The following is a 72089-nucleotide window of genomic DNA, read 5'->3' on the forward strand; positions in this document are numbered from 1 at the left end:
AAGGCATGTCCATCAAATTGGCCTAGACATCCCCCGAAAAGTCAATGTGCGAAGCCAGGTGTGGCGCCTCAAGGCCACTGTCATTGACCTTGATCTGCCCAGCGAATCGGTCGCATCCAAACCACACAGCAAATTTTGCTGCATCTCTCCCGTCCGACAGCTTGGGAGAAAACAGCCCAGGCCTCCTCCGGGACTTGTGGCAGCACCTGCGCAACAATCTCCCAAAGAGAGTGGGAGAAACGACCCAACAAGCATGCGGTGTTCACCGACCGCAATGCCAGACTGGAGGAAGAAAACATCTTCCCAAATGAGTCCAGTCTCTTGGATTCCCTATCTGGAGGGGCAGAAGGGAATGAGCCCTGGGAAGTAAATGACTGCCCCACCAAACTTTCTGGGGTGGGGTGTTGGCTGAGGGACTTTGGGTCACCCGGTGCTGGGCGATGGCAGCGTGCAATCCTCCTGTTCACAGGAGCCCCTATGCTAGGCTTGGACCAGGTTCCTAGAAGGATGTCCGCAAGTGCCTCATTAAAATGCAAAAGGGGTTCAGAGGTGGAAGCCCCAGGTTGAAGCACTTCTGTCAGGAGATTAGTCCTGACCTGCACTGAGGGCAGTTCTAGTCCAAGGACCTCAGCTGCCCTCTTAACCACCATGGCCTTGACTCCTTACTCAGCGCGGCAGAGTCAAACTTGACTAATATAACAAAACAAACGCCAAAACCGAGAGTTTCACTTGGCCAATGAATAATTCAAATGAGTAGCTGTTTTGAATGAAGCAAAAACAACTTGCTTAGAATATAGCAACATACACATTTTTTATATTTCTTTTTGGTTTCTTCACCTTTTTAGGACACTAATTTTCAGTGCATGGAAATACAAAGTGATTTTTATGTACACAATATATACAACATTTACAAAAAAATGATGAATAGCATTTACACACTACAAACATAATTGGCCTTTCAATCATACATAGCTCATTCATACACAACAACAACATGAGTGAATAAACAAGAGTAGGTCTCCGTATCTGGACTGTTATAAACTACTGGAAAAAATCCATTTGCGTTTTGACAATTTTTAAAGTCTTTGCAAACCGCCAGTCAACAAGTGTTCAAATCTCTGACTGTTGAGAGACCGTTGTAGATAGATAGAATTAAGTCAGATGCGGGACCAAGCTGGTCGACGCGTTTCGAACCCCTAATATTGACGGGGTTCTCCTCAGGACCAAAACAAGTGCTGTAACAGAAAAACACTACTTTAGAATTGTTGTCTCAAAACAAAGACTTAACCCCTATAACTGACCTCAACAGTGGCCTTCTCATACCTTGATGTCTTGACCAGTGGTCCAATTTGTGAAAGACTAGTATTTCCAATAGAAGTGCGCGGGCTGTGAAAAAAAGTAAAAGAGTGCCAAACGTATCGCCCGCAATTCCAGAAGGTTGATGTGAAGCAACCTTTGCTCTGGAGACCAAAGACCCTTGATCTCCAGATAGCCCAGATGAACACCCCACCCTAGGGTGGATGCATCCGTTATCACTGTGGCCACTGACAGAGGCAGCTGAAAAGACTTTTCTTGAGACAGATTGCCTTCCACGCCCCACCAAGACAGATCCGCTGCAGCTTCTCTTGAGATCCTGACTGACTCCCTGAGATCTCCGTTGTGCTGATACCACTGCCTGCGGAGGCACCAATGGAGTGCCCTCATGTGCCAGCGTGCATGGTTGACCAACAGAATGAAGGAAGCCATCAGACCGAGCAGACAAAGGACCTTCAGGACTGGAACGACCGCTCCATTGTAAAATAAAGGAATCATTTCCTGTAGGTCGATAATCCTTTGAGGTGGAGGGAATGCCCAACCTACAGTTGTATCCAGTAAAGCACCTAGGAACAGGTTGGGCTGGGAGGGCACCATGTGAGATTAAGGTACATTTATCGAAAAGCCCAATCTGTACAACAACTGAGTTGTGACTTGCAAATGATGGAGCACCTTCTCTGGAGATTCTGCTTTGATCAGCCAATCGTCCAGATACGGGAATACTGGTATCCCTGACCTAAGATGTACAGCCATCACCTTGGTGAAGACTCGAGGTGCAGTAGTAAGACCAAACGGAAGGACCGCAGACTGGTAATGTTACGAACCAACCGTGAAACAGATACTTCCTGTGCGACTTCAAGATGGGGATGTGGAAATAACCATCCTGCAAGTCGATCCAACACCATTCAGTCTTCTTCCAACAGCGCTTGAAGAGCCTGCGCAAGAGTGAGCATCTTGAACTTTTCCTGTTTCAGATACAAGTTCAAGATCCTGAGATCCAGGGTAGGTCGAAGTCTGCCATCCTTTTTGGGGATCAGGAAATACCGGGAGTAGCACCCCTGACCCCTCCCCTGCTCCAGAACCACCTCTATTGCACCCTTTCTGAACAGTGCCAGGACTTCTTCCTGCAGGAGAAGTAGGTGGTCCTCCGAATAACCTTGGAAAGGAGGGTAATTGGGAGGGAACTCCTGAAAAGGAAGTGGATACCCATTTTCTACGAGATTGAGAACCCAAAGATGTGATTTAACCAATTCCCAATCCCGTAGAAAATGAGTAAGCTGACCCCCTACCGGACCCACATGATCCGGAATGGTGGATCTAGGGCTGCTTTGCTGTTGTAGGTGGGGGGTACTTTAGAGGAAGTAGAGGAGGAGGCCTGACGTCCACGACCCCTTGGTCTACCTCTGTGCGACTTATACAAAGGGTTCGGTTGTTGGCTTTGTTTATAGGGACGAAAAGTGGACCTCCCAAAGCCCCTGTGCTTCCTGGTGGAAGAGCCTCTAGTTTGCAGGCCCCAAGACCTAGCCGTCGCCTGGCTATCTTTGAACCTCTCCAATGCTGCATCCACTTTTTCTAAAGAGGCCAGTGCTGTCAAAAGGAAAATCCATAAGAGCAGCCTGAACGCCTGCTGAAAACTCAGATTAGCCAAGCGGCTCTTCTGGTAGCCACTGAAAAACCCATTATCCTAGCCACAGAGTCAGCCGTGTCCATGCCACTCTGATTAACCTGGCGGGCTGCCGCCTGAGTGTCAAGAGACAACCTCGTTTAAGTTCTCTTTATCTTCCTCCGGAAGCTTAGATGACAATTGCTTTACCGAATCCATTAAGGTATGTACATATCTGCCCAGCAGGCAAGTAGCATTCGTAGACTTCAGAGCCAAGCTACCTGATGAGAAAACCTTTTTAGCAGTTTGATCCAATCTCTGAGTCTATCTCCAGGTACCTGGGGAAAAGAGCCTGCTAACCTGTTCGAACAAGCAGCTTGCACCACCAGACTCTCCGGCGAAGGATGGGAAGTCAAGAACTCCGGGTCACCAGGTGCCACCCTATATCGCCTCGCAACTGATCTGGACACCGCTGGAGCAGATAACGTTTTTTTCCAGACTTCCAAAATGTGTTCAGTCAGAGCCTCAGTGAATAGCAGTCTCGGCTCGACAACTGAAGGTGAATGTAAAACCTCAGTGAGGATATTAGATTTGAACTCCACTGTAGGTAGTCAAATTCAGCAGCTCAGCAGCCTTTTTAATAACCACATGGTATGGCGCCACATCCTTAGAGGGTGCATCCGAAACTGCAGGCAACCCCTCATTCTGGAGAAAGTTCTAGTTCACTTGCACTATGGAGATCCACCAAAAAATATCCTCCTGCTCCTGAAGTTCTCCTTCCTCCACATAAGGGTACTCGTATTCCTTCTCCTCCAAGAGACGCTGGCCTCTACGCCTCAACCACTCCATACGAACCAAAGTCATCAGATCCGGTAGGGACTCCGACAGTCGGAGCCGGCGTCGAACGAGGAACCAGAACAGTTGTAAGATGGGAAGCTGGAACCGGCGTCGAACCCCGATCCAAACCACGAGGTTGCGCCGGCGAAGCAGTGTGCAGAGTTGATTACCTCAGCGGCACCGTACCGAGCCAAGGTGGATATGGAGTCGGCATAAGCTTGAGGGACACCCAAGTTAAACTACAATGGACCCATGGGACCCGCAGTTGCTCCAGAGGGGTATATTGCCCTCACATATATGCAAAACATGGCATTAAGGAAATGCGAAGAGTCCTGACCATGAAAGGGAGGGTACGAACCAAATGGCTGCTCCGGATTTGGCTCCTCTTGACCCTCTGGGTTATCCACCGGAGTCGGTGCCTGAGGAATCTCCAAGTCTTCATGCTCCGAAGACTGACACGAATCCGGATTCTGTTCCAGCTCCGGATTCAGAGATTTCTCTCGAGATCGTACAGGCGAGGCACCACCTTCAGGCTCACAAACCGGAGAAGGAAACACAAAATCTTTTATGTCTTCGAGAAGGAGACTTCCTCTTAGAGTCCGATGACCCAGAATGATGCCTTGAACTATGCTTTTTCCTCTTGTGTTTTTTCTTTGAGGAACCCGAAGCATGTCCCAAAGCCGACCTCGATGCAGACTCAGACCTGGCCCTCGATCTTTACTTCGATCGAGCCCCTAGACCTTGACCTCAAAGATCTCTGGCTTCTTTACCTTTCACCTTTGCCAGCAGAGGTTTTGCCTCTCGTTCTCACAGAGCCTTAGGGTTCATCTTAAAGCAGGATCAACAGCCTTTGACATCATGGTCTGAACCCAGACACCACAAACAATCGCCGTGAGGATCTGTCATAGACATCATCTGGGCACACGAGCCGCACTGCTTAAACCCAGTCTTCTTCGACGAAGAACAGAAACACAGTAACACACAAATAGTAACAAAGTCACTATCTGAATCACAGAAGATCGCAGAAACCAATAGTGTCAACGACGCGGAAAAAAGGGAACTGATGTCATCACGCCGACATAGGCCTAATATGGAGTCGGTGACATCAGACTGAGTCACACGTGATGCCGTGCTCCTATGAAGTCTTCCACGCCGGTGTGCTACAAAGAATTTTCCGAACGTTGCTGACGCAAGGGGGATATTCACAAGGTGAGGAATCCACTGGCAGATGTATCAGAAGGTAACTTGACCTCTTGGGGCCTTCATTGAAGGACTGCATTTGATAGGTGATCAGATGCAAAAGCCAGATACACTAGCTGCAAATGCAAGTTTACTGGGACATGAACCAATTGACTAAATGGTGGGTGGATAAGATGAGGCATTTTCACTAGTGATTCCTAACTAGCAGTAGCTCTGCAACAACATCCTTGGTGTAGTTTTAAGCAGGCAGTTCTTCAATTACACAAAATTAATGTGCAACTGGCAGTGTAGCTTGAGCCACTTTGCCAGATGGAGGAAAATTCTTCAATTTGTCCTTCGTGGTAATCGCAAGTATCTTCCTCACTGCCACACCACTGGCTCAGGCAGCAATAGCTGATTTTTTTAAAAGGTTGCATTCAGTGGCAAATTAATCAGATTTTACTTGGTGTGCTAGCACCAGCAAAGTGGTTCGTGGATTTTAACAGTTTCCCACAAAAATTCCCCAGGTCTCAAGAGAAGACACTGTGGTGGAGATGTGCAAGTGTTCTAGTCTGCCTGAAGAAGTTACAGCTGTTCTGCCAACGGAGGGTACTACCATGAGCGCTACAATCCTCCGAGTATAACCATTGAATCACTCAACCCCACTGAAATGCCGCAGGCATGCTGGGACCTCAAGTAGGTCACAGACTTTGCATTCTTGACATGAAATGTTTGTTTTTTTTAATTGTTATCACTTCTACTTGGATGCAAAGCATGGGCATTAAACTTTGAAATCCATGGCAACCCTCATCAATCCAGATAGGATGGCACTAATCAACTTGGTCATGCCCAAGTTGTATTACTGGAAGACCTTGCATGTTGATGGGATTCAACAGATTGTAACCATCAAAAATGGGAGCTTGACAATCTCCTGGACCTCTGGCTTATGGTCTATTTAAGGCAAGGTTGCCCACTCCGGTGGAGGGTTAGAGTTCCAAGCAGCAGATTTTTTTTTATCAAAAAAGAACCCAAAGGTCCCCTATTTTTACATCCTCCCAAAAATACACAAGGGGACCACCCCAGTACCAGGACGCCCGATTGTATCAGGCAATAATATAATGACTCTGTTCTAGAGCCTTTGTCACAGTTTTGTGACCAATTTCTAGAGCAGCTGGTCAAACTAATACCTTCCTTCGTCCAGGACACCACTGATGTCCTACGCCTCCTGGATAATCTACAGGAGGATATCCTGGTCGATTTTCTCACCACCCTAGACGTGAAGGCCCTCTATACCAACATCCCCCAGAGGGCCACACTAGGGTGATTGAGAGAATCCTCAGTGCTGAAGAATGGAGCTCTCCTACGCCACCTTCCTTATTTATGGAATGTGCTACCCTTGCCCTGACGGAGAACTACTTTGAGTTTAAAGGGCAACATTACCACCAGACCCAGGGTACTTCCATGGGCAGCACTTTTGCCCCCTCAGTAGCCTACCTCTACATGGCAGACTTCGAAGAAAGACACATCAATGGGCCAGTGAACCCCTACCATCTTAACATCAAACTATGGAGGAGGTTCATTGATGATATCCTGGTACTCTAGACAGGCACTGAAGATCTATACAAAGTTCTTCAGTTTGCTAAACATGATGAACGAATACCTTCACTTCACCATAACTGTCTGCATCTAAAATTGCCTTCTTGGATCTCATGGTCAGACTGGGGGGGGGGCAAAATAGATACCACCATGTATCTCAAACCAACAGACAACAGCTTGCTCCACTTTACCAGCCACCACCCGAAGGCCCTGAGACTGAATCTGCCTTTCGGACAATTTCTGCGGGTCAGGCGGAACTGTTCCAACCTGTCAGATTACAAAACGGAGTCTTCCTTACTATCCAGAAACCTGAGGGATAGAGTGTACCCCACTAGAGAGATTCTAGGGCACATAAACGTGCACAGAACAACCATAGGGGGGCCCGCCTTGAATACAATACCCGGACGACACAGGAGGCAGATCCCCTTACATGTGTCACTACCTTTTTGCCAGCCTCAAACAAAATCAAAAAGATGAAGACACTGGCAAATTCTGAACCCGGGCGATCTCAATCTTACAACACCCAGATTTGCCTTCAAAAGGTCGAGGAATATTAAGGATATTCTGGTGCACACTAGGCCAAAGAAAGCGGAGCCACCTAAACAAACCACTCTGTGGCAACTACCGCCTGTACGAGGACACTACCAGTGCGGCTCCTGTAGTGTATGCCCCTTCACCAGCACATACAAAACTATACTCCTGAATGTCACCTTCCGCTGGGAATTGCGGGGCCATATTAACTGCAATACTCCCAACTGCATTTACTTATTGAGATGCCCATGCGGTCTACAGTACGCGGGCATGACCTCCCACCCTGTGAAAACCCGTATCTCTTAACATAGAAGCAACTTTTGTTGCAAGAAAACAAACACTAAGATGTGCAGACACTACTTCGAACAGAACCACACGGCCGACTCCTTGTCCTGGCTAGTTCTTGAAACCTCCCCAGACTAATCCAAGCACAATCTTTTCCTGAAGGAACAGAGGTGAATACACAGATTGCCCACCAATAGCCGGGGTTTGAATGAGGATATCCCATGGAGCGCTCTGTGAACATATCTCTGCAAATGCATCCCTAATCTGCCTAGCGACCTATGCCAAGTTCAGCCTACATCCGTTGGTTTGGCCTAATATCCATTACTATGGTCATTATACATATAGCAATAAAACTCAGGCTATGTCCACACACTTTCCATACACTACCCTCCACTCCATTATGGCCGCCCGACCAACTAGCGAAACCACATGACCTACCGGGGAGTTCTACTTCCTGTTTGGAAGTTTGGACCACACCCAGTTTGCTACTTAACGAGGAGGTAGTCTACCGGCTCTCCACTATCTGGACCCGGTGAGAAGGGTAGGCATAACTGGCCCTGACACAAGCAGTAGAAAGTAAGTTTCCGCCGCTACAGTGACAAACTTCACGAATCCGTTATGATTAAACTCTGCCTCACTGTAGTGCCCCTGACACGGGTCTAATTTCTTAACACCGCTTAGCCGGGAGTGCTTCCACAATGGTACCTAGATCGTGCGATTTATATGCCTAACCACACGCCGCTATTCCCATCCTCTTGTAAATAGCAGGTTACAACTGGCAGTGTGGAGGAGTGGAAATTACTCGTACGTAGCGCTGCATATGCACATCATGAAGGCGTTATCCGATCATATGTCCTTCTATCTCGAAGACATAGCGCTTGCACTGAGGAGCTCCTACAACTGGTAAACGTGTTCCGCCCATTAACAGTTTTCCCAACGAAGCTTGTCAAAAAGGTTTTCTTATGGGCTGCACAGACTTGCGATAACCCACGTTCTGGCTTTTGTATTCAATTCACCCCACACTGGGACTGGACACTGACCATCCAAACCAGGTATAACCCGGTCTTCCGTGTATCAAGAGACGCATATGTTGACACTGGGGCACTTTGATAACGCTCCATCTAAATTGTGCTAATTACATTTTAAACACGGTTTGCAACAACTTCGAATTAGAAAGGGCTGCATAGACTTATGATACCCCACGAATGATGGCTCCTTTGTATTTATTTTACACGGAAACTGGACATCGGCCACACCTACAAGGGTCAAACCCGGTCTTCCGTGTAGCACGATACGCATGCGCCCGGCAGTTCTAGCTACTGCTTACCTTAATACCATCCCTCTTCTTCCTTCCCTCCTCAGCCCCAACCTCTATGGCTTCTCCCTTTATGTCAGACCCACCGGGTACTGTTGACACACCATAACTGTAACCTTTAGGTGAGTAACAGTACTACCGATCCCATGGGTCTGCGATTATATTCAAATGGATACTGCTGCTACCAGTTTTTAACCACAAACTAGTCACTATCTTCACTAGTATGTCACTTTTTCACAGTGTGTTCATGGTCACTAAAGGGTCACATGTTACTTACCTGTGGTAATGTTCTCCTTTATCTACCCTTTCTAGGTAAGAGCATAGTCATACAGGTAGTACAAATTATGTGCTGTATTGGAACGGATACTAATTAAGTCATGTTTTGTAGATTGTAGTTTTTTACTAGGTCCTGAATAATCACAGTCAATGTACTAGTAGCGTGAAACATGTTGACCACACCATTTGCACTTAGGCCCAGGTTCACTCTGGGAAACCACAGTTCCCACGAACACCGGCTATCCTTGATTTTACTTGTGCCAGAGGACCACCAGAATAAAGTTGTTTTCCGGTACCTTGTGCCACGTTTTATCCTCACCCACACTATCTACTCTGTCCTGGCCCCTCACCCTCACCCCCACCCCCACTTCACCCATAGGCAGTTGGATAAAAGATCTCCAATAAAGAGCCCCTCTTTGAGGTGAGCCCGTTGGGCATTGCACCGCCTGCCCAACGAGGAGCATAGCCGATGATGAAGCATGACACTCGCAAGGGTGTGTGAGGCCATTATATCCAACCCATTGGATACCCAGGGATGGTCCTCCATTGAACACTAGCCCTTATACCCTAGTGACCTTTTCCTCCTTTCTTCCCATAGGAACAGCCCAGTCATCACTTTTGTTGTCTTTCTGGCAGCAGTGTCAGATGTTCTGAGATACCTGCAATTTTTACAAGCAAATTGGAATAAAAAAAAAAAAAATTTGCTCCTTTTGTACAAACTCCGCCCACAGGATTGGCTAGCAAACAAGATGGTCTTCACATTTATAATACAGTAAACTGTACAGCCCGCACTAAAGTGCCAACTGCACTCTTGAGGTGCTGGGTGAGAATATACAACTCCAGGTTCTCATGGAGGCAAAGGTCACAAGGTGGCTTTCTACTTTAACACAAGGAAAGGGGTGTTCTAGTCATGCCTGCTGACCAAACCCATGTGCGCATCTCAAATTATTCAAAATTGAACAGGTGGTGATGCATAGGTTTGCCAGGTAGAATAAGCTACCCTACCTGGAGGGGAGACCCTGGGAACCCAGTGACATGACTTTCCATATGATGCAGGCATAGTCCTGCTACTTAAAGCACATTCTACAACATTCAATAGTTACCAGTCTCACCAGGAGGTGTGCAGGGGTGGGGCCACCAATGCATAAAGAAAAGAAAATAGTCTGGAACTACAAATAAGGAGATTTACTAACTACACATTCAAACAAACATCTGCCTGGCCCAGTCATAGAGAAGCTTAAGGATACAGAGATGCTTTTTATTTTTAATCTATTTAATATACAAAAAGGTCACTGGCTAAAGCCAGTATTTTGAAAGAGGCACATTTAAAATAACAGATCCAGTAAGACCAGGATCTCAACATAAAGAGAACATACAGGACAGGCAGGAAAGTCCAAAACAGCACTGAAATGTAGAGTTCAACAAGTTCTTGATTAGAGGCCGTTTGGAGGTTAGAGTAGGAGGAACCAGCTGTGCATTTGCCTTACAGCTTAAAGTCACACAGAATTGTGCATAATTAAATGTCATCTGGCGTGGAGTAGCCAGCGTTAAACGACTCACTCCCCACAGTGGCAGCACACCAGTGGAGACCATGTGTAGCGGCTTTAATCCCAGCATTGTCTGTTCAGGAAAGAATCAGATCCCAGATCCAGCAGGTCGCAGAAGGGATCTGGGGTTGAGGTTTACCAGTTCATGTTCAAAGTCAGTTGGTGTGTAGCTCAGAACAAGAGTCAACCGTGGGAGAAGTATACTGCTACCTTTACATGTATAGGGACACATCTGTAATGTCCGACTGGGAGTGGACCCCCCACTTAATACGTAAAAATAAACTATTTATTTTTTTACAAGTGCAAACTGCAGTCACAGATGGGAACAGGTCTAGGCAGAAGGCTTTGCACGGGCAGATCCAGATTGTGTATTTTTGAGCTTCTCCACCATGGTACGTGCATATCTCAACCGACTCGCCAGCTCTTTGCAGCAACCATGCTCTTCGATTAAGCTTAGCTTGTAGGTGCGGAAGTCCCGCTTCTCATCAATGAAGGCAACAGCAGCCATCAGGGGACAGAGTATTATCTTTGTGTGATCCTGCAATCAAATAGGAATCAAATTAGCACCCACTACTGCAAAATTTAACAATGCCATTTTATGCTCATTTCAAAGCAATTGCTGTAACCCTCTCCCAGCCAGGCAGGAAGGAATCTGAAGTGCCTGCTACATTTACCTTACTCCACTCCAAGCGTACAGGCACCTGGTTTAGAGACGCCACTTTTCGGCAGTAGATATCAGACACTACATATCCACTTACATTATAATCCTTACAACACATCCAAGTCAATTCCCATACCCATATTAGGAGTTAAACTGTATTGTGGTAGGATGCAACCCATTAGTTCAGTGTTAAAAAAAATTCCAACTCAAGACCGCAATGGCAGGTCAAGTTAGCTAACTATGCATGCCCAGGCCCCCTAGCACCAACCCAGTAGTCAATGATTAACATAAAAGTTGTTAAGTTGTGGATAGTCTGTACCCGTGGATTGGTTTTATGTACAGCAAGTCTGACCTGGAAGAAGTTAATTTGCACAGTTCCGTTGCTCAAGTGAAGAATGATTGCACTTCTTGTGCGGAACCAAGTTCGGAGGTAGGGCATTCGAGCCAGCTCATCGCCCTCACGTGGTGTGATGTTGGCCCCAGCCTTCAACAAGTGCTCACTCATGTAGTTCCTGAAGTACTTCAGCAGTGTGATCTGGGGAGGGAGGAAAAAAAATGTTGGAGATGCAAAGCAAACTTCATCCACATAACAGTGCTGAACCCAAAAGGAAATACACCAATTAGAATAAGTCAGACACCAGAGGAAGAAGTCTGGCCAGAAAGGTTTCATAGCTATAGTACAAAGTAGTGCACCCCCATCTTCAAAGTAGCCTTCACTGAAATGCTGATCAATTCAAGCATTGAGCAGACTTCTGAACCTACACTTGCACAAGCACAGGAACATTTAAAAAACAAACAAAACGGGCCCTGGTGCAAACACCACAATGACAGGTAATCTTTCATGAGCCAATAAGACTGCTCTGTGCTTTGAGATTGCAAATGGAACCATCAAATGAATTGGGAAATTTGTGATGAACAGTGCTGAGTAAATAACCAAGACTCACCTTCTTAGTCAGGACTGTGGGATAGGATCTCACATTTAAATACGACTCTGCGTTATTCCGCTCAATATACTGCAGCGTGTCACCGTCATTGTACATGATCAGGCGTGTGGAATCATTGAACAGCACACCAACACTATTGTCGCATAACTGGTAGCCTGCCAGAGAAAGGGAGGAGTTAAGACAGCTCAATCTTTGACAATTGTAAATCAAGTACTTAGACTTAAATCAAGAAAAAGAGCAAAGTCTGACAGGAGTTACGAAAACACTGAAAGAAGCAAACCACTCGTTATTCTAGAACAGCCTGCCACGATGTAGTACATGCAGACTTGCTGTGAACCCAGAGTGAAGCCTATACAGGTTTTTGCAGTTACAGCAGAGGAAGTTCAGAGTGTTTACACTAGGTCAGAGAGAGCTCTTCACAAATACCACATTCCTTTCAGCCAAACTTCAGCCCAGAAAGAAATGTTTTTTGTCAAGGAGATGCTCAAAATCATTTGAGCATAGTAACTCTGGTTAAATATAACAAAACTGTCCTTTAGCTGATGGGATTGTCTTTACAATGTCTCATGTGCTTCTGACAGAATATTCATTGACATACTGACACTGGTTCCGGGCACGATAAAGAGAATTAAACTTTGTATGTGCCCTTTAAGCTGGAACAAGACAGTATTGGACTAGATTACAACGATTATGCTGCACTTGTTAAAGCATCAACAATAAAGAATGGAATTATGTAGCCCAACTTTCAAGTGCAGATTGCCCAAACTAGTTTTGGTTTCATCTGAACGACAGAAGCCATTTACGGGCAATATGAGAAACTGAAAAGGTCAGCCATAAAATCCAGCTTGTCGCTGCCACCCATTACAAGAATTTGGGCACTCTAGTGTCTCACTTTCAAAGTGAGTGACGCCACCTTATTCATGTCAACCCCCAGTGCATAAATCAGGTCTGGGAATAGCATTTGGAAGTAAAACAGAATAAGTACCAAGTTTACTTTAAAAAGGCAAGTGTTCCAGGATGTGAATACATGTATTCAAGGTTTATGGATATGAAGGAATCCACACTATGAATTTCCTCCCACTATGATCGTGCTTACGCAAGACTATACACTTTTGCTTGGCCAATTCTATTAGCAGCTGCAGTTACATGAAACCAAATATCCGGTCCTCTGGTTAGGCATGCCAATAACCATATACAATACATACCCAAACCATACTTGTCTGAATAGTCGACCCACTTGCTAACCCAGAATATGGGATTGCAGGCCGGATCCTCAGCCTCCTCTGAAAAACAAAGCACATCGATTAACAGGATAATTGAAGGTTTGGCTACTCTAGTGCAATTTCCAGTCTGCTCAAAGAAAAAGGCACCTGGTCAATTTTCCATCGCACCCCAGGGCTTCTAGTTACTAATGCCGGGTCACAGCGACATTAGATGACCAACATAGCATAGGTTACACTAGAATCACTGGATACAATCAGCCTCACCCCTAAAGATAACAAGTAGTAGAATCTTACACCTCACGTGTTACACGGCTTCAGCTCACCTTGCCGGATGATTGGCCGCTCACAAGGCTTGGTGGCATTGACGCTGGTGAGCTGCTGGAACATTTCCGAGAGGTAGCAGTCCAAGGGCTCTGTAATCACCTCATCATCCTTTTCGGAAACTGCTTGTTTTTCTACCATGGGACTCTCCGGACCTAATCAAGAAGAAAGGCTTCCATTAATCAACTGTTTAATAAGGTGTAGTACCCCCACAGAACACAGTTTGCTCAGCAATTTAAATAACCCCCTCCCCCCCTTAAAACTAAGACAAAAACTATGTAAACCGAGGCAGACTTTGTTGGCGGCCAAAACATTTTTACTGAGGTCGGACTCAGTCCAGCCACTTAACGCCCCAAATATAAACAAAGGGAAGAAAGAACAAATTAAAAAATAAGTATTCCAAAGAATGGACAAAAAGTTTGTCTGGAGCGGTGGATAAAAGGCCTTTTATAAGTAAACTGGTTCATAATTATATAATTCCAGGAGGCTGAATCAGTGCACGAGATAATACAACGGCATACCATGCTCGCTGGAGGTTTGAAACAGTTCTGGTTGAATGTAAATTCCCCATACCAATCGCTCCCACCAAGATGCCAGTTCAAACTGGGCACAGAAGCTGTGGAAAGGGGTGAATGGGTTGAAGCGTAGACTGCCGCAGGCAGTGTTCTGTTTACCTTTGTTGAGAGCAGCTAAAGGTTTGCGACTAGTCTCTATACTTGTTGGGGCGATGGAGAACCGGGGAGGCACAGTCAGACAGGTGGCGGGCAGCCTGACTGGAATATATCCGGCCGTGAAGAAATCATCGGTTAGCAGCTCATCTATGGTGGGGCGCGTATTTGGATCAGCTTGCAGCATTTTGGAGATAAGATTAGCTGCTACTGGGTTGATGTGCTGGAAGAAGAAAAAAGTGAGGTGAAGCCATGACACAAAGTCAAATATGTACTCTTCCCACAAAACAAGCAATTGAATAGAGCCAACCATACAAAAACTTAGAGCCAGACGTAGCAAAGGGCCCTTCGTGTGAAGCCCCTCCGCCCTCATTGGCATCAGACTAATATTTTACCTTTCAGTCAAAGGGTTTTAGAACCACGTGCCTCACCCCTTCAATACCCATAGAAATGCGAGGGTTCTAGATAAACATGAGCTACTAGCAGGTCAGACCTCGTTCATTTATGCAAAATTGAGTGCGCGTTTACCTAGCCCCAAAAAGTCACAAGACAACAGTCTTCTCAGCTGGTGTTTCCATGATCAAATGTGCAGAGACTGCAGCAGTGATACTGCAGTCATGCACTTTACCTAAACAATAAATCTGTCAGCAGGTTACTCAGGTCAAGCCATTGACTCTTATCACCAAGGGCCATCAAACAGAGTATAAATCTGCATAAGAGCAGAAAGCATGAACTCCCTCGTACTAGCCTCACCTTTGGGATCGTATACTCATTCCGCTTGATGCGCATGTAGGTTTCCTTGAGACAAGAGGTTTCAAATGGCGGCTTTCCTACAAGGAGTGTGTACCTGGAGAACACAGCAGAACAAAGGACTATAGTCATCACCAAAGTCAAAAAGTCGGAGACCATACTGCCCAGACGGTGGGACGACATCTTAAATCACAGCCAACGTGCCATTGATTGCTGCATCTTGTCAGTGGGCCGATTAATATTCCCACTCTAGTCTCACCTGATCTACTCCATGACATAAAATTGTGGCATTTGTGTGAAGTGCACTGCATTTTAACAATGCTACTGCAACCTTTAAACATTGACTTGATCATTGCCACCATTAAAAGATTTCATAGTACACAAGCCTTTGAAAAAGCACTCTTTCCACACTTTCAGTGCAATCCTTTTTTGGGGAGGGGAGAGGAGAGAAGAGATTATGCACAGCAATGCCTACAACCAATATTAACATGCAAGTCAACTATTGCAGTTTTAACACAACCAAAAGGGCTACGGAGGCCCCAAAAAATATTTTTAAATCTGGAGAAAAAAATATAAAGGAACATCCTTGTGTTCTGGGCAAACAGGATTATGATCACGGTATTGGATGGAGCATCCAATGAAAGTATTAGATAATGTAATAGCCTGCTGCTGTGTTATGTCACTTATGGCGACAATCTACCTTTAAAAAAAAGCACAATACCGACCGCCTCTTCAAAGCTGTACTTACAAAATGCAGCCAAGGGACCAGATGTCCACCTCAAAACTGTGACCCTTTTTGCCAAGGACTTCAGGAGCGATGTAATTTGGAGTCCCACACAGCGTTTTCTTGCGCTCGCCATCAAATTCTATTTTTGTCGCCAAACCAAAGTCACCTAATTAAAGGAAGCACATTTTAGATGTTAGCCAGAAGGAGCACAATAAACAAATCCTTACACCCCCAAAACCCAGCCACCTGGGCAAAATGCCAGCATTATACCGCTAGGTGACCAAAGGATCTAAATCTATACAACAAAATAGCGACACAAGGAATGCTTGCTCCAGTTATGGACACCCACCCCAATACATCTGAAAGGTAGGAGCCGCAAAACCTCACAATTCAATCCAGTTACTCACCTACTGGAGTAAAGTACAATCTTGACAAATGCTTATTAATGAGAGGCAATGTACCACATGGCTACCAGACCACTCGTGCCGTCTTAGCTGCTACTTTTTGCACAAGTAGTAGTTAGAATGTCTGGACTTCGGACCATGCCCTAGAACACATTGGTATCCACCCTGCAGACAAATTAACTGGTGTCTCAGATGGGTATTTAATCCTGCATCAGAAGACGCAAAGAGACAGGCAGATACCTGCTCCTGAGGAAAGACGCTCTGTCAGATGTCAACTGGGGAAAAAAGGTTTTCCTAAACTATGGAAAAATTCTTAGAAGCATTTTTTTTTTGTAAAATGTGTTGATGCATGCTTGTATTTCGCAAAAAATATTCATAATCCAAATCAGTTTCAACTAAAGTATAGCAAACATGAAACAAGCATTGACAAAGCCAATGGGTATGACATTGGTGGTCAACTTTGGATTTTTTCAATGTCAGGTCTTCTTAAAGACTAGCTGATGAATCCTACACAAACCATACAAAGTAGGTTTGCACAAACTCAAAAGGACTTGGCAGGGGGAACTATTGTTTACTGCTACCTCCAGCACGTAGATCTCCTAAAAGATGGCAAAATAAGGGCATTGCTAGCATTCAAACCCTACTATCAGAAGTTAGAGCTCCCATGAGATTGCTGACATATTTGGGCACCACACTACTTAGCAAAGGGACATGTAAATGTTGTTACAGAACAAGTAGATTTATGAAGCAACCTGTTCCATGGACAAGTAATATTAAATTCTACACCCCTGATAGTATTCATAAATTGGTCACGGTTATCAACTTCAGGGTTGCAGTATTACAAAGTAAAAATATTTGTATACTGTGGTTGACACGTCTTCACAGCATAGCCCCATATTCGCATATACAATTGTATGAAGCAGCTTTAGAATGTCAATTATGTGCTACTATACATAGGTTTAGTACGCTAAAACTACTAAACCGTAACCTACCTGTAACAATAGTGGATGCCTAAACTCTTCAATCTTATGCCTTGACTATTCCAGTCTAGCAGTAAGTTTGTTGATTTGGAGTCACTTCCCTTTTAAAATCTTTTGTCACCAATATTTGGCTGGGAGTAGAGGTTAGTGATGGCCAATTACAGAGGCACTAACTGCAGCTAATTCTTCACTTAAGCAGTTATCAGCACACCACCTCTGGCCCCGCGTGAGATCAATTAAGGCCCACCCCAAGTTTGCCTCTTCCCACAATTGCATCTGTCTAGGAGAGTATTCACATTTGTTGTTTTTCCACCTACTGCTTATGCGTCCTACAGGTAACAAAGCAGTTTTACTCCTAGCATGAGGAGTCCTTTCAAGCAATGCATTTATAAAGCTCACTACATACCCGTGAGGGTCTCAAGGCGCTGGGGAGAGGGAGTGGAAAAAAAACAAATACATAAATAGCTGCTACTGTTCGAAGAGCCAGTTCTTGAGGAGTCTCCTGAAGGTTAGGAGGTCTTCGGTCTGCCGCAGGAGGATGGGAGGGTGTTCCATGTCTTGGCAGCGAGGTGGGAGAATGATCTGCCACTGGTGGTCACTCTTCGGATGCTGGAGACGGTGGCGAGGGCGTGCTTTGCGGAGCTGGCAGGTGGGGGTGTAGAGGCTGAGTCAGCTGTTGAGGTATGCTGACCTGGTGTGGAGAGCTTGAAGGTTATCCTATTGTTGATGGGGAGCCAGTGCAGGTCTCTTAGGTGGGGTGTGATGTGGCTGAGGTGAGGTATGCAGAGGATCAGGCAAGCGGAGGCGCTCGATGCATTGGAGCAGTTTCAGGAGTTTGGCCGGGGTCCCTGCGTAGAGCGAGTTGCCGTAGTCCAGTCTACTGCCGACGAGGGCCTGGGTGACCGCCCTTCTAGTTTTGGTAGGGATCCACTTGAAGATCCTGCGAAGCATGCAGAGGGTGTTGAAGCAAGGAGGAGATGGTGTTGACCTGTTTCGTCATCGAAAGGGTGGAGTAGAGGATGTCCCCTAGGTTGCGTGCGTGGTCGATGGGTGTAGGGGGTGCTCCTAGTGCAGTCAGCCATCAGGAGTCGTCCCAGGCCGAGGGGGTGAGTCCGAGGAGGACCTCCGCCTTGTCAGAGTTCAGCTTCAGTTGGCTGTTTCTCATCCAGTTGGCGTCTGCCTTAATTCCTTCGTGGAGGTTGGTTTTGGCGGTGTGTGTGTGTGGGGGGGTCTTTGGTGAGTGAGAGGATCAGCTGGGCGGTGCCAGCGTAGGAGATATGGTTGTGCCATCGAGCGGTGCCATGTAGACGTTTAACGGTGGGATGAGCCTTGGCATATGGCGAAAATTATCGTGGTGGCTTCAGAGCGGTAGGGGGGCGGACTGTTCTGCTGGAGAGTAAGGAGGTGGTCCAGTCTAGGGCCCGCTCTTGGATTCTGGTGTTGGAGGCATGTTTGTAGTGTGCGGTGGCAGACAGTGTCGAAAGCAGCAGACAGGTCCAAGAGGATGAGGGCCGCGTTTTCTCCCTTGTCAAGCAGGGTCCTGATGTCGGTGGCGGCGATGAGGGCAGTCTTGGTGCTGTGGTTGTTGCGGAACTAGGACAGGTCCAGGATGCGGTTCTCCGCGAGGAAGCTGGTCAGTTGGTTGACTGCCGTTTCGATGACCTTCGCAGGGAGATGGGTCAGAAGTTCTTGAGGTCCTTGGGGTCTCAGCAGATGCCGGTGTGGTGACTGTTGAAGCAGTCGTGGAGGTCTGATCTTGCGTAAGGTGGCCAGCGGGATGTGGTTGGTGGAGAGTTCCTTCACAATGTTGAAGAGCTCTTTGCTGTCGTGTGCGTTGTTGTCTAGGTGGTCTTTGAAGGAGGTCCTCTTGGCGGATCTGATGAGGTGGTGGGGACTGCGGGTGGCGTTCCTGTGGACTGTAGCTTTCCAGTGTTTGTTCACAGACCCAGTTTTTTCCGAGTTCGGCAGGTTCGCTTGGAGGCCTTCGGTGAAATAGCTGGCTCTTGCTGTGTGGGTGTTGGAGGGCTTCTTGAGCGGGGAGAGGGTGTTGTCAGTCGTCCATCCACTGTCTGAGGCTATGGTGTCAGGTGGGCTCTGGGAGAGAGCGGTGGTTAGCTGGTCCTCTGACTTTGCTCCATCGGCGGCAGGGCAGCTGCTGGGTGCGGTGGTGTGTTGTGGGTTTTCGGAAGGTGAAGTGGACACAGCGGTGGTCGGTCCAGTGGAGTTCGGTTGAAGATTGAGTCACGCATGTGGTCGGCGGAGTGGGCGAGTGTTGTGACTAGTTGTCAGAGGTTGAAGAGGTTGTTGATCAGGGTGGAAGAGTTGGAGTTGTTGTTCGAGGTGGAACTTCAGGTCTCCGAGGAAGATGTAGTCCATAGAGGCGAGGGCGTGTGTGCGGATGAAGTTGGCAATGAGTTGCTGAACTGCGGTCGGGTCTGGTAGAGGAGGGTACCTCCAAGGGTGGTGTTGGGGAGGGTCGGTGTGGATCAGGAAGTACAGGTGTTTGGCGGTGTCAGACGAGATTTTGAGGGAGTTTGTGGACAATGGCAATTCCTCCTCCTGCTCAGTTGGTGCGGTCCTAGCGGGTAATTTTGTAGCATTGCGGTATGGCGATGTCGGGGGTGCCGAGGAGGGGTTCAGACAGGGCAGCGTTGTGGCGGATGCAGGCGCCAGGAGTCCAGGCGCAGACATACTCTGCACAGTCGTGCAGCGGTCTCCATATAAGGGAGGAGCAGCTGGGAGGTGGGGACGAGCGAGGGGGCGGGACTGGGGGAAACAGAAGGCAAAAGGGGTCAGTAGAATACAAGTAGGGGGGGGGGGGGGGGGGGGTCAGCACAATACAGGTAAAAGTAAAACAATAAGGGGCACAAAAGGAAAGTGGAGAGAATCGGGCAACAATCAGGTGACAATTACAGGAACGCAATCACCGGTGCAGAATGATGGAGTGGCGAACTTGCAGCAGCGGGCAGAGGCAAGGGCACACAGGAGGTGCTGTGTGGCGCAAGGAGCGGCCTGACTTGCAAGCAGGGTCCTTTCAGCTTGCGTTCTTTAGAGAAAGTGGGTCAGTTATATTTGCTTTACATTGCGATACCACTATCAAAATAAAGTGAGGATTGGCCAGAACTTTGCCTTCATGTTCCTCAGAAGTTCCTACTTGAATCTCGAGGGAATTACAGCCAGGATGGTGTTTAAATGCAATGCTTTTGTAAGAGAAAAGTTTACATTGGAGGTGGTCAAATTTGTTCACTTTTTTAAATATCTTCTTGAACCTTTTGATTACTTACCCAAGTTATGTTAAAGTGTAATTCACTTATTCTAATGTATGCCACTATGGCAGATAAGATCATGTACTACTGGTGAGGATTAGGTTTTAGAAAATTAGTAGAGAATCTAACTTATGAAGTTATCAATATCTATGCCAGACAATCAGTTTACTTGGTAGCAAAGAATCTGCAAAACGTTGGTTTCCTTTCCTCCCCAATTATGTATTCTGCCAGTAGATGTAAAAGTCCCTGTGAGCCATACTACAATTTTGAGGCTGGGGTAACTTTGGTGACATGTTTCCTTGTTGTGTTAACAGGTCTATTGATTGGGATTTATTATAGTAGGTCTTTTCAGCAGATTACCCTGTTTGGAATGCTCATTGTAAATTGTGAGTTAATGGAGTTCCCTTTACTTCAGGTTTGAAACATTTAGAGAAGGACAGATGTTTTCACTTGCTTCCAATTCAAACATCGAAAAAAAAGTTAATGAATGGGATCGGGCATTTATGCTAGACTTCCCTGTGAAGGCATCTCCTTCAACTGATGTTTGAAACAAGAAAGAGTCAGATTTAGTTTCTGAACCACAAGGCGAAATGAGGAGCATGCGATCTTACAAAAGATTGATACTGAGCTCATTCATGTTCATTTAACATCTAGTATGCTTACCTTGTTCAATTCTGCATAGCCATTTAATTGAATTAGTTAAATCATTACATTTACTTGGCTTGGAAGGACACGTTTCACCTAGTTAGCGGTCAGGTTTAGGGCTGGTAAATATACCCAATGTCGCTATCGTTTATCCACAAAGATCTAGCATCTCCGACTACTTGAAGAATAAGGCATGAAAAAATAGTTACGCAACATGCCTTAAAAGCTTGATGTGCAGATTCTCCTGAAGATGATCAGTTTTTCAATTAATTACCCTTTAATGCTAGTTATCAGACAAGACCTTAGTTTCTCATGCAAGAAGTGGTCCATAAACATTCCACCAAAACTATAGCTCATTCACAAAACGGTGTAATTAGTCATTGGTACAAGCTGACTGGGTCAGATCAAGGGGACAATTGTGGCCTTAATAGTCTTTATCCCCCAATCATGGCTGCCCTCATTTATCTTGGAAAAACAGCAAAACACCAGAATTTCTGAGAGCAACCATGGAAGGGAGAGTCCTCACCCATTGGAAGGTTTGTCCTTTTCAAAATCTAAGCCTGCAGCCATTAACCTATTGAACATCACTCAGTCATCCTTATGCATATAAAACATGACAAAATCTTCCAAAACTCACTTTATGGAACTAGTGATCAGATTACATCACCGAAAGGAATGATGGTTGCGACCTGCTGCTTTATTCCTCGCAGCAGCCTTAAATAACTTTCAATACGCTGTTTTGCACCCCTTTCTCTACTTTACTCCTAACAAAAATACAATTACTTGTGCAAAAGTCTGCCGCGGTGTACCCCCTCTTTAATTGATTTACATGGTTCTTCTTCAAAGATGTGCTCTCAATTAAATCCACTTGCCACTATTCTTGGGATAAACAAGCCTTTAATAGTAAGGAACTGCATGTTTTAATGATCTTTGACTACCAAGGCAGGGCAGGCTGGGTGTCCTGTTCCTTTGTGGGTGTAGAAGGCAAGACCTTTTGAGGTTTAAATGGGGCTGGGTACAGCTACTCAGTCATCCTGCCAGGTCACTGGTAGGAATACCCAAACGCCAACAGTAAGACTCTTCACAGTAATGTGACACTGACCAGACAGATAAGACTTCACCATTAAAGGGGATTTTACATTACAATTAGAATGTAGACAACCTCTCCATCTGCTCCACATCCAAAGTTAGCACTTATTAAATGTGATAAGGTAACCCTGTGCTAGTCAACCGGGGAGAAAGGCCTTACAACAGTGAAAAACAGCTTTAGGAGTTTCCCTGCAAGGATTAACACGTCCCTTAAATAAAAAAAATAGAGCCTGTGCAACCTGCCCTATAAGCCTTTAGGGCTTACCTTTGGGGTGGTTTATGGGTATTAGGAAGGAAAGATTAGGCCTGGCAAAAAGGTGCATTTTGTGTAGGCTATTCAGTAACCAAATATTTTTGTTGTGGGCAGAGCCCTCCAGAGTCAACCCCTATCCCACCTACAAGATCAGTAGGGGAAAGATTATCCAGAACTAGAGAATAATTGCAATCAATTCATTGTTTTAACAATTGTTGTGGTAAGCTCAACAAAAAGAGATAAAGCAGTGGGGTTAAACAGAAATACGGACAACTTAAATCTAACAGCAAAGATTACTTATGTAGGAAGGTACCTCCTGACTATGGTTGCCCCCACCTTTTTGCCCGGTGTTTTAGCTGGTTTTTGACATAGTCGACCTGGGACCCTGCCAATCAGGACCCCAGGCCTACTGCTCTCTCTGTAAAATGGATTCCATGTACCTTGGGTACATTTCCAATTGGTACTGGGCCACCTTATCAGACCCTGTAACTCAGGGCATAGGTGTACCCAGGGCTGCCAGGGGCTGAAGCATGTATTATGCCACCCCTGGCTGGCCTCCTAAATTTGACACAACTGGCTGCATGACAGCTGGGGCAAAGTCGTGTAATCACCCTTTGCTGTAGATATAGTATACCTATATCTAATCCTAAAAATGCACACAGATTCCTATCAGACACTCCTGTGGCAGGCCTTGACAATCCTGAAGGCAGAGTGCTTGGAATCGTGTGAGATGGTGCTCTGGCATGAGCTGAGCCTGTCTGCAGCTTGGCGAACCAAGTCCTAATAGCTGTTCCATGATAATGCATACCATATACTCTTAAGTGCATTATAATCCTCGCGGTTAAATGCTATCTTTGGTATTGCTTTATCAAAACATGTCGAGTAAGGTGTCATACGAATTGGAATACTAACCCCTCGCCAATTCTGGCGACGGGGTTAGCATTCCACCCTTCTAGAGGGACACGACATGTATGTAACTGTGAACCCCGGTTAAAGTTAAACGAAGCCTCAGCTCCACAAAATGGATGCTGCCACCACAGACACGAGTCTGACCCCGTGCAGCTGGGAGCCCTTCCAGCGAGGGGAGCCTGGACAAAGGGTTTCCTGTCAAGGGCGGTGCTAGCACCGTCCCAGACAGGGTTGTGTGTATCCTGGGTAGGTAGGGCTTTACAGGAAGGTGACTGCTGAGTGGCACCCCGGTGCTCACTACGCATAGGCCGGTCAGAACCAGTTCCAGGGGCACACCAGCCCCTGGCCTGGGGAAAGTCCGGCATGGGAAAGGGGTGTAACCACCCCCCTCCTAGTCCCACCCATAGGCAGGACCTAGTCACCAGGTCAGCCCCTTTTCTTAGTATAAAGATAGGAGCGGGCCCCCTGTTCAAATTAGATCTTTGGAATCAAGACACGACTTTCTGCGAAAGGACTTCAAGATTTCTTCTTCAAGATTCTCCCTTGTGGCTAAGGAGTAGTCACCCTGCATCCGCAGGCACCATCAAGAACACTGCGGTCTGCTGCAAGTCCTTCCTCAGGAATCCGACGACAGCTCGACGAGACCCGGCTTCCCTGGCACCTCTGACCTCTACAGCCAAGCTGAGAACCGTGAATGCGACGAGACCGAGGATCGCCAAGACTGCACGACTTCTTCACAACAAGCCCGCCGAGTGTCCCTCTGGTGAGTGCTTTGGGGTCTGAGAAGCCCCGACCCTGAGCAGCTCCAGCACCGAAGATCAGCCCTCCAGCATCTCCACGATCTGCGTGGGGCCCTTCTGCTTTTTGCTGCTCACCGCGTTGTTTGGCTACTAGCCCGCTGGCTTGTGGCCTTCTTAACGACGCCCGACGACATCACTGTTGCTGGTCTGGTTGCTCCAGACTGGCCCTTGCTTCCTTCCAAGAGAGAAGCACCCCAGACCCTCCTGGTCCACTCCAGACGCCATTTTGAGTCCACCGCGTGGGCTTGAATTTGCCAAGGCTTTGTTGCCCAATCCTGGGTCCAGCGACGCCGACAGCTTCATCCATCGTGGGACAGCTCGCTCCTCCATCCTGGTCGCCGACAACGCCTCCTGGTCCGTGAGATCTACAGAGCACAGCGTCACCCGCTCACCTAGTCGAGGTGACTACCATCCGGTGCCCTCCTGGTGCCACCTGACTACTGGCTAGTAGTCACGAACTTGGTCCCCTCTGCTTTCAGGTGTCATCCATCTTCAAGATCCAGGCTTGGATCACTTCGAACTCTCTTCACTGGTCGCCTGCCAGCATCTTTCTTCCAGGCTCCTGGTCCGTCTACGAGGATTCCCGACGTCTTTTGAGACATATGCAGCTGCAGCCCCTGGGCTAGGTAACTTCTGCATTTCGGTGCACCAGCATAGCCTCATTATCCAAGGGTCAGAATCCACTTTCGTTTTCCTCCTACCAGGTCGGGTTCGCCCGAGAACACTAACTCTGTGAAATCTAGCTACCATAGACTGTCCCGATTCACGCGTGAGAGTGCACACTCTGCACCAGAGTCCCCTGGGTCTCCTAGAAGTAATCTAACGATTCTATAGTCAAGTCCTAGCGATTCCAAAGCCTATTAGTACTGTACTTACCTGCTAGTAATTTCGCATTCCACTTTCAGAGTATATGGTTTTCCGTGCCCCACGGGCATTTGTATTTTCGTAAGAGTTTTGTTTTGTGCTTAGTACCCTGTCCTCATAAAGAGTACAGGGCTGTTGTGATTTTAATAAATACACTGTTTATTTTCATAACACTTGTGTGGTGTCCTTTCACTGGGTATTCAAGGGATATATGTGTGGTATAACAGCTGGCTTAACACGCCCTCTCGAGTCTTTAGCCTTAGACTGCTCGTATCCACGCTACTAGGATAGCTGGTCTATAAGGTTGACTTACAACCAATCAATAAGGGTTGCTGGACTGATACATAGTGTTCACTAGAATAGTGAGCACTGCATATCAGGCCAACTTCTCACAACTTATTCAAACCATATTAAACTTTCAAAGCATATACCATAAATAACCAGAGGTCAGCTCAGTGGACAAACAAGTGAAAGGCATCACTGAGCTCCTCTCCTTCCCAGCTCCACCATAAGTCAACTAATTAAGATTAAAGACACTGGATAACTAGAGCATATGCACCAATGTCCAAGCACGAGGAGACTACTGTCTAGTAGGCGGGGTCATGCATCAAGTCTGCATAATGAAGCATAACATTTGAGACAATGTTAAACTTCTATAAAAGAAATCTATTTTTTGATATTGCATACAGGTAGCGATAAAATACATCTGCCAGATGCAATCTACACTTTACAGTATATACACAAATCAGGGTTTCAATCTGTCCCCTTCAGTAATAGGCGTTCAAGCAGTTAAGGAATTGACATTAGTTTGGTTGTACTCCGGACCATGGCATTTCAAGTAAAGTCACATGGCAGAAACACCTTTTCTTCCTGCCTCTGGCCTTCTTGACATCAACCGGTGGTGTACAATTCTCAGTGTGGGCGGGCTATTTTAACAGTACACTTAGATTGCTTCACTGAACAAAGACTTACCTATTTTCACCTCCATTTCATCATTGAGGAAGAGGTTACCAAGCTTGAGATCACGATGGATCACCCGGTTCCGGTGTAAATACTGGCACCCCAAGATGGTTTGTCGCATGTAATATCGGGCCTCGGGTTCAGTCACCGCTTTCCTCCTCTTGTGCAACTCCAGTAGAGACTGCAAGGATAATCAGAGCATGAGAACTGGCATCTCAAATAAGCAACCATTCTTGCTTCAAATGTAAATGAAGATTTCACTCTGTTTCAGTCCATCCATACAAATAGTTTTGTAATGAGCAGCTCAGCATGGGCTAAGAGCCTTCAGACCATGCACCATTTAGGACCTGGTGTTAACTCCACCCTCATTAAAGGGGTTCTAGGCTAGTATGTATTACTAATACCAAAAGCCGACATCTTTTAATTCTCAACAAAGTAGAGAACATGTGATCCCACGGTCAACACATTGGTAGTGTTCCAATGGTAGGCCATTACACGCTTAGAACCAAAGCAGATGTGATCTGGTATGTTTACGTTTCACTAATGTAATGTGTCATGTAAACTGCCCACAGGCGTTTTCCATAGCTAGAAGGCATAACTACATTTATTAAAGACGTAGGTAGAACTGGTGTACTATAAAGCATTTTACAAATATAAACTATCATTACTCCTAGCACAGCATATATTTCCCCATTGCCGATTAAAGGTGTTCATTTAATAGACATGTTTGTGTCGTATATGGCTAGAGGTGGGCCCACTGACTTCTACAGCAGTGGAACGCCAGTTTAAGTGGCAGTGTTGAAAAAGGTTATAAAAAGTGTATTATGCAGCATCATCCGACTATTTAGCTTTTTGGAGGTCTTTTAATTAAAAGAGAATGCTGTACCCATTGTTAACTGTAAACCCATGATTATTAATGCAGTAATCTGCGAGTTGATCTTGCATTACCAATATTAGTTCCGGGAAAAACCCTACTGCCGAATCCATGCAAAACCATTACTGTAATATGAAAATGAAGGGCCAGATTCAACTTGCACCTGCAAATATGTCCGCATTGGTGCAGAGGTTAAACAATTAGTTTTGTAGCCATTTGTAAAGTGCATGTACACCAGAGATTCATGGCGCCAATAACAAATTTGGGGGGGTTGTGAACAAAAATAAAGCAACGAATTACAGATTTTTTTTAAATTAATGTTTAGTAGCCCGCGGACGGACGATCATAGGTCTTAGTTGTGATAGGAATGCAGAGAGACGAGAATGCATTTGAAAGTAAACTTGTATTTCAGAATCCCAACAATGTACTTTGTGGAGGCATGAAAACCTGAATGAAAAAACACAATCGTGGAACATCTTGCACACTAAACCGTATGATTTTATTCCGTGCATCCATTGGACCCTATATGTGAAAAAAACTCCGCGTGCAGTATAGTACTCATTTTGTTATACTGGCGATATTCAGATCTGTGAGGCTACTTCGTTCTATATGTACAGGGCCTGCGTAAGTGTAAAGACTCTTTACTTTAGCACATACATAAACAATGAGCAACCAGGAAATGCCTAATGGCTCCGATCATGGCCGCGCTACAATCAACACCCAATAAGTAAGAGGCCATGGGGGGGCCGCTCCCATCCTCTCTCAGGGAGAAACGCCAATGTCAGTAACAGGCTGCAGAGAGCTCCTCGTTTAGCATAGACTGGGCGCTGTCCCTTCACCTTGTTTTGTTGTTTCTACCGCATGTGACGTCAGCGCGGCTGAGTCAGCAGCTATTTCACTCGAGGGCACTGCGCATGCGCGGCCCTTTAAAAATGGCCCGGCCACAGGAAGGAATGTTGAGACAGTTGGAGCTCGTGGCCCGCGCCATCTCCCGCCTCCGGGTTTCCCGGGATACCGAGTGGGCGCGTCAGGCGGTCCCTATGGATGCTGAGCTCTTACCCTCGAGCGGAGGTTCCCAGGCAGCCTTACAGACGCGGTTTAATAAATACAGCCACCTCGTATCCTAGCACCTCCACCCTTCGTGCATGACATGACAGCCCCATCACTACCTGTGCCCAGTGTAGGATTGGGGTTTCACCCTGGTTGGAATTTTTGATTTTTAAGAACCAGAACAAATACACCCCATGGACAACTAAAACGCTCCTTTCTTTTGATCCCCACACCTCAATCCAAACACGTAAATCTATAGTATACAACACCGCCGACACCGTCAGATTGTCACCCGCCACAAACCTGCAACACTTTGCTAAATAAAATCCAATAAATAACTCAAGGAAGCAGGTGATATCATAGCAAGATCATAGTTACTATGCGCGTTTGCGCACGGTAAACGTTTCACCCGCCTATCTCCTTACAACACAAGTTGCTGGCACAGCGAAAACTCCCTATTATGAGATGACCCATGGATAGAATCGGCGCCTGTCTGAAACCGAGGGGTGACGTTTCAGAAACGGTATTCATGGCAGCAGTTCTGTTTGGGGAAAGGTGCAGCCATAGGGAGTGTGTTGTGAAGAATGTTAAGAGTAAGCAGCAGAACACTTAATAGTTACAAGATAAGTTTATTAAGTTACATAGAGTAAGGTGTTATGAAAGCAGGTGGTCATGTTGGGAGAACCAGTTCACTACAGAGTAAGCCTGCTGGGTGGGTTGAGATTTGATGGATGAGGCTCTGCTACAAACACCACACACCTAGTGCATGATCATTAACCACATACATATTATGTGGTTAGGTCTGCTGCTCAATGCAACAAATGTGGATGTCTTGATCCCACGACGGTCAGCGTATGCTCCGGTGTAGGGTAGGGCGTGGCATATTTTAAAGGCGTAAAAAGGCAACATTGAGGTAATCAATGCAGAACACGACTGTAGTGTTGTCGAAAGTGTTTAAAATGGGTGGTTTAAATTGCTACTGTGGAGGATAGTTAACCTCAATTTCTGCTAATCGAGGCCCACTTTCTGCTAATCTAGGCCCACAGAACAGGCGCGAATAGTCTCTGCAATACACATCTCTTCAACGACCATTAGCACCTCCTTAATTGCCTTTGATATGCTAGTAACCCGCTGTCTATATGTGCCAACTACTGCATGAAGGCCGCTAGGCCCCTCTGGCTGTTAAAGCGAGCCTTTCTACATTAAACTTAGCTAGTCTGTAAATTGTACATAGTGCCTACATATACACTCTGAATTTCGCACTTAGTCCTAAACCTAATGCACCCATACCGATCCATGGACAGCAGTCCTTTAGGCCTCCCACTAGTGTTACCGCCCACACCTCCCCCATAAACTCCTACAGCAATACCAAATCCATCCAGCCCTGTGGCCTGGAGTGTCCCTGCGTACCCTGCGCCGGCACAGCTCCAGCACCACGTAGACGAAGTCCTGGTCCTCGAAGAAGCCGCTGAAGCCCACCACGTGCTGGTGGCCCAGGCTGCGGTGGATGGAGATCTCCATGCTCATCTTCTCCTTCTGGTGCGGCTTCAGCAGCAGGCTCTTGGGCACGATCTTGCCGGCCAGCACCTCATCCGTCTCCATGTCCGAGATCTCGAAGCACTTGGCGAAGCCGCCCTTGCCCAGGAAGCGGCCGCGCTTGTAGCGCCGCCGGGTGCGGGGGTCCACCAGGATCTCGGGGATCTCCTTGGGCACCGGGGCAGGAGGCCGTGCCGCATCGGGCTGCCTCGTCGCGGCGGCCGTGACAGCTGCCCTCCCGGGGATGGCGGACATGGCAAGGGTGGGAGAGTTTGGGTTAGAGGGGGATGTCCACGGGAGGCAGTGAGCGTCCTCGATATGGGAACAGTGGAGGACCACAAGGTGCCGTGAGGACTTTTCCGCTGAGTTAGGAGCGTACAGGGTTCGGGTAAATCCTGCAGCTTAACTTTCAGCCTCCTTCCTCCTCTCCTTCTTTCTCTGCCTCCGTTTCGCTTTCAAACCCACCCGCCGGTTCGTTAAGACTCGCTTGCGCGCAGCTGATTGGTCCTTATGATTTAAAAAAGTCGCTGACCCCGCCTCTTCCGTACCGCGGAGCTCCATGGGACGTGGAACTTTAAACGCGAGTGCAACAACAACAAGCTTTATTGGCAAGCGGACAACGTTTGGAGTGAAGACACAAACAAAGGACTACGGCAACCTAGGAGCTGAGCAGAGGACATTGTAAAAGGCTACAACTATCACATTGAAGTGCGGGAATGGAGCAATATGCGGTGACAGGTGCGTGAATGAAGTTTAGCATACGTGAACGAAGAAAAGCCACTGCCTATTTAACCCAAATAGTAGAACGGTATTACTTGGCTAGTCAGTTGGGACATACTTTTTTTGTCTCGTAAGTGCTAGGTTTACTTTTACTTTCAAAATCCTGTAGTTTCTTTCACGTTTCATGAACATTCTTTCGTTCAATGTCAACGTATAGAAGAAGGGTTTGCTACAGGCACACCTTATTTGTGGTATGCTTGAAATATACTTAGCATAGACAGACAGTACTCAGTTATGTCACACTGCGCGATCTTTCCATTTGTGGAATGTTCGGGTTTGGGCATTTCTTATAATCATTCATTACCTTCTGTATTCGATTTTTTAATAAAATCATAAAAGCACATTAAAATACATAATTTCTTCAGAAAAATAATTTGAAACTGTAATAACAATACATGTACATAAAAAAATGAGACCAAATTTCACCTAGTCCATAAATCATTTCCTAACAATCACTCCTGTGAATTATAGCAAGGTGAGTCTAGCCTAATTCATTATTCAAAGTGCTTGTGCAAAAACTAATCAGCAAGTATTTAAACATCTTGGGCCAGATGTAGGAAGCCAAATTGCGATTGCAAACGCTGAAATTCTGTGAATTTCGGCGTTTGCAATTTGGCTTTGTCCAATGTAGGAAGCCAAATTCCTACTCTCAAAATAAGGAATCGCTAAAATTGCGGTTCTTTAATTTGCGCAAGCATTGAGAGAATCTCAATTTGCAATACCCTAAATGCTATGCTAGTAGGCATCGCAAATTGCGATAGTGCCTTAAGGAATCGCAAATTACTACCAACTTCAAGTTGGTGGTAATTTGCGATTTCCTTTAAAAAACACATTTTTGCTTTTTTAAAAGTGCCACGTGGCATACATTCATGCCCTTAAGGCATGTAGATGCGCCACATGTGCACACATGCACATTTCAGGGGTGCAACAGGGTTTCCCTCTGGAACCCTTGCACCCATGAAATTGCGCACACATTTCAGGGGTGCAACAGGGTGTCCCTCTGGAACCCTTGCACCCTTGAAATTGCACACGCAATTTGCGAGTACCTATTGGGTACTCGCAAATTGCATGTGCAATTCCCATTCATTCCTATGGGCCTGGGAAGGTGTTCCTTGATTGCGAATCGCAATTTGCAATTCGCAATTAAGGAATCGCAAAAAATACTGCAATTCCTACCTACATGGCATTTTGCGAGTCCTTAATAGCGATTCCCTAAAAATCGCAATTAAGGACTCGCAAAACTACTTTTACTTACATCTGGCCCTTATCCTGTACCTGTTCTTAACGTCAGTGTCAGGGCAATGACATTTAAAACTGCAGTACACACCCTGGCAGAATAAGTCAGGCCCAATTAAATATTTAAAGTGCTCATGCAAAAACAAAATAGCAAACATGTAAACAACATATTTCATTTCCATATCCTCAGGGCCTGTACAATGACATTTAAAACTACAATACAGATCACAGGTGAGTCATTATTCCCATAATTTTAGCCAGCGTAAATAAATCCTAATAATAGTTATACTCACTTTTGGGCACTGACAGCTGGACTTTGACCTCACACACAGAAGGGGAATAATTCCGCTACCGCCAACTGCACCATTGGGCACTGCAACCAGACATAGGACGGCAGTCACAAAGGAACTCACCACGTTAGAAAATGTTGTTAAAAAACCACTGGTACTAAGGGTATCATAGCCTTTCTATACGATCTTCTCCACACAATACGCTCACAACTTCCCGCCTTATGACGTTTTGGGAACACACACTAGGGCATGATATCACAGGAGAAGAATGGCAGAAGCTGTGGCTGGACATTTACAGGCATAACCACCCCCTAAGCCTCCAGGAAACACATTACAAAATCCTATACGACTGGTACCTATAACCGACAAAGTTGAAGAAATGCTTCCCAAACAGGTCCAATAGCTGCTGGAGGGGATGCGACCTACTGGGTGATTTCCTCCACGTCTGGTGGGATTACCAGAGGATTTGCCCTTTTTGGGCAGAAACCCTAGCACAAATTAAAGAAATCTTGGGATACCCAATTCCAGACACTCCAACTATTGCACAGCTGAGGCTTAGATCTACAATGACAAAATATGAAACAAATGCAGATTAAGGTATACTCTGGCGGCCACGTGTAAGAAATCTGACGTCCCTACTCTGACCCAATGGCATGCCCTACTTTGGCAGGCACTAACAATGGAACAGATGAGTGATATCTTCAGGGACGACTTCAAACTTTTTTAGTATACATGCAGACCTACAATCAGCGCACGCTACAAAGGATTCCACTACATTTAGTAAATACTTCACTGGAGCTGATGGTGATGCTGCGGTGCTTCGTAATGCATTTTTAAAGACGTGTTTTCCATCTTTAGGAATGATAATGGAGGACGCTTAAATACATGCAGGGTAGTCATTATACAGCAGGAGAGAATTCCTAGAGCTTTCTCTGCAGCCCGAGTCCAGTTTGCCAAGTCCACAGACTTCCGGCTCCTCCACCTTTTGTTTTCTCCTCTGTCTGGCTGTGGCGTCACACGTGCTTGTCTGAGGCCTTATCAGTCTGCAGGCTGATTGGTCTCAGTTCAGCAGCGTCTACTATTTTTGCTGGCCATTCACCTCTGCAGTGACTTGTTAAACGCTCCACACTAGTGTGATGCACCTTACATCACTGCCTCCCACCAGGCCACCTCTTGATTCCTCCAGTTCTTCTCTTTTTGTTTTTTTTCACTGTGTGGCCACTGGCTTCGGCTGTTGCTTTACGCACGCTTTTGCTGATTGTAAGCTGGTTTCATCCAGTAGAGTACCTTCAGCTGTTATTGTTAGTCAGTTACATGTGCAGTGACTCCTAAAATGCTCCCTACTGCATGCTGCCATTAACGTTTGTGTCTCCCACCTGAAACTGCTGAATATGTTAGTTTTTATTCCAGCCAGCACTTCTCTAAACTATCAGGAGGTCTGCAGTAGGCGCTGTTGACACTTAGGCAGGGATTACAGACACATCAGCAGGGCCAGTTCTAGGGTTTGTGGGGCCAGGACAAATTAGGAACATGCAAGTGCCCTTTTCATATCTTTTATTAGAACATTGGAATGTTGCGAGCTCCTTTGAAAACAATGGAGTGCTCCGGGCTTATAATGGCTGGTATGAGCCGGGAGCTCCAACATTCCAATGTTTCTTTGTTCACAGCTCTGGCTGTGAACAAAGGCTTCAGGGAGCCTGAGGGGATTCCAATCCTCTCGCGCTCCCTGAAGGCTTTGTTTTTTTGTTAGAACATTCTGTCCTCTAGTGACAGAATGTTCTAATAGCCTTATAGCCCTTCGTAGATGGGCTATACCGCTATTAAAGTCCCTCTCCCTTGTTAAAGGCCCTCGCCTTCGGCTCGGGGCCTTTAACACTGGAGAGGGCCTTTAATAGCCGGTATAGCCCTCTACGGCGGGCTATAAGGCTATATTAATGCCACAGGTTACTGCGAACAGTATACATGACAAAGCAAAAGATGAACAAATAGGGCAAACATTTTAGGCGAAGCAGAGAGTACACTGTAAGTGGCCACTGAAAATACATGCCCAGGCACTAAGTACTTGAAAGGCCATCAAGCATTTAGGGGCATTTGGGGAATTATTTCATAATACTACTTACCTGATTATCAAAACAAAACAGCAAGTACTTCAGAACATGAGCAGAAAGCACAGACTTCCCAGACAATAGGCCCTTGCCCATTAACCAGTTCACACTCACCTCAGAGACAGCTCCAGAGAGCCCCCAATGGTAACCTGAAGGCCTTTCCAGACAAGCCCACCCCCAGCGTGATGTCGGACATTAGATTCTAGAGAAGTGATAATGTCTCCCTCTGGGACATTCCAGGTAGATCACTGTGGTATCAGATGGTACTTTCTAAAAAGGAGATGCACTACAGTGCATTCAGCTAGACAAATGCACCCCCACCCACCCCTTTACCAAATCCTCAGGCCAGTCGACAATGAAAATTAAGAGCTAAAGATAAAATATATATTGTATTCATCCATTCCAGTAGAAGCTTTGCAAATCAACATTTTTCAAACAATCATAACCTTTCTTAAAGCAACTTTATTTGAATCAATCAATCAGCATTTGTAGAGTGCAGCACTGTCACCCCCTAAGGATACCTGGGTGCTGGGATACAAGGCCTCCATCAAAAAGCCAGGTTTAGAATTTGTTTCTGAACTCCACCGGGAAAGGTGTCCTGGGGGGAGGAATGTGTGTTGGCTAGCGGGAGGAGGAAAATGGCAGGAAGAGGGCAAGAACGAGCAGAAAAGGCAAAAAGAAGGCAAGAAACAAGCAGAAAAGACAAAAACGTCAAGAAACAAGCAAACAGCGGGCACAAATTTAGCAGAAAAGGCATTAAGAGGCTAGAAATGAGCAGAGAAGACAGAAACAGGGCAAGAAGCGAACAGAAAAGGCAAAAAGAGGGCAAGAAACGCACAAAAAAGACAAAAAGAGGGCAAGAAACAAGCAGAGAAGGCACAAACAGAGGGCAAGAAACAAGCTGCTTTGTTTAACTATCATTGCAAGCATACGAGTGCCATTTTAGGCAATAACTTGTTTTTAATTTTTTTGCTTATATTCTTTCAATTTATCTTGCAAATGCCGCTCAACTTGTGTATGTGCTGTATTGTGGTTGCATAGGTTGGTGAATGCAAGAATGAATAAGTGATTTATGGATGCAAAGTGCAAAGATGATTGACAGGGTGCATGTCTGATGACGTATTCAGTGCCTAAACCAATCAGTGACTAGAAGTAACTTTAAATTAAAAGCAAGACTTATTGGCTGTGCCAATGCTTGTTAGTTTCCTTTAAGTGGTAGCTGATCGACTTGCCTTGTTGCACATCTTATCAATTAGTTGCGCACACAAGCAAGAAAAGTGTGCACACCAACATTCTATTGCCGCATATAAGAAAGACAAGCACTGGCGTTGCCAATAGGTCTTGCAGTAGGAAAGTTGGAGCTATTAGTTTTGTAAATGACAAAGCCCTTTATGTTTTTAAAATGAAAACAAAAATAAAAGGCATTGTTATTTGCAATTGTAATAGCTCCAACTTTCCTACTGCGAGACCTATTGGCAACGCCAGTGCTGTTTATATAAGGATCTGCAGACGTATGGCAACTTTAGCTGCGAATTCTAGAGTTCTGCGATTAGGCTGCACTTTTGACGTAGAGCCAAGATTCGCCCAGAGTTAGCACTGCGCTCCAAAAGTATTAAATAAACTTATGTCGACGTTTTAGGTTTCGTTTTTTCCGTTGCTGCCATAGGCTACTCGGTCAGCCGGTTTTAACATTTAAGGCAACGGCGGTTTGCATGCTCAGATTTTGAGCTCACGTTTACGTTGTTCAAAACGGAACTGTAAGTTAAAGGGTACAAGGTGCTGTAAGCTAAAACGCAGGCATGACAGAGCTCACCCGCCATGTTCGTATCTGCCAATGCTTCGACAGCTCACATACGGTCGAGTCTTCGATATTAAGCACGATGCGAGAACTGGTTGTGTCACATTTTGGAGTAGTTCGATTCTGGAGCACAGTTCTATGAAATAGGGTTAACGTTTTGTAACTGCGTGCAAACATACATTCTCACAATGGGTCACATTAAAATGTCAACTTTCGAAAGTTACTTTGATGCCATTTAGGAGCACGTTAAGGTCATATATGCACATATCTGGGAGACAGAAGCATTACATTGCTTGACATTCCACTAGAGGGCATAAACATGGTTTCTGTTTTTCAGAGTGCGGGCAGAATCATGGCGAAACGAGCGGGCCTAGTTCCACAGTAGCCCGCCACATTGGCATTTTGCCAGTTTCAACCAGTTTCTTCTAGTACGGCTACTCGGCAACTTAACGTAAACGTGCCTCAGTAAAACAAATCTAAGACATCCATCCAACCACCTTATATGGATTTGTATCTAAAAAAATGTTTAAAGTGGTAACAGAACAAAAAATGCAAAACCCTTATTTACAATTACTGGAGTTCAATAACTTTCAACGTTTTACACAGGAGAACACAGAAATGTTTAAGTCTTACGCAACACAAAGGTGTGCATACGGCAGAAATACGTATGTCACGTGGGAAATAGGCAATTATAAACACTTAATTCGCAGAGGACAGATAACAAGGGAGGAGGATGGCAACTTTCCAAAAATGTCAATGAGTGGCATTTTATGTCAAAATATTTACAATATGTGACTCGCTCTAACATGCTAACGTATCGGGTGAGCTTAAAAGGCAATGTGCAAGGAAAGTGCTGAAAAGGGTGACGTTGCAGCGTTAGGTACATAAAGCTGTGTAGCAGAATGGAGGGCGGGCAGAATCAAAGAAAAACACACGAAAGAAATAGAAAAGGAACGACGGAACAGTGGGATAGGAAACACCTATGAAAAAAGGAGACACAAAGGAAAATAAAGGAATGCAACGAAAAAGAAGAAAAACTATACGTGAGAAAAAATGAATTGCAGTGGAAAGAGGATAAAAGAGAAAATACAGCGATAAAGGAAAAAAATAAAGACAAGTACGGGAAATGCAAGCGGCGGGGGGGTGGGTTGGGTTCACAAGGGAGAGAACAACACGAGTGGTGGGGGAAAACCACGAGGGAGACAGCAACACAGGAAGAAGTACACGAAGGAGGCAGCAACGAGAGAAGCACACAAGGGAGACATGGGGGAAGCTGGTAATTAGGGGAGGAGAAGCCGCACAGCACACGCTGGGAGAAGCCCTTTGATGTGCTGTGCGGCCGTGAAGAAATGCAATTAGGAGGGAGGCTGATGCGCGTGCTTGTTTGGTCACATGATTCACGTGAACGTAAAAAAAAACCACACGAACGAAACCCTTGGTTTCACGAGCATTTTGAGGACATGAATTCTTGCTCCGCTCAATGTGCTTGCGCGCATTGATAGGTCGCGAGACCTAAAAAATTAGAGGGACCATTGATGGGGACCCCTACTAAGTTACCTCTCAAAAGGCCTACCACTATTTACATGTCGCAAACCCAAGCATCACACCTCTTTCTATTCTAACCACCCTTCTATACAGTACTCACTCCACCCCCACAAGACAATAGACCCGCAGCCTTGTCAGATGCAGCACCAATCCTGTTGGCCAATGACACATCCAAATACCATTTGAGTACCAAGTTTCATTTCGGTTACTTACCTAAGTTACGTACTGTTTTGATAAGAGTGGGAGGGGGGAAGGTGGGGAGGGGTTTGGGGCTTGCAGAGATAACACTGCAAATATGAGCGAAACAGGGACAGCCAAAATGTTACGAAAGCTGTATTTTGCAATAGCAATGTAAGTTGAAATGAGTGTCCTCATGTTATCAATATATTTCAAGCCTCATTGAAAATTCCACAATAAAAAGAAGTTTGACCAAAAAAAGTAATCTGTAAGAAGGAGAGATAACATGGACAAAATAACATAAAATGACTAATGGTTTGACAAGATGTCCCGTCACAGGTGCAGCGTGGCAATGAAGAAAACCAGGATCCTGTAATGGGGAAAGCCCCTAAAAAGAAATCATGTTAAGTCCTAGCCGTACTAGATAAAATATGTGTTGCAGGGCATTAATCCACAAAAGTTTGGGTTTCATGCCATTACATGTAGGAACCAAAGTATAATGCTGGACTGTTACCATGTTAATTGCTATCTCCAGCCTTATATTATCTCTTAATTCCAAGTACTGTGATTTAACCTGCGCCTTGGAGGAGGAATTGATGGCGGTTCGGTTAACCCCAAAAAAAATTTCATCCCAATATCTTGGACTGCTTCTTTTCATAGTTGAGCCAGGGGATAGATTGTGCACTGTTTAGTTTCAAATAGTCTTCCACTCTGTCGCATGTGAACTTTAACTTTGGTACAGACCAAGATTAACCCATAACAAAATAGGTGCCCGTCCCATAAAATCTTCTAAAACCCATAGCCCTACCTCATTGTGAGTGATGATCCTCGAAGTCCGACCAAAAACGTATTTTTAACTGACTGCAAGTGATTCCCGGAGGCAAAACACCACACTCCACTGCAAATGTGGCCATAGAATCGCACTTGCGTTTGTAGAGCATCACTAATTCCCTCGGGGGCTGTGACCCAGTTTGTTTGAAAATCTAAAAACTGTTTCAAATGTTTCTTCCATCTGCTGAGATCTCTGAGTTATGAGTCTGTCCCAGCTCACGTTTGCAGAAAAAAGGATACCGAAATAACTAAAATTTGGGATCTTCAAAATGGGTATTCCTCCCACCATGAATTTGCAGAATGAGTGTTTTTTGGATCACTAGTCAAAATATATGATTTTTTATAAGTAACCTTGAGTTTCAAATCTGTCATAAAAGAATGAAAACCGTCCAATAAAATGTGTAAACCATTTGCGGTGCAAGATAACAGCACAGCATCGTCCCCATAAAGCAGATCATGGATAGATCGGTCACCAATTTTTGGTGTATCAGGGGTTAGTGTCTTTAAAAAGGCATGACATGCGCTAGTATAAAATAAGAAAAAGAAAAGAGGCCACCATGCATCCTCGTTTAACCTCCCTCGTCACTTGAATGGGGGGCGTCTGATCACCGTCTTGAGAGTATCAGACCCTCATTGTGGTGTTTTGTTGCAACCGTTTCAAAATAATCAATGAGGGGTCAACACCTGCTTGCACCATAATGTCTCATAGGGCACATTAATCACAGAAACCACAGTACTTACCACAGTTAAGGAAATGAGGAACAACAGGGCACCAGCGCCGATGGCGTGATCAAAACAGCGCAAGAATTTTGGCAGACTATACCAACGCCACTCCACAACTATGCGTTTGCAACATCAATAATACCGTTGTCCTGGAGGGGCTCAATTCTCTTCCCCATTCAGAAAAAGGGAGACCGCTCCAGCCCAGCAAACTATAGGCTCATTGCTCTCTTAGATTTAGAAGCAACAGCCTATGCACACATCTTTTTAAAAGAGCTAGAAACATGGGCATTCTGGGAATCAGGAAATCCTGCTGTTGCACCAACCAGGCTTATGGATAACATCTTAGCCCTGGCGTATCTCTTCACACAAGCCGTTAGGAGGAAGAAACCCCCTCTGTTCTCTTGCTTCATGGACTATACGCCACCTTCGATAAGGTGGACTGGGCAGGCTACGGGGGAAGCGAACCGCCCGCGGGATTCCACCACAGCTCCTCATGGCGATCTCATCACTATACCAAGGAACATGGGTCCGGATAAAAACAAGCCATATCCATGACACCTCCTAGTCTTAACATATTTGCCTAGGAAAAGAGACAAAATAGGGCTTGTTTGATTGTACCCAGGCCTGAGTGAAACCCATAATGAGCCTCTGAAAAGAGGGTTCTTTCTACCGCTCACCCTTTCAGCCTCCCTAAGATCACCCTACCAAAGATCTTTAACGGAGCAGTCGATAAGGGAGTTGGCCGGTAGTTTGACTGGTCATTTTTATTACCTTTTTGTTACGGGGCGGGTGTCCGTAGGAGCGCTGAACACCAGTGAGACTGGGAATATGGTGCTACTGTATTTTTATTGTATTCTTCAACAGTCCAAACAATATTACTGGGGTCCTCCCCGGGTTGGGGCTGCTTCTTCTTTCAGTAGCTGTACCCCCGAGGTAAACAAAAAGGGGGAGGAGACCGTACTGCTTCCACCGTGCTTCTGAGGTCATGGTATCGGAGAATTGCTTGAACCCAAAACAGAAAGAAATAACAAGGGGATCAGTTGGGAGGAAGCAAAACACTTCCTGACGAGGGGTAGCGTGAGTGAGGGATGAAACACCAGGACGCCAACACCATGTGGACCCTGTTGTGACCTCCCTCTCTAACACCGCCCTCCCCTCCCAATGCCCGGGAAATCCCTGAAGCTTCGCCCGTACCTTGTTAAGCCACCCTGCTCCTGGAGGGTGGCGGGCGGAACGCGGTTTCTTTGGCCTCCTGGCTTGACTTCTTCGTCGGGAACAGCACTTCCTTGTTCGTCACTCTTCAGTTCTTCCAGCCTCCGCAATCTCCACGCTTCTGGTCCCTCTTTCGGTTCGTATCCGCCTTACGTCCGGTGCTCTCTCCTCTTGTTCCGTCCGGCGGTGCTTCTGATAGGGTGGTCGTAGGAAATGTCATCAGCCATGCCTCCGGGGACTCCTCCGATGGATTTCCCCTGATGGGCTCCAGACCAGCCTGCACATAAGGCAACAGTAGTCCGTTAACTTTTTCAGCGGGGTCATGAGGCAAAGCAATTCCCCTGTCAGCTGAGGATTCCTGACACTTTTTAGGTCTCGGCCTGCGTCGCACTGCGTAAGCAGTAGGCAGAGTCCAAGATTTTATGTTTTGGCTACAGTGGGGCTTGAACCCGCCCCTCTTCTTCATTGGCTGGCTTCCTAAATGGAGGCCAGCGATTTATAGGAGAGGGGCGTCACTCTGTTCAAGCCCCGTCTTATTGCGATTCGGCGGCGTGTTTTTTGCAGTTTTTAAGCCGTGACGTCATCCGTCACTCAACTGCTAAAAACACGCCCCCGAATCGCAAAAATGTCGGAGCTTTGCGGCAGCCATTTCAGGCCGCCCGCCGCCCGAAGAAGTTGTCCTCAGGTGAGTGCTTGTTCTGTCCGTCACTGCCCCATGATGCCTCATTCTCCCTCTTACTCTCTCTCCCTTACTTGTGTGCCGCAGCCTCTCTTTTGATCTGTGCACTTTCCCTCAACCTTGTTCTAATGTTCACTCTCTCGCCCTCTAGATTCTTTGACTTTTTCCCTCGCTGTCTTTCTCACGGACATATTACATCTCTCTGCCAGTCACTCTGCTTGTTCTTTGTGCTTCGTCTGTGTTCCTATGTTGATAAGAGTTGTCATTCTGCGCAGCACCAGTGATGTAAAATTCTATTCCTTCCTGTGCTTAATTTGTGCCGGTGCATAAAATATTTAACGTTGGACGCCGTGCCCGAATGCGTGGGTGAGGTCCCTATAGAAGCTACAAATCACAATTGAAAAATTATTTTTTTTGCCAGCCCGTGTCCGTTCCTCCTTGGCGCAGAAGTCTTTCCCCTTGAGGAGTTGGACAAATGCAGATCAGACCAGTTTGCCCAGTTTTGACCCCCCCCCCCACCTCCCTTCCCCCCGTACTGCGCAGGCGCAGCGGCGCTGCTCTGTCGAGTCCACCCATAAGCAGCAGCGTGTGCTGCTCTGACTACTCAGCAGCGGCCTCGAAAACCAAAGGCAAAGTAAGTAACGATTCGATCACTTTAATATGTGGTAGTTTTGTAGTGTGAAGCAAGTGTGTTTTTAATGGCTGAGGACGAGTACATGCAAGGCACACATATGGCGGGTTTGAGTCTGCATGTAGTGCTCAGTAGGGTTATCAATGCCCCCTTGTCGATGCCAGTGGGTGGTGGGCATTGGTATATTGATTAGTGATCTGACTGCTGGAAAATATTGGAGCAAGTTCTTTAGGTTTGGATTCATTTTTCTCTTGTTCCCAGGGCACTTCTTACACCAGGCAGGATTAATAAAATATACCCTGGAGCCTCAGCTGCCCCGATGTGGGGCGAAGGGGGCAGAGCTGTTGCATTTGATGTGGGATTGTGAGCGCCTCCGGCTCTGGGGGGAGATTGACTATATTAATGACGTCACTGAACGCCATATTCTGCATTCACCGGTGACGTGTTTGTGGGGCTGTTCCCACGTCTAGCAAAGTATGAGGGCTGCTCTAGATTTATAGGCTTGGATTTGATTTTAGCAAAGCGCCTTATAACCATTGAATGGATGTGGGGAGGGTTGAGGGGCGGGGTCCCTTTCTGCTTTGATCTCTACCAGCGGTACTCCTGGTTTCGCGCAGTAGGTATTAGTCGGTGAGCCCCGCCCACGCCCCCTCCCTGGTGCTTTCCACCCTGTGTTACGTGGCAGGCTCCCTTTAGTTCTCCGCATGACCTTTTGTACACCTTGGAGCAGCAGATGTGAGACAACCGGTGGACTCGGCGGGGGAGGGGCTGCTAAAGGTTGAATGGTTTACTGTGCAGTCATTTGCTGATGCTGTTTATGGTAATACTGATTCTCTGGCAGTGGGCTGTGGGGGGTGCATACATGCTGCATCCATGCCTACTGTTGGATGTGTGTGTTGGGCTCTGTGTTTGTAGCTTTTTTTGTAGGCGGGTCTGTGAGGGTTGCTCTGTGTGTGTGTAGGTGGGTCTGAGTGAGGGTGGCTCTGTGTGTGTGTAGGTGGCTCTGTGTGGGTGGCTTTGTGTGCGTGGCTCTGTGTGTGGGTGCAAATGCAGTAGGTCTCGCATTTGGGGGAGATTAAGCTATTGGCATTGTAAATGACAATGCTATTTATTTATGTTTTAAAAACATAAATAAAAATAATGTCGTGAGCAATGCCAATAGCTCTAACTTTAACAATGCCGAGACCATTGCATTGTAAATGCTTGTTTATATATGGGTATAGTCACAGACTTTATCCAGGAGCCTGGCAGGCCTGTGATAATTAGCGCTTTAAATACGTTTGTAATTATAGGTGTCCATAAATCAAGATTATACTTAAAAAGCTGTACTTGAACTCTGTTTGGGCCAGTTGCCTTTCCTGAGACTGAATGACATATGACTTTCTTCACTACCCCCATTGTTATCAGTTAGCAAAAATGTGCCAGGTCCTCAAAGTTAAAAGTAAAATCCCCCCCCTATCCAAAACAGTTGCAACCCTCCCTTTCTCAGTTAAAATCTTCCAGAAATTATCATTTTAGGGAGTTAGAGCCTAATGGTGTGTCTCTTTCATGCGCTGTTTGCTTGCTGTTTGCCTTAATAGCATCTGTACTTTTCAAGTTAGCGTAGTAGAGGATATTAATAAATTATACATCTGCCTTTGGCACCATGGATGGGAAATTCTGAAGCGTGCTACCAACCAAGTGGGATCCGTGTGTGCTGCCATACTGTGATGTGAGAGCCAAGGCGTGACACCACAACCCCTCTGTCTTCATTGTTTGGGATTTTCTTGAAAAGTGAGTTGTTGAACTGTTTCCTGTTGTGAGAAAATGCCCCTTTTTGTTTGATCAGTGCTGACTTTTATTGCTGGTTATTGAACTCTGCACCCTGGGACACTGCTGTCCAGTGCCCAGCGTATGTGCCCTGACCCCTAACACATGTAGACATTGGCTAATCGATGATTGGCATATCTAACTCTCCTCTAAGGCCATATTATATGGTGTAGAAATTACAAACATGGCCTAGGAAGTTAAATGTCACCTGTAGACTGCAGAACATATTGTGCCATTCACTAAAATGGCAAGGAAAAGTAGCTTCAGGCTTACCATTGAAGTCTGACTGCTGCAGTTTAAACCTGCAGAGCGACCAGTTAAATAACCCCTTCTAACAAGATAATATCTCTCTTTTAAATATTAGCAAGTCACCACTATGTAAGCTTTGTTGCCCACAAGGTAGGGTGCATGGCATTTAAAAGTGGACATGTTGAAAATGATTACCATGTCCCTACAGTTACACAGTGTCCTATAAAGCTGTTTTCATTTTTGCAGGCTAGCTAAAAAAACACAGTTTTTACTTTACATGCATTCAATCCAGACTTTGACAATGAAGACGGACAAGGCCAGGCACTTGACAGGGACATACAAGGAAGTGAAGTCAAATACAGAGAAGTATGATCCGGAAGAAGGAGGAGTAAGTAAGGAAGTAAGTATTTTATTCGCATAATTAATTAAAATCATTGCAATTTGTACAGACAATAGTTGGGATTAAAAGAAAAAAAAGAAAAACTGTAAACACATATAAGAAGGGGGAGGTAATTTTGGGGATTAAAGTTCATTCTTGGGATAATAAATTTTTGATTCCTAACATAAATTTTACAAAGCGAGTGGCCATCTGAGGTGAGTCACCCCTTAAACACAGTTCTAATGATTCATGACATGTCCTAATGTTGAAAGAAAGCCAGATCGGACGAAGCCATAAGACTCGTAGGGCAATCAAAGATCTACAAATGCACAGGATGTGAATTCGATTTTTTTCCTCTAGATTGCAAAAACGGCATTTTGTGGAAATTCTTTTTTTATATCCTTGTCCATATTTGTACGCCGTTAGTGGAATTAGGCCAAACCGAAACCGCATTAATTGGTGCTTGATATGTAGTTTCATTGGTAATGAGAGGTAGAGCGGTAATGTTTTGGGAGCGTAGAGTTTAGAGGCCCACCTGCCGTAGAGGTTCTTTGATACTGATTGGGCATCATTTTCGTAAGACAGAGTTTTTGCTTGTTTAGTCAAGAGTTTTGATGTCATCTCTATGGGTAGCGAAGCTGACCATATGTCTTGGGCTTTTAGTGAGTCCAAGCAATATGACAGATATTTGTTCCAAGATGTATCCGGATTGCTGAGTAATAACCATATAGTGCTCTTTAAAGTATGGGGGCGAGCTAGTTTTGTCTTTAGACTATAAGCAATAAACCTCGCACTCAGTGTTGGGAGGACAAAAAAAATTCCATTCAGATTTGAGCATGAGAGGTCGAGTTTGGTAGTAAAAACACTCTGCGAAAGCATGCTGACTGAGCTCTATCTAGCCAGCAGGACATTTTGTCTTTGTAGGTTATAGCACCGAAAGCTATTGTCGGCAGAAGTTTTACGCCTATCAGTCTTATTAGTGGGGCGAGATCAGGAGAGTGGAGGGCGCTCTTTGTTCTAATGAAAGCTCCCTCCAAACTTCGGACGACACTCTGCATTGCAGTAATGTGCGCGGTCGATCTCCCCTTCTGATGTATCCAAACACCCAAATATTTGTATGTAGAGACTGATTCCAGTGCCTTGTCCTCGATAACCCAAGTGCTTTTTCTTGTTTTCAAGGATGAAACTGTCATAACTTTCGTTTTGGCAATGTTAATCTCCAGTATATTGATGTTACAGTACTGCACGAATGAGTTGAATAATCTTTGGAGGCCCACCTGGGTCTGATCGAGTAAGATGGTATCGTCAGCATACTGCAGGGTTTGAATCTTTGTTAGTTCGATTCGCAGGGAGAAAGCTCGACATCTGGCTAGGCATTTAGGGAGGTCTGCTAAGTACAGGTTGAAAAGTAGGGGTGCAAGGATACATCCTTGTTTTAGGCCTCTGTTGGTGAAGATTTTGTTAGTTGTTGTCCATCTCGAGGTGAATCTTATTTTCACCCAGGTATCTGTATGTAGCGCAAGGAGAGCTTTCAGTAAGGAAGAAGGAGGAGACTCCGGCTGACATCGGACAGCTGCAACTCGCGGAGGACGCTACAGGGAAAGGAACCAGTCCAGCTGATTACCACGAGTCGTTGGGATCCCGAGCCGAAGCCATAAGAAGTCGACGATCCCATAGCAGCAGAAAACCCGAGGAGAGCCAAAGGACTGCTGGCAGGATGCTTCTCCCGGCCACACTCCAGGAGGAGCGTGGATAGCACAGGTGTGTGATCGGCTGCAGTTCCTCAGATATTCAAAGGTTATACTTATTTCAAGGAACTATAACTCTTGCTCCCGCCACGTAGTGTTGTTAGCAGTGATGTCATTTCAGATCTTACAGTAATGTTATCAAAGATGTTATTGAACATGTCATGAGTGATGTTATATGTGAGGTAATTAGCAGTATATGGTGAGGCCACGTGCCCCACTCCCCTTTCGTTAAAGTTCGGCCCCAGAGGATGGGATCACTGGTGCCCAATTGAGGTAAGGGGAGGAAGGCCACAAGCCACCTCCTCTTAAATATGCATTTTTCCCCGGGGTGGGGCCCCCTCACCCCAAGAGTGGCTCAGGTAGGTTGGTCCAATCACATCCCCTCCCAAATATTTTATAGGAATGACAATGACATCTGGGCTCTGGCCCACCACTGGGGTAGAAATATTAAAATTAAAAAAGATGGCAGCCGGCATTTTGCTTTTTTTAATGGCACAACCTTTGAGGAAAGCAGATTGAGTGCCGGTGGTGTTGTAGGGTGCTCCACGCAAACACAGGAACTACAAAGAGTTCCCTGCTTCCTCTTTTGCATAATTTATATGGCACTCCAAGACTGAAAGGGTACTGTATATATATAGTTATGATTGCTTTTCCCAAGACAAGGTGTTTTTTAGTTTGCTAATAACTTTGGCGCTGTTTGACGAATCTTCACGAAACTTTCCACACAAAAAATACCATTCACTGCACGTCCTTCCCGGAGAGTTTTCACTGTAATCCTTCAAGTGGGAGGTGAGAAAAAAGTGGTGTCCCAGAATGCAAAATTCTGATGCATTTTCCATAGAGTATTTTAAGAAGCTTTATTACACAGATAGTGCTTTTATGATTTGGTGTAAATCTGTTCTCTGAGAAATTAAGGTTAAAAAATAATTGTTTATCTGGATGGTTAGGACTCTCGAGAGTCAATTCAATTCAATACTTTATTTCTGCTTACATTACCATGAAAGTCCATGCAACATGCAATCATTTTACTACCACATTAAAATAGGAAAGCTGATAATACTATAAATAAGCCTAAAAGTAGTTAAAACTTCAACACATACATTATATTAAAACAGAGATTTTGAGCCAATACGATGGTGATTCCCAATCTGAGTGCCGCAGGACCCAGGGGCCTCTTTAAAACTAGCCAGGGGTGCTGCGCACCAAGGGTTTCTGATTTTTAGATTTCATGTGATAATTGCCGCTTAACATCACAGAAATGTGAGTTTTTCTGTAAAAGCATAAATCCTCGTTTTCCACAAGATGGTAGCAGAGCATTCATTATTAAGAGTGCAGATGTGAATGTTACTAGTCCCTCCTGCCTGCAGCAGTGGTTCCTGCTCTGACCTGCATTTCCTCCTGGAGGAGGGGAGGCTTCCTCAGAGTCAGGTGCACATCTGTGGGGATGATGTCAGCCTCTGGACTGTGCTGAGATATTCCAAGAATGCTAAAAAAGCCTTGTCCTTTCACACATGGAAAGGTCAAAGGCTGATCAGCCCTAATTGGTCCCTTCATGTTGGGTTACCCTCCTACTTGCACCCAGAAACACTACTCCGAATAGGGTTTTTTATGTGACCTTGGTCCTATTGGTTGGAGCTGCCCTTTTTCATTGGCGAGTCACAAGGCCTGTTGACCATCATCTAGATATGATTGTATACATAACTTTGGACCAGGGTCTCCTTACATTTATAAGGGATTTTTAAAGGGAGAGATTAGTGCTGCTGATCTCTCCTGCTTTAACCCTCCATCCTGGTTCCAGTACAAGATAAGCACCTGGTGTAGAACAAGGCCTTCCGGGTCTTCTGAGGTCGAATTAATGCTTGACTTCCTTAACATAGAGGCTTGCGATCATGTGTTTCCACATCTGGAATTTGCTACCCCAAACCCTGCTCAGGAACAAGCTAAAGACACACCTCCTTTACACCTTTGCTGCGGCGGCTATTCCACCGCAGCGCTAAGGGGGCGGGGGGCCGCGTGGCGCGCCCATGCTGGTGACGGAACCGCTCCGTCACCAGCCTCGGTTGAGCTGTGCCCATGACGGAGCGGTTCCGTCATGGCCCCGCCCGCTCAATGGAACGCCCAGCACAGGCGCGGAATCCGCGCCGCGCAGGCGCGGCTAGCGGGCCAAGACGGAACCACTCCGTCATCAGCACAGCGGTACCGCGGCTGATGACGGAGCGGTTCCGTCATCAGTGTCGAAGGTGTTAAACAGCTCTACATCACAATGCAGTAACAGTTCACTTCTTTGAGAACCCCGCGTCTCTCAAACCACTGCATGGAGCCCCTTAGTGGATTAAATCTACAATTATAAAACCTTTATCAGCTTCATCCCAATTATTTTCTGGGAGAAATGTGGAAGTACACCCAAGGCCAGGCTTACATCCACACATCTGCAAAAAAAATGTCACATAAGGGGGAGCCGCAGACAATGGCCAATAGGAGTCATGGGTTGAAAAAGTTTGGGAACCACTGCAATACGATGTTTAAATCTGGTGATCCTACTACCCCCCTCAACTGTAAAGCTCTTTCAATAAAATGTTGTCCTCGGTGGCCTTTTTAAAGTGCAAGTGCATCTTACGGTTAATAGCATATTCTACCAAAATAAACATACCACTAAAATGTCACCTTTAACTTAGTGGATCAAATTCTCCACTCCCATAATAAGAATCTAAATGCACTAAACACAATTATGTCATATCTGATTATTTTGGATGCATCTCAGTGAGTCTTGCGGAGTACCAATCTAGAAATAGAGCATTCCGATTCGCCTAGGGAGCTTTTTTTCCCCCATGGGCCAATTTGCTCCTAATTGACTATCGTCAACATGAGAAAAATGTTGCTGGCAGCTATTACAGGATTTGTGGACATACTGCTCTGTCCTGAGGTTTATTTAAAAACTAGAATGTGGGGCAGATTAGGGATACTCTGACCCCTAGGCACTTTGGGGGGGGGGGGGCATAGTAAACTTCCCCTCTGGGGACTAAACACAAAAATGTTGGCACTTTTTGCCACACTCCCGTGGGTGCCCTGTGAGATTGCTGCCCAAAACCCACATGGTGGCCCAGGCAGCATTCTTTAATTAAGGGGAGGAGAGCGTATGGCCCTCCTCCCTGACCCATTATAGGCCGTTGGGAGCTCATCCCCTGAGGACGCATCCACAAGGGGAGGGGGGCTCATAGCCCCCCTCCCCTATCCATTATAGTTCTCGCCCTGGTGCTGATATGTGTAATAAAGGGGGCCACCCTCCCAGACCCATCAAAGGCTCCAGGGACTCCATCCCCCGGGGGTAATTACAATAAAAGAATGGGGAGGGGGCAGCTTCCCTCCCTGAGCCTTTAATGTCCCTGGTGACCCACACTAACATAATTTCCCTGCCCTTAATACTGTAGGCAGGGAAACATGTGTTTTCACCTGCCTGGAGGGAGCATTTTTAAATCTCCCGCAAAGTGAAGCAGACACTAAGGGGTCTATTAGGATGTCGGGCGGATGGCCGCCGCCGGGCCGACAGTAGCAACTGCCGGACCGGCGGCGGACATCCCCCGTGATAGAAACCCTGAAAACCGCTGGTCCAATTAGCATTGCGGTCGTGAACGCAGCGGTGTGATTTTCCGCCCCCCACTTTTCCACCAGTTGCAGTCCGCCCGCATGCCTGGCGTGTGGAGCTGGACCGCTACACTTGTTGCGGATCAGGGCCAAGCACCGCCGGCTTGATATCATGCCGGCGGTAGCCAGACTGCCGCCGTGGTGGGACTGCAATGGAAAGGCATGCAGAGAATGTCTCCGGGGGTCCATTGCGGACCCACAATGTGTTGGGGGGTGTGGGTGCTCTGGGGAGGTACCATGGTACCCCCATACATGTCCCTGTACCAGGTGTCAGGCACTGTGTAGGGCCTGCCACACAGTGCAGGGACATGCAGGACATGCTTTTTTGGACATTGCGGTGCTGCTACTGGCGCAGCAACCGTCGCAATGTTAATTGCCAGAATACCGACCGCCGCGGTCGATTTTCGACTGCGGAGCATACTAATTGGGCCAGCGGTTTTCCCTCAGTCCTAGCGGGCGGTGTATTCCCACTCCCATGGCGGTCGGAGTGATTTTCCGACCGCCATCCTAATAGACCCCTAAGTTTGTTCCCAGTCAGCGTGAGCTTTAAAAATGCTCCCGCCAGCTGGGAGAAGACTTGTGTTCTGTTTCCCTGCACACACGGATGCAGGAAGGGAAACAGAACCCATATTGCTCCCGCCCGGAGGCAGCAGCATAAATTGCTACTCACTCTGGGCGGAAGCAATGCCCCCTTCCCCACCATGCTGGTAGCCAGCAGGGGCTGATGGGGCCTTGGGGCTCCCCCTGCAGACCCCAGTGTTGTGCTTGGTGGATTTCATGATGTGCTAACAATAACCGGTAATTTAGGTAGGTGAAGCAGTAGATTTACACGAGTAAATTTACACATGTAAATTTACATTTGTAAATACATGCTTAAAAGTCAAAAAATGTACACGTTGAAAAACTCCTGGGGCGATGCAAATTAAATACTGTTTAAATGAGTAGCTAGAACTCTTCTGTTGTCTGACCAGCAGATGGCACCAAAGCTGTAAACATTTTTAATATATATATATATATACACACATATATATATATATATATACACACATATATATATATATATATATATATATATATATATATATATATATATATATATATATATATATATATATATTTATATATTTATATATATATATATATATTTTTTTTTTACTCAAAATATCTGTAATGTATCTTGCATGAGCTAGTAATATAAGGCATTTGAATCATATATTTAGTATTTGCTCTTTAGTGAAAACCTGGTCAAATATAGCCTGCTTCTGCAGTGTATCTCTCTAGTTTGAATGTAAGCAAGCATTTTGCAAAGCCAATAGGTCTCTACAATCTGAGAGCTATTGGTGTTGTCAATATCTTTCAGCCATGTTGAATAGCAGCACGGCTGCTGTTCAGCATGGCTGAAAGTCGTTCACTTATTTGAAAAGAGCTTTCATGCGTGATAATGAAGAAAACAGTTTTGGTGAGCTAAAATATTTGGGCAAGAGCACACATTTTAATTGGGGAAGCCACAATTTATCCAGGTTTTCTTGTTTCACTTTGTACAACTCAGCCAGGAAATAATACCTATTTGTATTTCCTTTTTGTTAAGGCTTTGTTTTTATCTGTTCATTAATTTTGCTACAGTTTTTAAATACAGCAAACTCAACTGAAGGCCGTATTCTTTACATGAGCCCTAGTTACATTACACATACTCACAAGCATTGTTTATAGGCATGGGGAGATTAAGTGATGTGCCCAGAATCACAGGATGTTGAGCTGATGCCAAGAGGGTTGGTGGGGGGTCGCTAGACATGGGCACAAAGCAGATCAAATTTCTGCAAAAGGAGACATTTCATGGGGAGACCAATAGATTTTAAGTGCTCTTGAAAGACCTCCAGGGCCATATATTTTCATTCACAGCTGAAGTAGAGGCCAGCTTTGGGTGGAAACCTAGTAGTAATGGAGCAAAGAAAGTAGTTCAGGAGCTGCGTCTCACTGCTGCACACAAAGAAGCCATCACGCGACCAGCACTCCTCCAGCCACGCGTGTCTGTGTCTGAGAGGGGATGCCCGCAAAACACACCAAAGATGCATGAAAAAACAAAAACGTTAAAAATCGTAAAGCATGATGGCACCAAACAGCTCCCGGCAAGAGGGGTGAAGGAGTGCATTGCTCTTCCAATACAAACTTTTGTTTCGCTGGCACAATACGAACAAGGGTGGGCGTGGGGTGGTATTGAGAGGGGGTGGGTGGGAGAGTTTATAAAATGGGGAGTAGGCAGGTGGGGTTGGAGAAGAAACAGAATGTGCCTCAGGGGAAAACACAAGCACTCATGTGGAGTGCTGTAACACAAAAGAAACGGACTAGGGCAGAGGAGAAAACACAAGCACTCGCATGAAGTGCTGGAACACAAAAAGAAATGTAGTTCCAAAAATGAGAGCAGCGGATGGACACAAGTACTTGGTTTATGCTCCTGGGCAGGGCAAAGCACAAGGAGAGGACATGAGGTAGGCATGCATACACAAACCAGAATGTTGGAAAAGAGAGTGGCGCTGCAGCACACCAATGAAAATTTGTGGGCGGGCTGTAAGCCCACAGTGTGTAAATAACATGTCTTGAAGAGACAGAGCGTGCACTGTCTAGCCGAGACCCAAACACATGTAAAGTAATGGGATTAGACATATTTTATTTATTGCTGGTAAGGATTCCTTTTGTGTTATGGAAAATTCTACAGAGAATTTTGAACAAAAAAAAGCTTGATTTTTAAAACAGCGCAAGTTAATCAGTCATACATGAAGCAAACAAATTAACCATCACAATTAATAAATTAGTTTGTGTGTAATTCTAAATACAAAAATAAGATTTGGAATTGGGGTCAAAGACATTGACACGGTCAGAACCACCATGGTATGTCTTGCAGCCCCCAAACCACATAGAAGGTATAGATTAAATCTGTTTGTTTCTTTTCTAGTAGGAACCATATGCAAGGCACGTGCACAGACTTATAAGGTCGTAGAATAACGAGAATATACTCCTAAATCATTTTAAATGTATTTTTAGCTTGAAACAACCACTTTTGGTTGCCATAACCCTAGAAAGGTGAAATCAGCAAAAGCTGTTTATTTTTAACTTAAAAATCAAATACAAGAATACCTTACTTTAAAAGTACTTTAGAACTGTCTGAAGCGCTCTAATACCCATGGGTCAAGTTTACGCAAAAAAAATATGCAAAAATATAGATTAAAAGAACTGCCATGTTTTCACAGTGCCCTTCTGAAATCTCAAAACAGGACAATTCGCTGGTATGTTCTTCTGAAAGAGGTGGAAAACCCACCTCCAAGAAGGGAGGATGGAGGTGCTGGGGAGGAGCTGGTGAGCGAATGGAGTCTTGAATTATCTAAGCGGGGGATAATGGATTGAGCTGGTGTCTAATCGCACTAGCGTGAGCTATGAGTATAACTTCTGACTTCATCTCTGGATAGATGGGAGGAAAGGAGATGGGCACCGTCTTTGAGGCAGACCCATGGGCAGCCTCTGCCCAGTCATATCCGGCAAGGGTACCAGAGATCCACCATTACCCTTGAAGGAGGAGGTAATCCTCACGGACCAGGGCTCGCAGAATACCAGGATACACTGTATCTGAGAGAATGCAAGGTCTTGATAGCCAGGCATCAGATCCTATTGAGCCACTGGCGAGCTAATTTCCGCAGACTCTTCCGTGTTATTGGGCAGTTACTGGCCATTAATCTTCATTACTCCAGTTTCCTGTTCCTCCCAACCCATTGGGTTATCGACTTCAGGTACTTGGCTAGGACATACAGGAAGTGAATCACTAGCATGACTGTTTATACTAACAGACAGGAAGAATATGGCCGCCATATTGGTGGAATGGGAAAACGTCCTGCTTTCGTGAACATTCTGGTGATAGGAAAGAAAAAAAGGAGTTTTTTAGAATCTTTTGGCTACCTTATACCACTAAGAGGATATTTTAAATACTCACTTTGGCCGATTCATCAAGTATCGTTACAGGAACGGATTCTTAAAATGAAACGCCACCTCAAGTGCGGAAGTTGAGCATAAGAAAGAGAGGTAGCATTTATATTGTCCTGAAGAAGGTTGTTTTATTCTTCTTCTTGAGTACCTCCGAAACGCATCAACGCTTGTCTTTGTGCGGTTTCATCCAAAGAACGGATAGAATTGCTTTTAAAAATTAGATGTTACCAATACTGTTTTGTATTCTTTTGGAATAACCATTACCAATGACTAATTCTATGTCTATGAATTTCTTTGTCTCTCTTTGATGATAGTTTTTAAATGTTTTTATGCTTTTTCAAATAGTATGTACTTTTATTAGAAATGTTATTGATCTCTCATGGCTGAAAAATTATTCAATGTAACCTATTCAATGTACATTCTGATGATGTTTTAATTACAATAATCCTTTGTATACACACATATCCCTTGGTTTCTCCTTTTCAAGACCTGTAAAGAATTGTGGTGTGATTGCTTATAGGAATTGCATATGAATTGCATTTATATAGATTAGGCATTTTTATCGCCAAGATGGCCCTTTTATAATATTGTTAATGGTACCCTGGCTCTTGGCTACAAAGGGGGTCACTCTTGTATTTTTAAACTCAATGTTAAACAAGCATTTGCAATGCAATAGGTCTTGTATTACTGAAAATCTGAGCTATTGGCATTGCATTATTATTTGTAACGCCAATAGGTAAAACTTTTAAGTAATGCAAAATCTATTGCATTGAAATTTTTTATTTAATCTTGATCTTACCTCCGGGATCCCATGATGCTCTTCAGCAGGCCAGTGGCCTGTAGAAAAGGGCCCAAATGCTCCCCCTTCAGGTAACAACATGAATTGACGCTGCATTTGCGCGTGACGGGAGGGTTGTGCAAGCGAAGAGTCAAGAGATAAACAGAGCTGGCCAACCAAAAGAATCAATTGGTGATGTCCGCTGGGAGGGAACCAAGCACCAAAAGGCGGGACAGATGCACAATATTTACCAACCAAGGAAAAGGAATTTGAAAAAGCAGTGCAACTAACCAACCAAAATTGGTCGGCATGTGTAAAGTCCCCGGTAGCCCATATACCGAATGCAGCATGCCTCACAGAGCAGCGCAAGGGCTGCCCAGGCTTGACCTAAAATAGGATACAGTGCTGTGCCAGAAGGCATTGCCTGACATTTGACTTCTGCCTTTGAATGCACAGCAGATGCTACATGCTACAAGATACAAAACAATATGAAATGCCTCTTTATTGCTGAGTCTTCTTTCAAAGTCCTGCAAAGACATTCTGGGGATGATGCAGCACCCCTAGTTCCAGCGCCCCTCCATTTAACTTTAGGGAGATTTTGCTGATAGATTCCTGCCTCCTTCAGCATGGCAGTTTTGAGCCTTTTTGAGCTTCAGTCTGCTCCAACATTGGTGAGTCAATGGGTGCCAAATTAGTTCAGTGCACCCGGAGATTGTTGAGGCAATGGGTGCTTTGGGACTCAGCTCACACTACCTTGATGATGTAAGCCGATGTATTCCTTGGAATTTCAACTCACCCTGCCACAAAAGAGCTGAGCCAAGGAAGGCCTTGGGCTTTCAACTCACCTTACTTTTAGTGAGCCAACTGGTACCATAAGGGGCTTTCCCATCCTACCTGTCCTCAGATTCTGGAGGAAGGCTTTGCAGGAGCTTAGCTAATGGGGGTTCAATGTGCATCTACTCTCCACACCTACTTTGCTGGGGGTTAACTGTGCACCCACTCTCCCACACTTACCAGGACGGGGCTAAATGTGCAGCCGCTCTCCCACACTTACCATGACGGGGCTAAATGTGCAGCTGCTCTCCCACAGTTAAGTTGATGGGGTTAAATGTGAAGCCACTGTCCCACGCTTACCACGATGGGGTTAAATGTGCAGCCGCTCTCCCACACTTACCTTGACGGGGTTAAATGTGCAGCCACTTACCTTGACGGGGTTAAATGTGCAGCCGCTCTCCCACACTTACCTTGACGGGGTTAAATGTGAAACCTCTCTCCCACACTTACCTTGTCAGAGTAAATGTGCAGCCACTCTCCCACACTTACCTTGACAGTGTGCAGCCTCTCTCCCACACTTACCATGATGGGGTTAAATGTGCATCAGCTCTCCCACACTTACCTTGATGGGGTTAAATGTGCAGCCACTCTCCCACACTTGCCTTGACGGTGTGCAGCCGCTCTCCCACACTTACCATGACGGGGCTAAATGTGCAGCCGCTCTCCCACACTTAAGTTGATGGGGTTAAATGTGAAGCCACTGTCCCACTCACCTACACTTACCTTGACAGGGTTAAATGTGCAGCCGCTCTCCCACACTTACCTTGACGGGGTTAAATGTGAAACCTCTCTCCCACACTTACCTTTTCAGGGAAAATGTGCAGCCACTCTCCCACACTTACCTTGACGGTGTGCAGCCGCTCTCCCACACTTACCATGATGGGGGTAAATGTGCATCCGCTCTCCCACACTTACCTTGACGGTGTGCAGCTGCTCTCCCACACTTACCATGATGGGGGTAAATGTGTATCAGCTCTCCCACACTTACCTTGATGGGGTTAAATGTGCAACCACTGTCCCAGGCTTATCTTGACGGGTTAAATGTTCAACCACTCTCCACCCCTACCTTGCTAGGGGTTAAATGTGCAGCTACTCTCCCACGCCTACCTTGCCAGGGGTTTAATAGGTATCCACTCTCCCATGCCAATCTTGCCCGGGGTTTAATAGGTATCCACTCTCCCATGCCTATCTTGCCAGGGGTTTAATGTCCAACCATTCTCCCACGCCTATCACGCTAGGTATAAAGTGCAGCCACTCTCCGATGGCCACCTTGCCAGGGTGTAGCCACTCTCCCACGCCTACATTGCCAGGGTGGAGCCACTCTCCCATGCTTACCTTGCCAGGCGTTTAATGTGCAGCCACTCTCCAACGCTTAGTTTGCTGGCCGGTTTTGTACTAGTAGTAAAAAGCACCTACTTCGAAACATTTCCCACATAGGATAAAAAAGACATGTAGGCAAGTGATTCAGTTCCCCATGTAAGGGTAGCAAGCACTATATGATGTTGCAATATAATCCTTAGGACATTATAAACCGCTTTAGGTAGCCATGCACGTGACCTTCCAGTAAACAACTTCACCTGTAATATTATTACATTCTCTTGGCGGCGGCACCGCCTATAACCCCTTGTGTCATGCATGGCACCCTTTAATATTAATCACTTCTAGCAGGCGGTGCCAGAGGATCACAAGGCAGAAGTCAATGCAGCACTGAGAGCTAGAGCAGCAAAGAGGCACTCCCTTGCCAGCTTTGTGTCGTTACAGGCTGCCATATTGGAAAAACCTCAGCCAAGGCAAATATTAGCACAAAGCTTGAGAATAAAGTGTATGAAATGAGTGGCTCAGCTGGTACAGATAAAATCTGAAAATATCTGATTATGTGACCTGCCAGCATGAAAATCCAACCTTTTAGTACAATATTTGATATTTAAAGAACAACAGTGCGTTGAGCTCAGCACCTCTAGGCGGGGGATGGGAGAGAAACTCACTTCAGTGACCAAAGACCACACCTAAGTGGCTTCTTGAGCCTTTTCTTGTGTTTATCTCCAAAATAACCCTTCAAGATGCAACCCAGATGTGGGGTGGAGACTTTAGGCAGGAGATGTGGGGGGCCATCAATTCTTCATAGTTCCAAGAAGTCCTGACTAGGCAGGCATCTGCATGGCATGAATTGGCATAAAGAGCCTATAGATGCCCAGGCAGACTTAATACTGTTGAATCTGTCAAGCAAGGGGAACAAAGGTAGTGGAGGGGTGGGGCTCTGAAGAGGCTGGGCGGAGAAGTGGGTGATGTATGGGAAAAACCTAAGGCACACCATGCTCACAACCTTCCTTTTTAAGGCAGGGCAACTGCATGATCTTCATGTGTGGATCTGAAATCCTTGGCCTTACTAGCCGAGATCCTTCACACTCACTGGAAAAAACACAATTGTGAGTCTCCCAGTGGAGGCAGATGTGACATCCAGAAGAAATGTCACCAAAAATGTGCTTTCAAATTGGCCTGACCAACTAGTTATTGGTTCTAAAACTTCCAGTAATTAAGGGAGTCAAAGATATAGTCCAGATCCTCTCACTTTACGGATAAGTCCCCGTAAACAAGGCAGGGGAATGGAATATTTTGCAGGAGTTGAGGTGTTCTGGCCTAAACTTTTATGTACCCGCTGCTGGCTTCTGGTCACACCTGTCCCCTTTCTCTACGTACTTACCAATATTAGCTACTCTGACCAGTGTTCAACGCTCCCAGATGAAAACTGGACCAGCAGTAGGCTTTCACTAAGATCACTACTAGACCTTCTCCTATGAAGTCACTTTCACAGCTAGTCATGTCAGCAAGGACTCTGTAGAAACAGTTGTCACTGTTTCATCCTACGAATGGGTGGCATTTCAAATACTAGACCTAGTGGGAGACAGGTACAAAACCTCAGAATCAGTCAGGGATTTTTCTCAGCAAGAGGCCCTTCTTTTGCTGTGAACGAAGCCCCTTTGTGGTCCCATCCACAACACACATGGGGAGACTGGGGCAGTACTGCCAACCCAGTGTGCAACCCAGCCCTTTGGTAAACGCATACAGGCGCCTGCTCATTCTGGGAGCTTGCAGTTTGGTTTACCTCTGGGAACTGTGCTGGCACTGAGCCATACCTATGTGCACCTAGATATGCCCTCCCTGCACCCTTGAACTGGTTTTGGTACTAGTAATCGGGACTAGTCTAGGTCAAGTCCCTTTCTGTGTAATAATGCCCTCTTAAGGAAGAAGTATGTGAACTTACCTGCATAGAATCTTCTAGATCTTTGGCCTTTTGCCAGGATTCCTGTAAAACGGGATCCTACCCCTGAACTGCTCGAAAATTGAGCCCACTCTCATTCCTCTTTTAAGAGTGTTAAAGTTTGATTTCTCATTAATACTTTTTTCCTCTTTTCTTTCTCTCTTAGGGCCTGATTAGGATAATATACAGACTGCTACAGACAGGCCGTTGGTGGCCATCTGTATGACATCCAGGGCCGCGGTCCGACCACCGGATTACGATGCCAGTGTTGTAAATAAAACGGCGATAGTATTAAGCATTAGCTGAAGACATGCTATTGTGTCTTTCTGCTAGTTTTCCCGCCCGTACTTAAACTACGGCCAGACTCCATTTTGTTTTCTGGCGTCCATCTTGTGTGCCATACATTGCCATGTGCTCGACACGAGGTGAGTCCTACCTCACGGATTGTCACCCCTGAAGTTTGCCCAGCAACAAGCTATAAATAGATCCTTGTGCGTCTAGCGCATGCTCAGTAGGAGTCACATCTGTCTTTGATTAGCGAAGATTGGAATGTGCATTTCGGCGGGTCTCAAGACCCGTTAACTCCACCCATGTATCGATCATGTTCAAGAAATGTCCTTATATGGTCGTAAATCATGTTTTGAGTTGTATCCGCCTACCTATGAGCCCCTTCTTTGTGTATAAAAGGGGACTGTGTGTCTGAGTTCTTTGTGCTACCTTGTACGATACTGTAGAGTGTTGTGTGGGCTGTAGTACCACCTTTAAAGGTTTATTAAACTATGTTTTTGTATTTTCAGTTTCCGTGCCAATTTCTTTATGTAGTCTGAGGACTCCGTGCACAGAAGGGCGAACCCTTTGCATTCGCAGGCCTTGCTGAGGCCTGTACTCATCACCAGCGATCGGAGCGGTGCGGGAGGGGGGAAAGACCACACTTCAGACAGGTTTGGAGATCCCCTCGGGGTGGCGGTCTGACAGGTAATCCCTGGATGGTGACGCTGTCTGCTCAGGCACCGCCATCGGGATTACAATGTCCCTTTCAGACAGCCTTTCCATGTCGGTCCGACCGCCATAGGAAGGATGTCAGAAAGGAACTTTGGGGCCCCTGTCCCCCTCTATGGGGCCCAGGGGCACCCGTGGTGCCCCCAGAAACATCCATTCACCCTTTGCCAGGCATCACATGGTGCCTGGCACTCAGCGCAGAGTTGTTTCCAAACATGCATATTTGCTTTGAGGCTTGTGCTGCGGCCCTTTTCTGGCCCTTTGTCCGACCGGCGTCATAATGAGGGCCTTATTCTTATTGGTTGTGACTAAATAAGTAGAAAAGTATGGAAATGCGAGCTATCAACCCCTAACAAAAATTCCCATGTAAGTTTGGGATTACCCCAGTTCAAGGTTCTAACATGTCTGTCCCACTCAGAATTGAAAATTTTGCTGTGGGGCATTCTCTCTGATCCCCATATACATATGTGATTTTAAATTCTGGCCATCTGTCCAGCCGTGGCGCCCAGTAGGTAAGTTATTCTCCCCCTCCACCCCATGACAAGCATGCTGCAAGAAACCATAGTGGTGTGCCAGGATCATCGCATGATCATTCACTTGAGGAGTAAAGTCTTCATGCAGCTTATGACAGGTGATCCACCGTCTGCCTGAGCACCTTCACTGTCGGGTCTACGGCCCACCATGATTCCGAGGCCTGGCAGGGATCTCTTTGCCTTCAGAGGAGCCAACGCTACTGCTGCTCCCAGCAGTGGGGCAGGGCGGGGTGGGGCAGGGTGGGAGGGAGGAAGGCGACAGACGACGGAATAGGTAAAATTAAATAAATAAAACCCATTCTGTCGACTTCCCCCCTGCCACGCCCCCTGCTCCCCCGCCCCACTGCGCTTACCTGCACCGGCCAGCTTCTCATCCCTCATATGCAGGGATGAGAAGTAGTGATGATGGATGAGAAGTAGGAATGATTGGTATAAGTAAGGATTATGAATGAGAAGTAGGGATGATGGATCAAAAGTAGGGATGAAGAATGAAAAGTAGGGATGGTGAATGAGAAGCAGGGTTGAGGGATTAGAAAGTGGGATGATGTGTGAGAAGTAGGTATGAGAAGTAAGGATGAGAAGCAGGGATCAGAATTAGGGATGATGGAAGAGAAGTAGGGATGGTGGATGAGAAGTAAGGATGATAGAAGAGAAGTAGGGTTGATGGATAAGAAGTAGAGATAAGAAGCAAGGAGGATGGAAGAGAAGCAAGGATGAGAATGAACGATGATGGATGAGAAATAGAAATAATGAAAGAGAAGTAGGGATGGTGGATGGAAAGTAGGAATGGGAAGATAGATGAGAAGTAGAGAAGATAGATGAGAAGTTGGAATGATGGATGAGAAGTAGAGAGGAGGGATGAGAAGTAGAGATGATGGAAGGGAAATCAGGATGATGGATGAGAAGTAGAAATTATGGAAGAAAAGTAGGGATGATGGATGGGAAGTAGGGATGAGAAGTAGAGAAAATAGATGAGAAGTAGGGATGAGGGGTGAAAAGCAAGGATGATGGAAGAGAAGTAGTATTGATGGATGATTAGTAGGGATGAGAAGTAGGGATGAGGAGTGAGGACGTCCTAAAATGGATGCTGTACGCGCATTCAAAACAATCCAAATCAAATCCATTAAAGTAGAGCTGTTATCGTGAGAACACCACCTACGAGGGCACTAGATGCAATACCACTCTTCCCGGATACGTCACTCTGTGGGCATCTGACCTCACGCGTGGTTTGCGTGTGAATGCGCTCCTTTATAGTTACTCTTCCGAACGGATGTGTACTTTTCATAGTGTTTGAGTGGATGCTCAGCATTTCCCACTACTGTCAATCAAGTGTGCTTGGTTAATAGCTGAGCAGACTAACAAGTTGGGGAGTTAAAAAAGCAAAAAAAGATTTTCTAATGAAGCCTAAATAACTGCAGCAGTACAGCTGTGTAAGCAATTCTCCAATGTAAATATTTTCAGATAACTTTATTGTACTGTGAATGACTAAAACTCATTCGACACTCAAATACAAGTAAACATTTATCAGTTAAACAGCGTCTATTTAATTTGTCAGGTAAATAAATGTTAACATATTCTCATTCGAGCTTTCTTTTCTACACTGAGTACAAAATAAATATGAATAAATGCAGATAAAATGAGCAAATAATAAATATGGATAAATACAGAAGAAAATGTCAAACAAAAAAATACCATAAAACCAGGAGCTCTACTTAGGAGTAGTCTTGGAGTATAGAATGCCAAACAGAGCTATAAAGCGACCTAGTCTCCGAAGTCAAGCTCAGTGGCGGACAACAAACCGAAAAACATTTTGTAAGGGCCATCTGAGAAATCCTTTAGACACATTTGTTGCTAAATAGGTTTAGTTTAGCTAAGGCCTGGGAAGGGAAGGATTACGTCATAGATTGATTATATCGAAAACCATCAACCATATTGCCATTTTTATAAAATTTTGTTTAGTTGCTTGTAGTATCACGTTTGCTGTGTTCTTATTAATTAAACTTTTATTTATAATATAGGTACTAGGATAGGACATTCATTTTCCATAAAACCTTTTAAAATATACAGTGTGAATTCCTTGTGTGTGTTCATCCATGTGTGGATAAATTTCTGGAACTCACTAATAAAAATTAAATTCACTTATTAAAAGTTAACTAAAACCATTCAGTACATACAACCTTACTTTTATAAAATAATTGAAACACTTTATTGAATTATTTCAACGTATCCAGCATTTTAAAAACCGTATTCCTAAATTTCACAACGCTGCTTATTACAATACCTTTGGTACTACTAAGACAAGTAATAATTGCAGATTTAAAAGTGTGCAAGTTCATTTGTTCAACAACTGACTCTAAAAGCATTTTACTTTCACCTGAGAAGGCTAGATTGCAGCACCAATGTTAGCCAATTTCTCTATTTTAGATTTACTAAAATAGCAAGCAACACTTTGTCTTTTGTATATCCAGGATTTCATTACCTCTCCTACCTCAAATAATCCAAAGCTAAGATATTGAATTCTTATCTCCCAGGACATTACAAGTTCAAGTTGTGTTAGGAACTTATTTAACTCATTGTTTCCTAAGACAACATTGCTATGAGACTCGGCTATAGAAATGTCAAGGTCTTTTTTTATTATAATATTTGCCTTCCTCAATATTTGCTTGAAGCTTCCACTTAAAATATCTTTTTATTCAAGTTTAAGTTAATTACAGTAAGTCCACAATTTCTGCAACAAAGCAAAGTGGGATTGCAGTCCCAATTACAGTCAGAGTAAATCAAGCAAGTGTTAGCACAGAGTTGCAGAATTCAGCTTACAACAAGGAGGAGGAGGGGAGGGGGTAGGCAGCCAAGTGAGCCTTCAGACAAAGATTGGCCTTCATATATCAACGGTCCACAGGATATTTAGTGATGCAAAGCATCAAATGGATCAGCCAAGCCCCACAAGGGTTAACAATACATATCTTTGCAATAAAAGAGAAAAAATTCTATTATAGAAGAACAAACAGTAGCAGTTCCTGGAGAGAGTGCTGTGGGGAGGGGCAGGGTGGGGGGTAGTAAACTCCGGCATGCGGCCGAACGGAGGTAAGTACATCAATAATGAAATAAAATGAATTACATTGCGCACGCTACAACGCTATTTGGCTTTGCAGCGTGTGCAATGTAATTCGTTTTATTTAATTATTTATGTACTTACCTCTGTTCGGCCGTATGCCGGAGTTTACTACCCCCCACCCTGCCCCTCCCCCACCCCACCCCGCAGCACTCCCTCCAGGAGCCGCTACTGAGAACGAAAAAATTAAATCAACTGGAGCCCATACCTTCAAGTCACAGCAATCCCACCCCCGTTTCACACAGTCCAGCGGAACATCATATTGCAACAGAAATGAGCTAGGACTGACATTAGCCCATTCAGGTCTTGAGGAAAGAATGCATATCCGAGTGGCGAATCGCTGGCTAGGGTGCTGGTCTAACATCCCCTATTGCGCCCCCAGGGTCCTTACATATCAGTGGTACCCCCACCCTCTCCGTGCAGTAGCTCTCTAAGAGCTGAACAACACTCAATAGCAGCCTACTACTAACTCTTTTACGATGGCACAGCCATGAGAACAAAAGCACTCGCATGGAAGCTGGTATTGGACAATATGACTGGAATTCAGTTGCAAAACAGTAATACATACCAAACCAATTCGGTATTTCGAACAGAATCCCCAAACACTCCCTTCCAAATACTGTGGGCCCGATTCACAGAACTAACTTAAGACAAAATCCTAAACTTACTATTTTTGGTATTCACAAAAGTTAGGATTTTGTTTTAAGACAGACTTAAGACAGACTTAAGTTAGGATTTTGTCTCAAGCCTGTCTTAAGTCTGTCTTAAGACAAATTTAAGACAAAATCCTAACTTCTGTGAATACCAAAAGTAGTAAGTTTAGGATTTTGTCTTAAGTTAGTTCTGTGAATCGGGCCCAGACTCTCAAAGTCAAATTGCAATTCGGTAACAGGTTAACAAATTGCATTTTGCCTTTTGTACATTTGATAACGCATTTTGCAATCACAATCGGCCCACTTCTACCAATCGGGCCTTTTTCAACCATAAAAATACTTTGTATATCTGGCCCTTAATATTTAACACAATGAGACTGTGGAAAATTCAATCTTAAAACACAGAAGGGTCTCAATCCTCCTTTTGCTCTGCTAGTTTCAGGTAACAGGTCTGGGAAGTCGCTGCACCAGGCCAATCAGGAGCTCTGATCAGGGGCATAACGGAGGCCCTCGCAGCCCCAGCAGTGCAGGGAGGCCCCCAGGGTTTCTTGTTTTGGAGGGGGCCCCTCACCCTCTAAGCCATGCCATTCCATGCCTTGCAAAATGCGTGCAATGGCATAGGATAAGAAATAGTTGAAAGCTCAGGAAAGCAACTCTGCTATACTAGACAGACCCCTGCAGTGTAGCGTTGGGTCGAACCGTTCAGGGGCCCCCATTGAGCCCATTCTGCAGAGGGACCCCATTATTTTGCGTTACGTCACTGGCTCTCACGATATCCTCCAAACTTAAAAAAGTGCAAAAGGCTCTGGGCCCGATTCACAGAACTAACTTAAGAGAAAATCCTAAATTTACTACCATTTTGGTATTCACAAAAGGCACTTACTCATTTTGGTATTCATAGAAGGCACTTACTCATCAATGAGTAAGTGCCTTCTGTGAATACCAAAATGAGTAAGTGCCTTTTGTGAATACCAACATGAGTAAGTGCCTTCTGTGAATACCAACATGAGTAAGTGCCTTCTGTGAATACCAAAATGCTAGTAAGTTTAGGATTTTGTCTTAAGTTAGTTCTGTGAATCGGGCCCTCTGACCTCATTCGCTTCCTGAGTGAAGCGGGCTCCAAAGAAACAGTATTGATTAAAATGGGAGATGGGTCTCCGAAAGGAGATGAGACATTGGTTGGATGCTGGAAACCAGAGGCGAGAGGTTCTGAAAATATACTTTTGCAGACAGGAAACAACACATAAGGAAGGAGAAGATGGGAAATATGGATAGAAGGAAAAGCAAGAAGCAAATTTGGTATGAGCTGTAATTTAAAGCATGACCCCCTCTGACGATAAGTCTCTCACTTCCTAAAATATTTTACAAGACTGGAGAAAAGATGAGAAGTGAGTTTAAGTAAGAAGTCTGTGCTAATCTCCTTATTCATATCCTTGACATTTTACTGTATTACTTCTACCTTTATTACAAAGTCCTTAAGCAAGAGTAAACAGATTTGGGCCCTGCTTCCCAAGAACAGAACCAGGGGCTTGTTCCATATTTTAGCATGTTGAGGAAGCAGGGGGTCTTCTGAGATGCACGAGGGTGTCTTTTCCAATTTAAATGACTTAATTTCAAGTCCCATGTGTGATGTGGCCAATTGACAATGAAGAGGAAAACCCCACATGGAAAGAAAAAGAAGCGGAGTCAGGAAAGGGGCTGACATCAGAGGTTGGCACCTGGAGCCATAAGCCTGGGTATTGTGCTAAATAAGTAAACAATGGCGAGAAGGCAGCATGACCTAATTCGCACGATTTGGAATTAGTTTCCTGAAGCTCTGCTGATGTAAGTTTGGAAATGACAGGTTTGATCTCAATGCCAAACACTATGTAGGTCACTCTGTACCCTGAACTAGACCACCAAGGCTGTCTTGAAAAATGTTTGTGTATCTCGACCGTTGGGTTCGAGGGACTCGCACAACTGTAAAAAATGGAGCGTTCTGATTGGCCGAGGGGGCTTTAGTTTTTTTCTTAGGCCATCTCGCTCTTGCGGGAGTGAGGGTCACATGTGAGGAGCGCTCTGAATGGATGGCCGCAGCATAAACACAAATGTAGCTGCAGCTTTTACAGGACTCCCGTGACTTAGTCTCCTGTCCTGAAAACGAATAAAAATACAATATAAGGAGTCACAATATATATACATATATATCACCTTTGTTTTGCTAATAACTTTGGCTCCGTTTGACGAATCTTCACAAAAGTTTCAAAACTCCGACCCCCAGTGCTGGTCCAACTTCAGGCCAATCTCACTTCTTTTAGTTTTTTCCCAAATTTTGGGAAAACATGTCAACACTCACCTTTCCTCATTTGTGACCGTCGCCAACGTGCTGCACCCTTCTCAGTCTGGCTTCAGGGCAGGCTTCAGCATGGAATCCGCCCTACTCGGAGTTACAGAGTTTTTGAGGAAAGAACTTGGGGGAATATTATCAAGAAACGGAATTAAAATTATCGTTGCTTTCACACCAGAACATGGGCTTCTATTGGAATTCTCAAGGGCATATTATCAAGCCCATTATTGCCGCTTTAGCGGCAGTTTCCTGCCACTAAAGCGGCGATAATTTTAACGCCGTTCTTGATAATATGCCCCCTGATTCGGGTGGGACAGCCGCCCTAGTCCTCTTAGAGCTATGTGCAGCCTTTGACACAATCTCACACTATATTCTCTTGAATAGTTTGGAGGTTCAAGGCATTGCCGACACTGCTCTGAAATGACAGTCCTCCTTTCCAAAGGAGCGAACCTTTCAGGTTTTTTCAGCAAACAACATCTCTACTACTCTAACACTATCCTCGAGGGTTCTGCAGGGGTCAATTTTGAGCCCCATGTTGTTTAACATTTATGTACGCCCCTTGATGGATGTGATCGAATAGTCTGGTCTCACCGTTTTCTCATATGCCGATGATTCTCAGATTTCCTTCACACTTTCTGAGGCTCGTAATGAAGATACCTCCCCCATTTGGCTAATGTCACACTCTGGATGAAATGCCCTTAAACTCAATGGCGATAAATCCGAAGTTCTGATCCTGGGAAATAACCCTTGTCTTTGGGGAGTCAGCCACTGGCCTGCCATTCTGGGGCCACTGCCCATGCCGGTGGATAAAGTGAAGAATCTCGGTTTCATTGTTAACAAAAATCTCTTCCTGACACCACAGGTCTCTAAGCTTGCTGCCTCTTGCTTCTCCATGCTGAAATTGCCGAAGAAAATACTCTGGCTGAACCCCCCAGATGCTCGGAGAAGTGTGCTGCAAGCCTTGGTCACATCCAGACTGGATTATGGGAATATCATTTATCTGAGTGCTGACAAAGCCGTGATTCGCCGCCCGCAGATCATCCAAAATGCAGCTGCTCACCTCTTTCGACTGCCGAGGTTCTCATACATTTCTCCCCTGTTGCAGAGACTGCACTGGCTAAGAGTTGACAAATGGATCAAGTTCAAAACCCTGTGCTACATGTTTCGCAATAGACACACCCTCCTACATCCAAACTCTGGTGTCTCCATATGTCCCCACCCGTGAGCTGAGATCAGTCAACCTCGCTTTGTTTTCGGTACTGTGATTCTGCAGAGCTCGTCTTAGGGGCCGCTCCATTTCTGTGTTGGGCCCGAAACATTGGAACGCTCTGCCACTCTCTCAGATCCTGTAACTCACTGCTTCAGTTTTGTAAAAACCCTTCTTTTTAGCAGCCCTGACTAAATTCCTGCCTCTTCAGACCCTACCTCCTGCTTCTACCCCCAATAGCACCGAGAGACCCTTCGGGGTAGCTGCACGCTCTACAAGCTCTTTAAATAAATAAACTAGTATGCACCTGATTTCAGCTGCTGCCTCTCTATGCCTCTTTAGAACGTAGATTTGTTCCAGCTTCCTGAAAATCAGCCATGTTCACCCCCATGATTGATGGGGGCAGAGAAACAGCCTTTACAACGCAGGCTGAGCCATGAGTCCCCTTTCTTAGCAAGCGGAACCACTCTTGCCTTCACCCCGCATATGCCTTACCCAATCAGATGCGTGGTTAAGGCTTTGCGCTTTCTAGATGCGCCGATGGGCGGGTATAGAAAGAGGAAGGATTGCGAGAGGGATCTCCGGGGTGTGGTCTGGTAAGTAGGGCTGAACCGGGTTTTTGTGGGGGTAGATTTTAGGGGTGCAAGGTAGTTTTTAGGGCTCTGGTTAGGGTTGTTTTCAGGGCTCTGGGGGGTTGGGCGTTGTGTTTAGGGCGCCAGTTGTTTTTAGGGCTTGGGGTTGTTTTTAGGGCGCAGCAGGGGTCAGCGTTGTTTTTAGGGCTGGGAGGTTCGGGTTGTGTTTAGGGCTTGGAGGGATAGGGATTATTTTTAGGGCTCAGGGAGGTTTGGTTGTTTTTATTTGTCGAGAGTGGGGTTGTTTTTAGGGCTTGGAGTGTTGGGGTTGTTTTTAGAGTTTGTGTTTAGAGCTATGGGGTGGGGTTGTTTTTAGGGTTCAGGGGGAGTCGGGTTGTTTTTAGGGCTCAGCAAGGGTCAGGTTGTTTTTAGGGCTTGGGGGATCAGGGTTGTCTTTAGGACTCAGGGTGGGGGGCTGGGGTGTCACCCTTACCACACATATCCCTTTACCAGTCATGCCTTTACCATGAAAATGCGTGGTAAGGCATTTGTGGTAACAAAATGTAATGTTCAGACACATTAGTTGTTCGGGCAGCGTTGTAGAGGCACGCATGGTTTGGCCATGCGTGCCTCTGTCGTACAACCATGGGGGCATCCACATACACAGTGGGCACTGCTCCTTACTTAACAGACACTACTCAGTCTGGGCATTACAAGAAAGATGTGTCCTTTTATGTTGAAGGGGTGCCTCTAGCGGGTGGACACACTGGCAGGGTGATAAAAAGAACTTGTGAGAGACAGAACATTTAAGTAAATTCCCAGCTGGTATGACTCTGCTTTTTACCCTTCTGGGAAGGATGAAATGAGTACCGCCAGGGGTTGATAACATCTGTTATCGATATAGAATATACAAGCGCCAAGTTTTTAGCTTATAGAATGCACTATATACTTGAGAATAACAATAATGATTTTCTTCTTAGAGTATTAATAATGCTAAAAAATAATATTAATCGCTGAATGCTGTCTAAATTATTAGTAAAGTCTGTGCATGTGTTGTTTGTGGCAACGATTGAGAGCAGAGTGTGGGGTTAAGTCAAGTGATGTTTTGAAAAATCCCCCTTGACATCTTCTTCCTGGTGTTCTTGGCTACAGTTATTTATTGAAATGTTTTCTGGAACAGATTATTTCTGTTTGCTTATTTATTGGACCAATGGGTAGGCTAAATCCACTAGATGTTTGCTTTGGAAGAGTTACAACTGCCATCAGCTTAGTTGATTTATTTTCTGCTCCTGCAACACAGCAGGTAAAAGGGAGAACAGGGGTTTTCCCTAAGAGCCAGACTTCCCCAGCCTCAGAGGTTGATATGTCATCTCAGGTACAACCTGTCCTCTCCTTGGGAGTTATAATCCATTGCAAGTTGTCAAGTTTAGACCTTCATAACCCCAGTGGTTCCTTATCCATCTCTCGGATTCAGGGTTAGACCCTGCTTACCTCAGTGTTAAGTTATATGTCTGACCTCGCGAGTTAGTGCGGATGCCATGCAGAAACCATCATAATCGTAGGAGTAAATCACCCTTCGGGACAGGCCTTCATTGGTGCTCAGACTGCGCATGAAGCCCTCTTAGGGGTTTTTCTCTCTTGCCCACAGTCCATCACAACCTCAATGCAATGTCACATATCAGAATTTCATGATTAGTCCTTCTAACCCCATTGTTATTTGTTTTCCTTTTTATCTCAATCACATACCTCCTAACCTCAGAGGCGTAGAACCTCACCTAAGGTTGTGCTAAACCTTGAAGTTCGAATTCTCGGTGTTGAGGACTTGGGGCCAGGTGTACGACCCTAAATTGCGGTCACAAAGCAGGCAATCGGCCCGTTTGTGACCGCAATTTAGGGCATGGCCATGTACAATTCTCATTTTGCAAATCAGTAAATTTTACTGATTCGCAAAATTAGATTTGCAACTCGCTATTAGGAAGGTGTGTGCTAAGGGCGTTCGTTCCTAATAGCGACTCGTATTTGTATTAATGAATGTTTTGCAACCGCATTTTTCAAGTAGGTGGTGATGCATTCGCAAACAGGAAGTGGCCCCCATGGAACCCCTTCCCCCTAGTGAATTGGTCAAAAAATATGTTTTAAGGGCATTCATTTTCTTCTTTTTAAATGCATCCCGTTCCCGTTATCCTTTAAAGAAAATGGGTTGCATTAAAAAAACTGCTTTATTTAAAAGCAGTCACAGACATGGTTGTCTGCTGACCCCAACAGGCCATTATCCCTGTAAGTGCTGACCATTCCTAATGGAGTCGCAAATTGCGCCTGCCTCATTAATATTAATGAGGAAGCAATTTGTGACCCCATTAGGAATCGCAAACAGTGTCTGAGACACTGTTGTACATCCCAATTTGCGAGTCGCAAATGCGACGCAATTTGCTAGTCGCAAATTGGTGGGTTGTACATCTGACCCTAAGTCCTTTTTCTTTCGTGAGCCAACGCATCAGCATCAATTGCGACATGCTCATTACATTTTCACTTGGACGGCTTGGAAAACACTGCATGTGCTGCAGTGTGCAATCTCTAGCCCGCGCTGGCCCCAATAACGCCCGACAGGGCGTAAAAGACAATAGAAGGCTTTGCCTGAGGGGAGTGTAAACTGGTGACTCCCTCCACATTGACTTTTGCATTTTCTGGCTGACACGCGCAGTGAGCTCTCCCTCTCTTGATTCACCTGTGGTATCCCCCCACCCCATTAACTCCCTCCTACATGCTAATTCCTGTTTTGCTGCAGTAATAAACCATTATGGCCCAGTACCTTGATGAGGATGAGTTCTTTGGAGCCTATACTGATGTACCATATGAGCCTTAGCTGGAGGAAAGGTTGGTGGAGGCACTGGATAATCATGCCCAAAACTCTGTGAATAGAGCCTTGGTTGGGGCGCTGCACCCATTTACGATTTACGCAGCCTCTCGTCAACTATAAGAGGCGAGAGTTCAGCTTGGGCTCTTTGGAGGATAAAACTCCCCCAACTTTTGGAAGTAGATGCCACTACAGCTGGTACACCTCACAAGGGCCTTGCAGGGCAAACCTTCGATGGAGGCAGGGCCGCAGAAGACCTCCTCTGTTCTTTTGACCACGAGTATAGGGCCTCGTCAGCACTGAGGCATTCCAGAATCCTTTGCAAACAAGTTGGCACCATTGACGACTCTTCTTCCCAATCCTGCCATCAATTGGAGTCGGAGCACTCGCCAGATTCTCAGCTGGTGGTTAAACGCAAACGCAAGGTTGGTCATACTGATGACACCACATCATTTGCTACCCTCGCAATCTCCTTTTTAACCCAGATGTCACCGTCCATCCCCATTCTCATGACTGGGTACCCTGCCCTGAGGTGGCAGACTATGTCCAAGCCCTCTTGTGCAAGGTGTTTAAAAAGGACGCACTACCTTGTTTTCTGATTGTTCACGTTCATTGCTTACAGAAAGAGTTGCATATACCTCTAAGTTGGACTCCAACATGGTGACTTTTGTTAAGAAGTTCTCCATGCACCCCAAAAAAGGGATTGAATGGGCCAGGGAAGTCTGCAAGGATAAGCTGTTAGATTTATGGGGCTCAATCCTCCTTATGCTCTGCTAGTTTTAGGTAGGAGCTCTGATCAGGAGCGTAACAGTGGATCCAGATGTGTTGCTGGAATGGTCCTAGCGTGCCCTTGGACTGTTGGACAATGTGAATTGCGCCAAGTCAGCGGAACAAACAAAGTCTCTTTTTATGAGAATCGACCCTAGGTTGGCAGAACTGGCTTCTGCAGAAGCAGGCCTTTAGTGAACTGCCTTTTATTTGGAGAAAGGTTTGTGAAGTACCTAGGCAAGTATGGTACCACCTTCTCCAAAGGTGTTTCAGACTGGCCTTTTTGCAAGGGCCGGGCATTTCAGGAATTGAGCGCCGAGCCGAGGTTACCCTCAGACCTCACTCAGAGGTTACGCTACCAGAGGCAAAGGTGCCATGTCCTACTCAGAGCCGACTAACTTCTATACTTCCAGACATAGAGGAGGTTGAGAAGCCTTTTTATCAATGCTGAATTCAGGCTCTGCTTATCTAAAAAGCAATCATTCCCTCCCTTCCGCACTCCTAAGGTTTTGTAAGAACTTTTTTTCTGGTGAAGAAAAAGGGCACAGGCTTCTATCTGGTTCTCAATCTCAAGCAATTCAATTCTTGGGTGGTGTATCTCCATTTCAAGATGAAGGACATAAACCATCTGCGAGATCATTTGCAGGAAGGAGACTGGATGGTGGGGATATATATAAAGGATGCGTATCTGTCAACTCCTATATGTTTTACAATAAAGACACCAGAGCACATCATACATAAGTTACTTTCATCCCTCGTGCATTAGGCACTCTCAGCAACAATATCATCGTACGAGAAAAGAGTTCCGTGGTGGAAATCGGCTTTGGAGATACACAGACGTTGGGAACACGAAAGATGAACTGTGCAATGGAACTTATCATGGCTCCACGACACTGGTGAAGTTAAAGGACTGAGAATTGGCACACGAAGTGCAGTCATTTTTACGTACAATATTGAGAATATAACGAGAACCCGATATTT

The 72089-nt window shown here is 45.5% G+C and overlaps 1 protein-coding gene and 1 long non-coding RNA gene across 2 annotated transcripts; one reads left to right on the forward strand and one right to left on the reverse strand.

Annotated features, from left to right (window-relative positions):
* Positions 1 to 10180: 10180 nt before the first annotated feature.
* On the reverse strand, positions 10181 to 29888 carry PLK1 (polo like kinase 1). The gene is made up of 10 exons (XM_086940450.1): positions 29282 to 29888; positions 25960 to 26128; positions 15799 to 15943; positions 15054 to 15147; positions 14307 to 14523; positions 13635 to 13787; positions 13294 to 13371; positions 12089 to 12243; positions 11497 to 11679; positions 10181 to 11021 (listed from the first exon to the last, which is right to left on the reverse strand). The coding sequence occupies exons 1-10, from the start codon at positions 29660 to 29662 to the stop codon at positions 10815 to 10817; spliced, it is 1782 nt and encodes a 593-aa protein (XP_086796576.1). The 5' UTR covers positions 29663 to 29888; the 3' UTR covers positions 10181 to 10814.
* A 170-nt stretch (positions 29889 to 30058) lies between these two features.
* Positions 30059 to 58770, forward strand: LOC147684611 (uncharacterized). The gene is made up of 3 exons (XR_015300739.1): positions 30059 to 30145; positions 43765 to 43872; positions 58251 to 58770. It is a non-coding gene; the product is annotated as an uncharacterized LOC147684611 (long non-coding RNA).
* Positions 58771 to 72089: the final 13319 nt, after the last annotated feature.

This window comes from Lissotriton vulgaris, chromosome 10 (assembly GCF_964263255.1).
Source record: "Lissotriton vulgaris chromosome 10, aLisVul1.2, whole genome shotgun sequence".
Classification (NCBI taxonomy): domain Eukaryota; kingdom Metazoa; phylum Chordata; class Amphibia; order Caudata; family Salamandridae; genus Lissotriton; species Lissotriton vulgaris.

Bases quoted from the DNA above. Each gene is read 5' to 3' on its own strand.
- PLK1 (XM_086940450.1), bottom strand. From the start codon at position 29,662: ATGTCCGCCATCCCCGGGAGGGCAGCTGTCACGGCCGCCGCGACGAGG. The intron at 15,944-25,959 runs GTAAGTCTTTGT...TCCTTTAATTAG, and splicing joins TGAAATGGAGGTGAAAATAG to GTGACTTTGGTTTGGCGACA. The intron at 15,148-15,798 runs GTAAGTACAGCT...TGTGTTCTCCAG, and splicing joins TGGTCCCTTGGCTGCATTTT to GTACACACTCCTTGTAGGAA.